The sequence below is a fragment of the Miscanthus floridulus genome, chromosome 6, assembly GCF_019320115.1.
Source record: "Miscanthus floridulus cultivar M001 chromosome 6, ASM1932011v1, whole genome shotgun sequence".
In the NCBI taxonomy this organism is placed as follows: Eukaryota; Viridiplantae; Streptophyta; class Magnoliopsida; order Poales; family Poaceae; genus Miscanthus; species Miscanthus floridulus.
In genome coordinates, this window is record NC_089585.1 from 18,525,472 (window position 1) to 18,596,741 (window position 71,270).

General features: G+C 46.0%; 3 protein-coding genes across 15 annotated transcripts; all 3 read left to right on the forward strand.

The window, feature by feature from the left end:
* Nucleotides 1-14,559: 14,559 nt before the first annotated feature.
* On the forward strand, nucleotides 14,560-24,547 carry LOC136461796 (factor of DNA methylation 1-like). The gene is made up of 7 exons (XM_066461103.1): nucleotides 14,560-14,847; nucleotides 14,965-16,072; nucleotides 22,412-22,593; nucleotides 23,194-23,283; nucleotides 23,365-23,646; nucleotides 23,746-23,958; nucleotides 24,056-24,547. Exons 2-7 carry the CDS (start codon nucleotides 14,998-15,000, stop codon nucleotides 24,287-24,289), a joined length of 2,076 nt encoding a protein of 691 aa, XP_066317200.1. The 5' UTR covers nucleotides 14,560-14,847; nucleotides 14,965-14,997; the 3' UTR covers nucleotides 24,290-24,547.
* Nucleotides 24,548-27,183: 2,636 nt separating this feature from the next.
* Nucleotides 27,184-35,102, forward strand: LOC136457773 (uncharacterized). 5 transcript variants are annotated; one of them, XM_066457773.1, is made up of 12 exons: nucleotides 27,184-27,309; nucleotides 27,849-27,926; nucleotides 28,014-28,393; nucleotides 28,581-28,650; nucleotides 28,732-28,892; nucleotides 30,786-30,839; nucleotides 30,952-31,038; nucleotides 32,128-32,754; nucleotides 33,262-33,390; nucleotides 33,492-33,644; nucleotides 33,734-33,916; nucleotides 34,370-35,102. In XM_066457773.1, the coding sequence occupies exons 1-12, from the start codon at nucleotides 27,222-27,224 to the stop codon at nucleotides 34,799-34,801; spliced, it is 2,442 nt and encodes an 813-aa protein (XP_066313870.1). In that variant the 5' UTR covers nucleotides 27,184-27,221; the 3' UTR covers nucleotides 34,802-35,102. The 5 variants fall into 5 exon arrangements, with proteins under 5 accessions (XP_066313870.1, XP_066313872.1, XP_066313871.1 ...); XM_066457775.1 differs by having other exon boundaries at nucleotides 33,737-33,916; XM_066457774.1 differs by having other exon boundaries at nucleotides 28,584-28,650.
* Nucleotides 35,103-53,805: 18,703 nt separating this feature from the next.
* Nucleotides 53,806-60,533, forward strand: LOC136457775 (uncharacterized). 9 transcript variants are annotated; one of them, XR_010759804.1, is made up of 11 exons: nucleotides 53,806-54,302; nucleotides 55,853-55,974; nucleotides 56,124-56,207; nucleotides 56,308-56,370; nucleotides 56,464-56,589; nucleotides 58,384-58,461; nucleotides 58,550-58,974; nucleotides 59,190-59,304; nucleotides 59,675-59,689; nucleotides 59,788-59,854; nucleotides 59,933-60,070. XR_010759804.1 is itself a non-coding variant. In XM_066457778.1 (10 exons), exons 2-10 carry the CDS (start codon nucleotides 55,896-55,898, stop codon nucleotides 60,085-60,087), a joined length of 1,305 nt encoding a protein of 434 aa, XP_066313875.1. In that variant the 5' UTR covers nucleotides 53,806-54,302; nucleotides 55,853-55,895; the 3' UTR covers nucleotides 60,088-60,533. The 9 variants fall into 9 exon arrangements, 7 of the variants coding, with proteins under 7 accessions (XP_066313875.1, XP_066313878.1, XP_066313879.1 ...); XR_010759805.1 differs by lacking the exon at nucleotides 59,675-59,689; XM_066457778.1 differs by having other exon boundaries at nucleotides 59,675-59,854; nucleotides 59,933-60,533.
* Nucleotides 60,534-71,270: the final 10,737 nt, after the last annotated feature.

Here is a 71,270-nt window from a genome sequence, read left to right on the forward strand (position 1 = left end):
GCCTCCACGGCACATTGGGTATAGGAATTACAAAGCGAATACAAGTTTTCATTAAGCTAAAAACACAAGCCCCTGGCTTTTACAATATCACATGAAATGTGTGTGAATAGCCCCTTCATGGCTTCACAGAAGTCCCAAAGGGGCTCGGGGGCTCCTGTCGGGTTCATAAACCCAAGGTCCACAATGGACTCGCTTCCCTAGTAAAACCTAGCCCGATAGGTGACGCAGTGACAGCACACACCTAGGGTCAGCCTAGATACATAATAATAGGCCAAGACAATGATTTAGTTCCTAATCGGAAGGCCTGGCCGAGGTAGGACCATAGTTTGACTCCAACCCCCTTTCTCCAACTAAGGATACGCCGGACCTCTACTCGCTGCTCTTTCCCGATCGACACGGTTGGGGCCGACTGGGAATGACTGACCAGGGATGCCCACTTGGTGTGGCTCAAGGAGCTGGCGAAGCAGATAAGGTAAGGTGCTCAAGTCAACCGTAATACCAAGGACCGTATCCTACCATACCCAGCGCACCTACAGGATGGTGCCATCGGGGCATGTTAGGCGAACACAGTAGAACCTGCCAGACGCGTTAGAGCATAAACAATATCATGGGTGCCATCATTTGCGGTACCAGGCGAACATGGTAGAGCCTGCCAGACGTGTCTGAACATAAACAATATTATGGGTGTCGATGGCCATCCCGTAGCCGGTGACGTGGGCAACAAGACTAGGCAGCGCCCATATGAACTCTCTCTTTCTCTCTGACTTGTAAGGCCATCCCCTTCAACTATAAAAGAGGGGGTACGCTCTCTCCCTACTAGAAGGATAGAAGCTTCGAACCCCCTGAAAGCCCTAAAGACTTGAGGACTCGAGGACAACATCACAATGGCTCTAGAGCTCGATAGCTACACAGTCTACACGCTCTCAACAGCTGATAAGCTTGGACACACAGAGCATACACTCTGATACTTAGTGCACGTTTGAGCATTTGAGTGGGGGGTATGACCTCGGATACCCATGGTAGACCACATGGGCTGTGCCCCTAGGGGCGGCCCAGCCCACGAGATGAAGCCTTGCAGGGTATGACTCTGCTCAGCACCTCCCGCAAGATACTAGGAAGATATCCTGAAGATGTTATGAGATCTGTTAGGATACGTATAATCCCATGATTCCTGTAATCTGTTATTACTTTTCGATTATCTCTCAGATCTAACTGACTTGTAACCCTACCCCTGGACTATATAAGGTGGGCAGGGACCCCTCCAAACTCACGCAATATCATATGATACCTAATATAATCCAACAGACCACAGGAGTAGGGTATTACATCATACTGATGGCCTAAACCTGTCTAACTTATGTGTCTCTGTTGCCTTCTTGTTCTTGATTACACGCCTCTCTATCGATCAATCTATCTTTATGGGATACTCCTCAAAGGACTACCAATGATATTCTATTGACAGTTGGCGCGCCAGGTAGGGGTGTGCGTGTTGTTTCTATATTGAACAAGATGGTACGTTCCGCAGGCTCTTCGTCCCTCCTGTAGCCTGACCAGATCTTCATAGTCGGATCGATCTCATGGATCATTAATGCTGACAGAGTCAGAGAGCTCATTGAGCCGATGTAGATCGATTCTGTGCCGATCATCCCAACACCTGCGACTGTAGATCCGATCTCAGAACCACCTCCGAGATCACCTTTATCAACAACTCACCACCCGCTTCCTCGCTACTAGAGGAGGTAGATCAACAATGATGATCTGATTGCATCCATCGATCAGGTTGGTCAGAAGCTCGCCAGTTGCCTCTCCATCACCGAATTGGCTCTAGACACTCTGGTTCAGCACCGACCACCCTCCGATCAAGATCTATCGGAGGCTGCTCGGGAAACTCCAAGGGTTATGGCCCTGCCCTTTGGGTTCACCAACGTCACCACCGCTTACAAAGATGCCCTAAGGGGCAGATTTACTGACCAGGTTAGAGATGTCCATCCTCCCACTGACCTGGTCGCCGACCAGCCTTCACCGACTGTCAACATGCTGCACGTCGGCCGATGCCCTGGAGCATCCCTCCAAACCATCCTGGAGGAGAATATGGACTTCGAGTCCTAGGGATCTATGGAGACCGTCGCTGAAACCACCACCGAGCTACTTCCTCTCCCTCCTTTTTGCGGTGGTGCAATCTTTAACATCAGCATCGATAGCCCCCCTTGGAACAGCGAAACCGAGCAGGAATGCACCGCTCGTGAGAACTAGAACATCAACCGAGCATAGCGCTGAGCAAATGAGGTCGCCCTTGCGATGGCCGAGCAGCAGCTTGACTCACAAGGAAGGCCACTCCAATGTAATCTCGATGATGAGTTTGTCCGTGTTGATGGCCACGACGTCTACAAGACTCCAAGCGCCAATCTGGCAGTGGCCGCCAACGAGCTCGCCCAGCTCCCGTAGACACCAGAGGTCACCAAGGTCGTCGCCATGCTTAAAGCGATGCACTATCAGGTCAATGAGATTCGTCAGGATCAGAGACCTTCATACTCTATAACCTCGATTCACTGATTAGCCACGCCAAGATCCAATCGCCACCCAAGTCGCTTCATCGACCAGAACCACGATGACAGGCAACCCCTCCAGGGCGGAGCTAGGGGCAACTGCATTGAAACACCACCGCCAACATGACCGGGAGGTCAACTAGGACATCTAAGTGCACCTCAATAATCTCTGAGATGCACGACGGCGTATCGACGAACGCCACTTCAGCCGCCATGAAGAAGAAGTACGCTGTTGCTAGGAGTACAAGAAAGAGTACGGTAACCCAGACTTAGCTCTCGAGCCGCTCAATGCCAGCAACGCTATAGACGACGGCATCGACAACCCCAAAGGGCCCCCAGCATTCACGAGGGTGCTCCGAACACTTTAGTTGCCCCATGGTTTTAAAATCACTAGGGTCGATCCCTACGAAGGAAGGATGAACCCAACACAGTGGCTATATACTTACGCCACTACTGTTCGTGTAGTCGGAGGAGACACCAGTGTCATGGTGAACTATCTTCCTTTCATGCTCACGCCAACCACTATGAACTGGTTCACAAGCCTTGCCCTAAACTCTATCGGATCCTAGGAAGAGCTAAAAAGTCTTCATCGACAATTATATGGCTACATGTGCTTGGCCGGACACCAAGCATGATCTCAACCGCATCAACCAGAAGTCGTCTGAGCTCCTTCGTAGCTACATCAGATGCTTTTTTAAGATGAGGAATTCTATTCCCAACATCACAGAAGCTGAGGTCATCACCAGCCTTCATCCGAGGACTCCATCACCATGAGCTTCACTCCAAGTTCAACCGCAAGCTACCCATAGGGATCGGCAAGATGATCATGACCACCAACCAATACGCCGACGATGAGGAAGTCGAGGTGCACTTCAATGAGGATACGGGCACTCATCGCCCAACACGCCGCTACGACGATCGCCCTGACAACTGATGCCACAACGACTGCTGCTATGACGACCGTAGTTACCATCATGACAGTGGTCATGATTGGCCAAAAGGACCTAAGTCTGGTCAAAATCGCCGCCGCCGGCCAAACCACATCATCGCCGCCGTTAATGAACCTTGCGCCAAGCGCAACTATGATGAACAATACAAGAAGATCCTTGATAGTCTGTGCCCTCTCCACAAGAATGCCAAGCATAAGATGAAAAACTGCCTTGGCTTGTCTAAGGAGTTCTAGGACAAAAAGCTAGATGACAACACCAACGATGGAGTGGGAGGTCACCGACCACTTAGGGGCAACAACAATGCCTTCCAGGATCATGATAAGGTGGTCACCACCATCTTCAGGGGCCTTGCCTCCTCCGAGAGTAGAAGAGAATGGAAGCTCGCCGCCCGGCGGGTGCTCGCCGTCACTACGGATGATGCCACCGCCAACCCTAGCTATCACCCATGGTCTGAGGTCCCCATCCTCTTCAGTAGGGCCGACCAGTGGGTGGACATCCCCTACATAGGGCGTTTCCCCCTTGTCCTCAACACAACCGTCTAGAAAGTGCTTTTTTAGAAAAGTGCTCAGTCGACGGTGGGAGCACTCTGAATCTCCTCTTTGCAGGAGCCCTAAAGGAGTTGGGCCTCAGGATAACAGATCTCACACCCTTAGACTCCTCCTTTTGGGGTGTGGTACCTAGGTAGGGCATCCAAACCACTTGGAGAGATCACCCTACTAGTATAGTTCGACACGGCAAGCAACTACCGCGTTGAGCATATCAACATCTACATCGCTGACTTCAACATCGCCTATCACGCCATACTTGGTCGGCCAGCTTTGGCTAAGTTCATGGCTGTACCACACTACGCTTACCTAGTGCTGAAGATGCCTTCGCCTGCAGGAGTCCTGGCCTTACGGGCCAACCTCTCCATCACCTACGCCTAGTGAGACTAGAGAGTCTCGCCCTCGCTGAAGCCACCGACCTCTCCATCTAGATGGCCAGTGTGGTCACTGACGCCAAGACAAGTGCCCGCCGATGACCTGGAGATCCCATCGCTGGAGCCTCCTCATGCCTCTACTAAGTCCTAAGGAAACCAAGGAGGTCGACCTCGGCCTCGATGACCCCTCCAAGACCATAAAGATTGGGGCTCACCTTAACCCTAAATAGGAAAGCGCGCTCGTCTCCTTCCTACGTGTCAATGCTGATGTGTTTGCTTGGAAACCTACAGACATGTCCAATGGTACCATGGGAGAAGATCGAGCACTCCTTGAATGTCTCACCGACCGCCAAACCAATCAAGTAGAAGCTCCACCGATTTGCGCCAGACAAGAAGGAGGCTATTAGGGTAGAAATAAAATGGCTCCTAGCTGTCGGATTCATAAAAGAAGTGTATCATCCTGAGTGGTTAGCAAACCCTGTTCTCGTTCAAAAAAAGAATAAAGAATGGAGAATGTGTGTTGATTACAATGATCTTAACAAACACTACCCTAAAGACCCCTTCAGTCTGCCTCGGATAGATGAGGTTGTAGACTCCACCAGCCGGCTGTGAACTGCTCTCCTTCCTTGATTGTTACTCTAGCTATCACCAAATCTCCCTCAAGGAAGAAGACCAAATCAAAACGTTGTTCATCATTCCCATCGGTGTGTACTGCTACACCACCATGTCCTTCGGGCTCAAGAACACCGGGGCGACTTATTAAAGGGCAATCTAGATGTACCTCGATCAACAGATCGGCCGTAACACCGAAGCTTACATCAATAATGTGGTCATCAAGTCCAAGACCGTTGATGATCTTATCGCCGACCTCGAAGAAACGTTCACCGACCTAAAAAGGTACCGATGGAAGCTGAACCCTTCAAATTGCATCTTTGGAGTTCCATCTGATATACTGCTAGGCTACACCGTCAGCGCACGTGGCATCGAACCAAAACCCGACAAGGTCTTCGCCATCACCAACATGAAACGGCCAACATGCATCAAGGATATATAGAAGCTTACAGGCTCCATGGCTACTTTAAGCCTGCTTCATATCACGCCTCGACAAAAAGAGACTACCGTTCTTCAAACTCCTCAAGGCCTTCGAGCGCTTTTCCTGGTCGAAGAAGGCAGACACAGCTTTCAAGCAGCTCAAGTTGTTCCTAACAAAGCCTCCGATCATGATGGCACTACGGCTAGACGAAACTCTCCTGATCTACATCGCTGCTACTTCTCGGCACATCAGCACAGCCATTGTGGTCGAACATGAAGAGGTCGGGCACGCCTATAAGGTGCAATGTCCTGTCTACTTCATCAACTAGGTCCTTAATGAGCCCAAAACTCATTATCCTCATGTCCAAAAGCTGCTATACGCCATCCTGATTACGTCGCGCAAGCTCCGCCACTACTTCGAGTATTACAAGATCGTCGTGGTCACCTGAGTTCCCTCTAGGGGACATTCTTCGCAACAAAGAGGCCAATGACTGCATCATCAAGTGGGATATTGAGCTCGGCACTTACTCCATCAAATTTAGAAGCAGGTCTACCATCAAGTCTCAAGCGCTCGCTAATTTCATTGCTGAGTGGACCGAGATTCAAGAGCCCATCACCGCTACTTGCCCTAAGCACTAGGGTGATGTACTTCGATGGTGCCCTCAACATCAATGGTGCTAGTACAGGTATTCTATTCATCACGTCGACTAAGGATAAACTCTAATATGTTCTTCAGATACATTTTCCAGCCTCCAACAACATCGCCAAATATGAAGCATGTCTCCATGGACTCCATATAGCCATTGAGCTCGACTGTTAAACTGCATCATAGTATACGGGGATTCTGCGCTGGTCATGAACCAGCTCAACAAAGACTGGTCTTACTCTAGTGAGAAGATGGATGCATACTGCGTCGAAATCAGGAAGCTTGAAGGGAAGTTCTATGGTATCGAGTATCACCATGTGGTATGAGATCAAAATCAGCTCACCGACCACCTATCCAAGTTAGGCTCCTCTCGCACCATGATTCTACCGGGGGTCTTCGTTCAAGATCTTTTGGCTGCCATCCTATTAAGGAAGAGAAGGAAGTGCAGGAAAATTCCCTTGCCGAGCAGCCGGTACTTACGGTACCTTCACCGGTCGTTGATTGGAGGGAATAGTTCATCAAGTACCTCACCAACACCGAAGTACCCGCCAACAAGACTAAAACCAAACTCCTAATCTATTGAAGTAAGCATTACATGCTGGTGGATGACAACTTGATGAGGAAAAAGTACCAAGGAAGGGATACTGTAGAAATGCATCACCCATAAAGGAGTGAAGCTACTTCTTGAAATTCACTCTAGGTTCATGCGACAATCACTGTGACCTTCGAGAAACCTAGGTCGGCAAAGCTTTTCGAGCTAGTTTTTACTAGCCCACGGCCATCTCTATGCAAAAGACCTCATCTGATGTTGCAAAGGATGTCAATTTTTTGTCAAGCAAATACATGTGTCGACACAAGAGCTGCAGACCATCCTAGCTTCCTTGGCCCTTCTCATGCTGGGGACTGGACATGATTCGGACCTTTCAAGCCAGCGCCTAGGTGGTTTTCTGGTACATGTATGTCGCCATCGACAAGTTCTCCAAGTGGATCGAGTATAAACCGCTCATCTCGTCTACTGCAAAGAAAGCAGTTGAGCTCTTCGAAGATATCATCCACAGATTTGGTCTCCTTGAACAGCATTATCACTGACCTCGAAACCACATTCACTGGTCATCATTTTTGGGACTTCTGCGAAGATCGGTGCATCTCCATCAAATACGTCTATGTTGCCCATCCCAGAGCCAACGGCTAGGTCGAAAGGGCTAATGGCATGATCCTTGATGCCCTCAAAAAGAGGCTATATTAGAAAGAAGAAAAAGCATCCAGGTAGATGGCTCAAAGAGCTACCAGCTGTGGTCTAGGGACTACGCACTCAAGCTAGTCGCAGCACCAGTGTGTCTCCATATTTCTTAGTCTATGGCTCAGAAGCCAGCAGACATTGCCTTCTGAGCACCTAGGGTGAAAAATTATGATAAAGAGCAAGTTGCAGCTGTTCGGACAGAGGATGTCGATAGGGCTGAGGAAGAACACCTAATCACCTGCATTCGCACAGCCAAATATCTAGAAGGCTTGTGGAGGTACTACAACTGTAATATCAAAGGTCGTTCATTTGCTGTCGGCGACCTCGTTCTCTATAGAAAACAAAAAATCAAAGGGATGCACAAGCTCTCCTTCCCATGGGAACGGCCTTACATCATCAAAGAGGTTACCCGACCAAGGTCTTATCAGTCTATGTGACTTAGACGGAATTGATGTCCCCAACTCATGGCACATCGAGCACCTTATATGTTTCTATCCTTGAAACGCCCTAGATATGTATTCTCCGCTCCATGATGAATAAAGTTTTTGTCGCCATAATTTGTCTCCATTATTTCTCCATTATGGTTTAATCTCCACTTACGGTCATCGAGCTCTAAGCTACTCCATAACAAACTCCAATATGAAATTGCCATAACTGCGCCAACCATGTTTCTCCAAATCTCCAATGTTTTTGTCGAACAGGTTCTCCAAGTCGCCGACCATGTTTCTCCAAATCTCCAACGTATTTCACCAAACAGGTTTTTCCAAATTGCCGACCACGTTTCTCCAAATCTCCAAGATATTTTGCTGACCATCGAGCAACATGCGTTCTGTTCTGTTCTCTATGGAGAAGACCCAGTCTCCGATCTCTCCCTACACATGCTACGGGCTCCTGCGCTCTGCATTATGGGTGGTCGGCTATGTTTCTTTTGTCATGTCTGTTCCTCCTACACTTGCACGGGCTCCGCACTCGACGTTATGGACTATAGGCTAGCCAAGGCCGAGAGCTCAGCGAATAACTAATTGCTCGGATGCCACTTATACTACGTTTATTTTAAAGTTATTTCGCCAACCGCCGAGCAGCACACGTTCCGCTCTATTCTCTATGGAGAAGACCCAGTCTTCGATCTCTCCCTACACATGCTATGGGCTCCACTGCTCTATGTTATGGGTGGTCGGCTGTAGTTCCTTGGTCACGCCTGTTCCTCCTACACGTGCACAGGCTCCGTGCTCAATAATATGGACTATGGGCTAGCTAAGGCCAAAGTGTTCAGTAACGAACTAACTGCTCAAATGCTATTTATACTACATATAATTGCATTAGGGTTAATACTACAATGATTTTTTCACTACAATACCAGCAAACTTCATAAACAAGCATATGTCAACATTTATACATATATGTAAATGTTTATCTGTGCCCCTACGTGTTCTAACTACTCTCTCTAGTTAATACAGCATAATTCTCTAAGCAGATCACCGAGCTTTGCCATCGCCATCCATCTCGCCAAATAAGTCGATGTCGCCGGCCAGCTTCTTCGCCACATCCTCCACCTTATCCTCTAGCTACTGGTGCTATGCCTCGCCCATCCCTTTAGCGAATTCGGCCCCTATCGCTTGAAGGTACAATGGCTGTATAGTGGGACCAGACCACCGCAAGGGTGTGAGTCATGGTGGTCACAATGGCATCATGGTTGAAGCTCTTAAAGTTCTCCCATGTAGCCTTGCACCTTTCAATGATGGTGTCCAGACACGGTGGCCTACCGTTGGACTGAGGAGCCACCTCTAGGTCGACGCAGTCGAGCACTGGTTTGACTCTAGGCAACTACAGTGTCGAACTTGTCCCTCTAGGTCCGGGCATCCTGCTCTAGCACATCGAACTATGCCTTAACCCTCCGATGATAATCTGTGGGCATCATAAGAATCCATTGAGCCAAGATATTACTCCAGCAATAACTCTAATCATGAAGTATTTCACCTTTTAGCTCCTTGGTTAGCTTCTCTATGCGCTCTGACTCCTTCGCCTTCTCCTCTTAGAGTTGCCCAATGGTTTGGCATAGCTGGACGAGCTCCGCATCTTGCTCTACAAGATCACTGGTCGTTAGCACCAATAATAATTTAGCAATGCAAAGCAAGTTTGCCAATACGCCATACCTTTTTTTTGCTCGGAGATACTTTTGAGCTGCTCGGACTTGCATTCCAACTGATCATAAAGACTCATCACCTGCTCGGAGCTCCATTCTAGGTGCTCGAACCTACCATGTAGTTGCTCGAACACGGTCGCCAGCTGCTCAGATAGCACGCCCTTCTAGTACTCTAGGTCCTGAGCGTTGGATTCGGCAAGATCACGCTCATGCTGGGCCCTCTAGATGTTTTTCTCCATTGCCTTCAACGCCTCCTTAAGTTTTTCATTTTTCTCGGCAAGGGGCTCCATCCTCTTTATTAGTTGGCACCGCTGCTCGACAGTCCGAGTTATCCCCTACAAAAATGCTAAGATTATGAAGAAGAACTCCAATCTCCAACATCAAAGAGGAGCATTCTAGATGTAGTACTGACCTTGATCAGCTTCATCACCCTAGCAAGGGCGGACTCTAGTCTCCTGAGCTCCCTAGTGGTGTCCTCCTCCTCGACAACCACCACCTCATTGCCGTGCTTTCGGAGGATTCAGATAGCTTGGGGTCGAGGTTCATCATGCTCGATCTCCTCCACCTCGTCCTCCTCTACCGTAGCTAGAGGCACCACCTGGGGGCTCGGTGGCCAGATAGCGTGTCCGACCACGTCCTCCGACGCCTCAGGGAGTGCTGTCTGCTCCTCTGGCACCGTAGGCTTCTCTGCTCTAGATTCCAGCGCGATGCTAGCAACTCTAGCCTCTACTCCTGAGGACCCGATGATTCCCACCATTGCCTTGGGCGCTGCCGCTAACCCGTCCACCATCGATGCCAACCGTTCATCACCACCAAGTCCAGCAGAAGGGGTGGTTGACTCCTTCGCCGACCACCGAGTACCCGAGGACTCTAGGATGGAAGCCGCTGGCATTGCCTCCACTTTGGGACTAGCCCCCGACTGCTTGTCAATCTAGACGGGTAGGGTCTATTTCCCCGTATGCCTCGCCCTGCATTAGACTGGCTCATCAATTGCCAAAAGAGATAAGCATATGATAGCAAAATAACTTCGAGGCAAGGATACTTACATGCTGGCCTACCAGTACAATTTCCTAAATTGGCGCTGCCAGCCCGAGCCCCCAGGCGTGGCCCTAGGGTCAACTTGTGCGCCCTGGGGTGGAGGTCCCGTAGTCTCCACCATCAGCCTTTCCTCCACCTGCCGCTCCAGGATTTCCTTAGCCTATGGCTCTGGGATTGCCTTCACCCACTGCTCGGGGACTCCCTCCCCTCCTTTCAGTTGCTCCTCCACGCGTGTGCTACACGAATGCGTCACCGTGCTCGGAGAAGGAGCTACCAGAGCCTCATCATCATCTGACCACTCGGACATCACCACACTTCGTGTTCGAGTGGTCTAGTCACCACCAAGCGAGATGTCACCCGGTTTGTGGGGAACAACACCCCTATCTTCCTCTTTTTCTAGGCCAGCTCATCTGCCACTGCCTGCTTCCCCCAAACTTTCTCTGATACTGGGGTACTCTCCTTCCAACTAGCGTCTGTGCCTTCGGACTCCGACAAAGCGCTGGCCGCATCTTCTTTAGGCCGAGCTGGTGGCCAGGCATCTACTGCCTACAGCCAATTACCCCTTGGCACCCCCAAGAAGTACACCATTCTCTCCTGCGAATGGATCTTTGCATAAGTAAATCAGTTCACTACTCGGACAATAATCGTGGATAAAAAGCATCATGAACAAAACAATTGGGATGGTTACCTAAGGAGGTGGATTTGTACAGTTAAAGGTCATCGTCTACCTTGACACGTTGAATGAGGCATTTGGAGTGAACAGCTCTGTAGCCCGCTCTAGCACTTCACTCCTCTTCAGCCTCCCTGGTCTCTCCCGGCCCGGGTGCCATCATCGTCGCCCTTGAAGTCAAAGCCCAAGTGGGCCCTCTCCTTGCAGGGCTGGATGTGGTGCACTATGAAGCTCGTCGCCACCATTCCATTGTTATCTCCACGCCTTTTATTAGGTCGAGGAGCTCCCTCACCTGCTCCATATCAGCACTGCTCAATTTCTCTGACCAGCTCTTTTGGTTCTCTGAGATGTGGTTGATGTCACAGCTGATTGCAGGATGGCTCTGCTTCATGTAGAACCACCTAGCATTCCACCCATTCAGAGAAGTATTCAGCGATACAATGATGTACTCACTCACCATTCCATCCTAGAGTTATAGATACACTCTGCCGACCACCTTGGAACCACCGTCGCCTTTCTTCTTCAACCAGAATAGGTGTCTAAAGAGATTGAAGTGCGGAAGAACCCCCAGATACACTTTGCAGAAGTGGACAAAGATCAAGATGTGCAAGATGGTGTTTGGGTAGAGATTGCATAGACTAATAGCCCAGAACTCCAACAGATCCCTCAGGAAAGGATGAATAAGAAATCCCAACCCACGCTAGAAATAATCCTCAAACACCACTACTTCATCAGTATGAGGCATAGAGAAAGGCTCACCGCTGCCTGGATGCCATCCGGCGGTGATTCGATCAGGAAGAACGCCCACCTCCACCATCCTATTGATCTCCGTCTCCCCCATCCTCGATGGCACCCATTCCTCATCACGACTGGCTACGACGGCCATCCTCTTCGGTTTCACAGCTTCCTTCTTCGGTGCCATGTCTCAGATCTAATTCGGGATTAATAGTGGAAGCGCGTATGAATCTAGAAGTGTGATGGCTAAGGAGGAAGACGAAATGGCAAAATGATAAATGTGGGAGCGCACGGGTGCAGCAGCACAGTTATAAAGCACTCCACCCACCCTTTTGCATTCGAGGGTTTTTGAGGAACCATTCCTGGATTTGCGCCTCTCTGAATTCTCCGCAACATCAAGGTGGCCCGTTACCTAGGCTTTCGCGCAACCGCGGCCCATATCGCCCATTTATCTTCACAATCTGTTACGGCTCACCGAATATTCGCCGACTTCTCCACCAACCGTTACGGCTCAGTAATTACTACTGTACAACCATTACTCTGGTATTTTCTCCACGATTTTGTTTTCTCCAAGATTTTCTCTTGTGGCTCGGGGACTACGTCAGCATTACGTCTCGGTTCCTCACTGCATCGGGGATATTTCTTCAGTTATCTGCTGTTTTCTGACCCTGGCACCACGTGATCACGTCACCTACTATCAGGCTCGGAGACTAAGTGGGCGCACTTCACCTTGCGGTGAATGTGCTTTTTCTCATTTTAGGGCTACGCCCAGAGACTAGCTGCTTGCTCGGCTGGTCTTTTACTATTTTCCTACTTTGGACTCTAGCACCATATGACTACGTCATCTACTATCAGGCTCGAAAACTAAGTAGGACACACTTCACATTGTGGTGAGTGTGTTCGCTTTAATCTGGAAGACTCCGCAGCCTCTTGAAGCTGAAGAAGACTATCTCTTTTTCTCGTGGTCGGACTCTAAGTGGGCACACTTGGTCCACTGCGAAGAAATTTTCGATTCTAAACTTGAGCTCCTTACACCCTTATGGCAAGCCGTGCTTAGGTTACACTACTCAGGCGACGGTTCACGCTGCTCGGCGATGGTTCATGCTGCTCGGACAATGGTTCACGCTGCTCGACGACGGTTCATGATGCTCGGCAATGGTTCATGCTGCTCGGCAATTGCTCACAACTGCTCGGTAACTCATCACGGTGGTCGGACCATGAGTTTCACTGCTCGGCTTTGTTCGCATCTACTTGGGCAAGCTCAAGACGACGTTGCACAACAGGGTACAAGGCGCTCGGGGACTAGCTGTGGGGGGTACGATCCTGGATACCCATAGCAGATCACATGGACTGCACCCCTAGGGACGACCCAGCCCACGAGATGAAGCCTTGCGGGGCATGACTCTGCTTGGTGCCTCCCGTAAGATACTGGGAAGATACCCTGAAGATGCTACGAGATCTGTTAGGATACGTATAATCCCATGATTTCTATAATCTGTTATTACTTTTCGGTTATCTCTCAGATCTAACTGACTTGTAACCCTGTCCTCGGACTATATAAGGCAGGAAGGGACCCCCTCCAAACTCACGTAATATCATACGATAGCCAATACAATCCAACAGACCACATGAGTAGGGTATTACGTCATACTGACGGCCTGAACCTCGTGTGTCTCTGTTGTCTTCTTGTTCTTGATTACACGCCCCTCTGCCGACGATATTCTATCGATAATCCATCACTCTCTGTCACTCGGCTCAGAGTCCGACCGGACCTCTAACATCCCCTTCTCATTCCTTACTCGTTTGTAACCCCACAGCAAACTTCGAGCACTTAGGCTCAGGAATAAAATCACCGATCGACATCAACTAGACGTAGGACCTGTTGCTTGAACCAGTATAAATTCTATGTCATTGAGTGCTAGGCCATATCCGATCACAACACACGACAAAACTATAAATAGTTACTTGTTGGCCTACCATTATAAAAGTTAGTAATTATCTATAATCCATTAAAAAATTAAGTTCTTACAGGTGCCACTGCTATGAACTTTTTTGCCCTCCACGCCACTTTCGTCAAATTTGGCTCTAACCGTGTCAAACCGCGGTTGTGAAAAGTTCAAAACATCCTCGGGTCTGAATATGCAATTATTTTTTTGGCATCTTAACAACCTCAAGTGAAAAAACTCAAAACTAAAAAGTTATAGATCTCGACAATATATACAATTTTCGTATAAAAATTATCTTCATTTAATTCTATAAAAAATGATTTGATATTATTAATGTCTTAGAAAAATCACATTGTTTGTACGGAATTAAATGAAGATAATTTTTATAAAATATTATAGATCTCGACGAGTATAACTTTCTAGTTTTAAGTTTTTTCATTTGAGATCATTAAGATGCTAAAAAATTAATTGCATATTTGGACCTGATGGTATTCTGACTTTTCACACTCACAATTTGACATCGTTAGAGCCAAATCTAACAGAATTGGTGTGGAGAAAAAAAAAATTAGAACAGTGACAGGAATAAAAACTCAACTTTTTAAATAATTTATAGATAATTATTAACTTTTATAATAACACACGTATAAAAGCCTCGAGAATCGCTCGGACGGCTACCAAAGCGGTCGAAGTAGCAGTGGCTTTTTCTTCTCTCCCGTGCGCCCCAGTCCCCCACCCAAAACCCCAGTTCTGTGCTAAACTGATAATAATTGGGATTGAATGCTGGTGTAAGTTTTTGCCTTTCTCGCCGCTCCCGACTCCGCCATGCCACCATAGATCCAGCTAGGGCGGCGTCGTTGCGTTCAATCCTGTGCGAGAGAGCGCGAAATCGCCGCCGGCTTGATATTGGCCAGGGCTTTCTCCGCCCAATTGCGCCAGGTTTCGCTGCCATTTGCAGCGACTGTGCTCTAGTTGGGGGGAAAAGGTGAGCCCTTCGGTCCACCCATTACACTTTTTGGATGCCTGGATCGACGCACATTTGGGAGAGAATCCCCTCTTTCCTTCGAAAGATTCAACAAAGAACGGTTGTTATTGTGTACAGGAATCTGATCTGCTGAATCCCCGAGCTCCGGCGATGGATCTTGACATGGACGACTACATAGACCCCTACGAGGAGGCCGAGGCCGAGGCTGCTGCGGGCGAGGACGACTCCGACGACCCCGACGAGGACGACTCGGATGCGGAGAGCGACTATGAGGAGAAGTCGTTCGGCCTCCTCAAGTCCGGCAAGCACCGGGTGCGCAACCCGGACGGCACCTTCCGCTGCCCCTTCTGCCCCGGCAAGAAGAAGCAGGGGTACAAGATCAAGGACCTCCTCCAGCACGCCGACGGCATCGGCGTCTCCAGCAAGCACCGCCGCCACGGCCGCGAGCGCGCGAACCACCGCGCCTTCGCGCGCTTTGTCCGCACCGATCCGGACTTCGCGGAAGACCTCGTCGGTATCACTGGCATTCAAGGTGCCATTACAACCACCCCTGCTGATAAGAATGGCAGTGCCAATGGCGACGGGAAGGCCAAGGCTAATGGAGATACTGTTGGATCCAGTTCGGTGGCGGCGAAAGTGGGTCCGCCGCAGGAGGTTGAGAGGTTTGCTTGGCCGTGGGCTTGTGTTCTTGCAGCCGGGGTAGGGTTCAATCCTGAGCAGTTTGCTGATAGAGTAGCCATGTTTAGTTTGGTTGAGGTTGTGCCTTTGTTTGTCGATGAGATGGAGGTCACAGAAACCTTTGCAATCGTGAGGTTTACCAATGATTGGAGTGGATTTAATGACGCGCTTACGCTGGAGAACCATTTCGGCGTCAATAAGCTAGGGAAGAAGGAATTTGAGATGAGAGATAGTGGTCTAGGTTCTATGGAGGGAGATGGCGGCGAAGGTGAAGTAAAGGTTTATGGGTGGGTTGCCCGAGCCGAGGACTATGATGCAACGAGTGTGTTAGGAAGATTTTTGAGAAAGCACACCGTCCTGAAAACAATAGATGAGGTTTCCAAGACTGAATTAGAGAAATCAGGGGAGATGGTGGCAATACTGGCATCCCAGATCGAGGAAAAGAACCGATACTTGCAGGATTTGGAGACAAAGAAGAATGCAACAGAACTCTCAATCTCAAGGCTTGAGGAGGACAACAGGAAACTGCATGAGGCATACAATGAAGGTAATCTGTGCAATTTTTCTCCCTTTCCTTTGGTTCTGCTTGATGGTTTAGAGTTTTTCCTGCATGCTTGACATGTCTAGTCATGTCTAGAACATATCCACGTGTTAACTCTGTCTTGTATTTTACGTTTTATATATTTTTCATGGAAGTCCTGAAACCATTTGTTTGGTTTTTGTTCCCTCTTTATATTGTTCATGGATTATTTATTTGGAGAAAAGACATTATGGGTTGGTTAGACGAATGCAGGACTTGTTGAGATAATATTATTATGCATGAAGTTACTCCATGCCTTGTATGCTTTAGCATTATATTATATTTATCAGTAAGACAAGACTAAAGACTTACCTGATAAAGATGAACTTTTTGGTTACATGTGATGGGATAAGTCTCATGTGTGGGCTAGTCTTTGTGGGGCTGTGTTGGTCACATGGTTTTTGTGGCTGCATGGTCTGTTTTTAGGACAACATCTTAGACTAGAGGACAGCATCTTAGAAGACAACATCTTAGCATCTAGGACAACATCTTAGACTAGCATCTTGGCATATGCTTGGCTGGCTAGCAGCCTATAAATATGTACCCCTAACCCCTCGGGTTAGCATGGCATTTGGAAATAAACCAGAAAATTGCCCCAACTCCTAGTGTCATCCTCTCTCGATGAGAGTAAGAATTCTGCTACTACCAAGAGTAAGAATTCAGCGACTAACAACTGGTATCGGAGCCGTATTATCTTGTAGCCTGAGCATCTCCTGCTCATATTCTTTCCTAGCCTCACAACAGCCCCAGCTAAGAGCAGCAGCAGCTCCGGCCGCTCCTGCTCACTCCTCTCCCTCTACGCAGATGAGCAGCCCTCTCCCCACGCAGCAGCCCCCCGGTAGTGCGTCATGTCCGCAGGGCAGTCTCAGCGCTCGGTCGCCTCGAGCACGCGGCGTCGGTAGGAGGCCGAACTTGCCGCGGCAGAGGAACGCGAGCGAGCGGCGGCAGAGACCGCTGCGGCGGCGGCAAGGGTGTCGAGGCTGGCAGCGGCGGAGCTGGCAGTAGCCAGAGCGGAGGCGGAAGCAGTGGCGGCGGCGGATGCAGCGCGTGCGGCGGCAGCAGAGGTCGAGGCCCTGCGCGGCAGCATCAACAGCTCCGTTTCTGCTAACGACAGCGCCGACGCGGACCTCGAGCTGCTGGGGAGGGAGGCAGGACGAGCACGGGCGGCGCAGTGGGCAGCCTCGCACACACACGAGCGCGGCGGCAGCCCAGATAGGCGCGGATGCGCAGGCGGCGCTCCTGGAGGAGGCGCGCACGGCAGCGGCGCCCCTGGAGGAGGCGAGCACGGCGGTGGTGCTCCTGGAGGAGGCGCGCACGGCAACGGTGGCGGACGGGTCGATGGAGAGCGCGGCCTTCACAGGCAGCATGGCTCTCTCTCCCCGGATCGGTACCGTGGTTACCACAGGCTCCAGGCTGTCGTCAGGGACGTCGGCCCCGGCGGTGGGTGGCCTACCCTCACTAAGACCAACTACGTCGAATGGGCTGCGGTGATGAGGGTAAAGCTTCAGGTGCGGCACATGTGGGAGGCAGTCCGGTACGGCGACGTCGACTACGACCTAGATCGACGGGCGCTGGATGCCCTCATCGCTGTAAGTCCCGCCCGAGATGCAGTTCTTGCTTACCAACAAGCGGACTGCCAAGGAGGCTTGGGACGCCATCGCTGCGGCACGCATCGGCAGCGACCGTGCCCGCAAGTCCACACTGCAGGCACTTCGCAAGGAGTGGGAGAACCTGGCCTTCAAGCCAGGTGAGGACGTTGATGACTTCGCTCTCCGTCTCAACACTCTGTTGCAGAAGATGGTGCAGTTCAGCGATGACACCTACGGCGAGGAGAGAGCTGTCGAAAAGCTCTTCCGCTGCGTCCCCGAGAAGTACAAGCAGATGGCTCGCTCGATCGAGTCTCTGTTGGATCTCTCCACGATGTCGATCGAGGAGGCGATAGGTCGCCTCAAGGTCGTCGACAGCGATGAGCCACAGTCCCTCTCAGGGCCCATCACCACTGGCGGGAAGCTCCTTCTCACTCGGGAGCAGTGGCTTGCCAGCCAAGGTGACCGGAAGAAGGGGGAGCCTTCTTCCGCGACAGGCGGCCGCAAGCGTGGCAAGCCGCGCAGAGACGCCCAGGCCGGGGCGCGAGGATGTGCCGAGGGTGATGCCCGCGGAGGCGCCCAGGGCGGCACCGCCGGCAGGCACAAGCTGGCACGAGACGACGCCTACCGCAACTGCGGCCAGCTTGGCCATTGGGCCAAGGACTGTCGACAGCCACGACGTGGCCAGGCCCACGTCGCACAGGCGGAGGAGGAGCCGGCTCTGTTCATGGCACATGCAAGCATCGAGCTACCTCCAGCGGCACCGGCCGCAGCGGCTCTCCTCCACCTTGACGAGCCAAAAGCACACGCCCTTCTCGGCGACGGCTCCGGCAACGACAAGACTAACGGGTGGTGCCTTCGACATCGGCGCCACCCATCACATGACCGGTCGACGGGAGTTCTTCACCGAGCTTGACTCTAGCGTCCGAGGCTCCGTCAAGTTTGGGGATGCCTCCGGCGTGGAGATCAAGGGCGTCGGCTCCGTCATCTTCACCACCGTGTCTGGTGAGCACAGGCTGCTCACCGGAGTCTACTACATCCCCACGTTGAGGAACTCCATCATCAGCTTGGGACAGCTGGATGAGAACGGTTCGCGCGTGGTGGTTGAGGATGGAGTCATGAGGATTTGGGATCGTCGTTGCCGCCTTCTCGCCAAGGTATCCAGAAGCGCAAATCGACTCTACGTCCTTAACGTGCAGGTGGCACAACCCCTCTGTCTCGCTGCTCGTCGGGACGACGAGGCGTGGCAGTGGCAAGAGCGTTTCGGGCACCTTCACTTCGAGGCCCTGAAGCGGCTCAGTGCCACGGAGATGGTGCGAGGCCTGTCGTGCCTCGACCATGTGGAGCAGCTCTGCGACGTCTGCGTGTTGACGAAGCAGAGGCAACTCCCCTTTCCCTAGCGGGCGAGCTTTCGAGCCAAGGAGAGGCTCGAGCTTGTGCACGGGTACTTGTGTGGCCCAGTGACACCGGGAGGACGACGCTACTTCCTGCTGCTCGTCGACGACCTCTCCCGCTACATGTGGGTGATGGTCCTCGGCAGCAAGGGATAGGTTGTGGACGCCATCAGGCGCTCGCAGACTGCTGCGGAGGCGGAGTGCGGCCGCAAGCTGCGCGTGCTGCGCACCGACAACGGCGGCGAATTCACGACGGCTGAATTCGCGTCGTACTGCGCTGATGAGGGCATTCAGCGCCACTACTCCGCGCCGTACAACCCGCAACAGAACGACGTCGTCGAGCGGCGCAACCAGACGGTTGTGGGGATGGCTCGGGCCCTTCTCAAGCAGAGGGGGATGCCGACTGTCTTCTGGGGAGAGGCGGTGGTGTCGGCCGTCTACATCCTTAACCGCTCGCCTACCAAGGCGCTCGACGGCAGGACGCCGTACGAGGCTTGGCATGGGCTCAAGCCGGCGGTCTCCCACTTGCGGGTCTTCGGCTGCCTCGCGTTCGCCAAGGAGCTTGGCCACATCAGCAAGCTCGACGACAGGAGCACTCCGGGAGTGTTCATCGGCTACGCAGAGGGCTTGAAGGCCTACCGCATCCTCGACCCGAAGACGCGCGATGTTGTGTTTGACGAAGGGCGAGGATGGGCGTGGGACAAGGTGGTGGACGACGGCTCGGCTCCAACGTACGACGACTTCACCTGTCGAGTACGTCCACTTCGAGGGAGCTGGGGGAGTAGGCAGCTCTTCTTCGGTGAGCGCGTCTACCCCAGTCCCCGAGCCTCCACCGACCCCGACGCCTGTTACTCCGACAGCACCACGCTCTCTAGCCAGGACTTCGGCTGCGATGAGTCCTTCGTCGGACTCCACCACAGCCGGCACCGCCACGCACTCCAGCACCGACAGGCACCTCTCCGGGCACGTCTACTCCAACACCAGCTCGTGTCGAGCACAGCCCGATTGAGCTCGCTACTTCCGCTCTCTCACGACGAGGAGCGCATCGATGCGTACCACGACGGCAAGCCGTTGCGGTACCGTACGATGGAAAACCTTCTCGGCGACCAGTCGGTGCCGGGACCGGTGCCTCACAACCTGGAGGCGCAGTTGCACCTTGCTTGTGACGACGGCGAGCCTCGGTCGTTTGCAGAGGCCGAGAGACACGCGACATGGCGCGCCGTGATGCAGTTGGAGATGGATGCGGTCGAGAAGAACTGCACCTGGGAGCTTGCTGACCTTCCTCGTGGTCATCGCGCGATCACCCTTAAGTGGGTGTACAAGCTGAAGAGGGATGAAGCCGGCGCCATCGTCAAGTACAAGGCTCGCTTGGTGGCACGAGGTTTCGTGCAGCAGGAGGGGGTCGACTTCGACGACGCCTTTGCTCCCGTGGCACGGATGGAGTCCGTGCGACTCCTTGCGCTAGCTGCCCAGGAGGGCTGGCGTGTTCATCACATGGACGTCAAGTCGGCGTTCCTTAACGGCGACTTGAAGGAGGAGGTCTATGTGCACCAGCCGTCGGGATTTGCGATCCCCGGCAAGGAGGGCAAGGTGCTCCGCCTGCGCAAGGCCCTCTATGGCTTGCGGCAGGCACCGATGGCGTGGAATGCCAAGTTGGATTCCACGCTAAAGGGGATGGGCTTCGAGCAAAGCCTACACGAGGCGGCCATCTACCGACGGGGCAGTGGAGGAAATGCTCTGCTGGTGGGTGTCTACGTCGACGACTTGGTGATCACCGGCACCAAGGATGCCGAGGTGGCGGCATTCAAGGAAGAGATGAAGGCCACCTTCCAGATGAGTGACCTGGGGCCTCTCTCCTTCTACCTGGGAATCGAGGTGCACCAGGATGACTCCGGGATCACGCTTCGACAGACCGCCTACGCCAAGCGCGTCGTTGAGCTAGCTGGGCTCATCCGACTGCAACCCAACTCTCACTCCGATGGAGGAGAGGCTGAAGCTGAGTCGCGACAGCACGACGGAGGAGGTGGACGCTACGCAGTACGGCGTCTTGTGGGGAGCCTTCGCTACCTTGCTCACACACGGCCGGACTTGGCATTCTTCGTCGGCTACGTTAGTCGGTTCATGCAGCGACCGACGACGGAGCACCAGCAGGCTGTGAAGAGGATCATCCGCTACGTTACGGGGACTCTCGATCACGGCCTCTACTACCCTAGGTGCCCTAGGGCGGCACACTTCGTCGGGTACAGCGACAGCGACCACGCCGGCGACATCGACACCAGCAAGAGCACGAGCGGGATCCTCTTCTTCCTCGGCAAGCGCCTCGTTAGCTGGCAGTCGGTCATGCAGCAGGTGGTGGCCCTGTCCAGCTGTGAGGCCGAGTACATAGCGGCCTCCACCGCTTTCGACCCAGGCGCTTTGGTTCGCTCGACTGCTCGGTGATCTCCTCGGTAGAGACACTAGAGCGGTGGAGCTCAGGGTGGACAGCAAGTCCGCTCTGGCCCTAGGCAAAGAACCCCGTGTTCCATGAACGCAGGCAAGCACATCCGGGTGAGGTACCACTTCATCTGAGGCTGTTTGGAGGAAGGGAGCATCAAGGCGAGCTACATCAACACCAAGGACCAGCTTGCGGACCTGCTCACCAAGCCCATTGGGAGGATTAAGTTCCTTGAGCTCTGCTCCTAGGACCGGGATGGTTCAACTTTCCCACAAGGACGACGCACAAGACTTAGGGAGAGAATGATGGGATAAGTCTCATGTGTGGGCTGGTCTTTGTGGGGCTGTGCTGGTCACATGGTCTTTGTGGCTGCATGGTCTGTTTTTAGGACAACATCTTAGACTAGAGGACAACATCTTAGAGGACAACTTCTTGGACTAGAGGATAATATTTTAGCATCTAGGACAGCATCTTAGACTAGCATCTTGGCATATGCTTGACTGGCTAGGCAGCCTATAAATATGTACCCCCAACCCCTCGGGTTGGCATGGCATTTGGAAATAAACCAGAAAATTGCCCCAACTCCTAGTGTCATTCTCTCTCGATGAGAGTAAGAATTCTGCTACTACCAAGAGTAAGAATTCAGCGACTAACAACATGTACGAACAAACCCCTCCCAATCTTCACTTTTGAGTGCTCTAATTTCTTGGCTTTACTCGACCCGCAGGGGGTTAAGACGGCCCCCGGGTTTTCCGTTAAGAAGAAGGATCTTCTCACACAGATCGAGAAAACCCCCGAACCCCCGCCCCCATCTTGGCTTTACAAAATCAACAAAGCAAATTTTCTCTGTTAGAAGTCATTTATCTTATAAGTTTTATATCCTCTTTTTCAGAAATGCGCAATCTTCATCGCAGGGCTCGTGAAAATGCTCTGCGGATTTTCCAAGAGAATGAAAACTTGAGGATTGACTTAGAAAATAAGAGGAGAGAACTGAACCTACGAGCTAAGGATCTTGAAAAAATGTCAGCTGAGAATGCTAATGACAGGAAGACACTCGATGATGAGAAGCAGAAGGTAAGCTAAACAACTATACAAGTGAAGCACTAAGCTATGCACATGTAACCTCTTCTGAAGTACTATATATATGGTGCTTCTAATCGAGATTTATGGGGGTGTCAAACAATCTTTTATTTGTCTGTCTGACTTTAGCATGAAAACAGGGACTTCATAGTTATTTGCTATTTTTTTCCAAAGGTTGTTTTTAAAATGATATATCATCAATACTTTAACTTTGACAAGGGACACATTGCTGTCAAGTATTCTATCGTCTTAATTCTATGGCATTTCCGAAGGGCAGGCCTGGTGCAGTGGTGAGAGTTGTCTCACTGAGTCACCAGGTCACGGGTTCGAAGCAGCCTCTCCGCAGATTTTGCGGGGGAAGGCTTGCCTCGGTTTTTCCCTTCCCCAGACCCCACTCATGTGGGAGCCTCCGGCACTGGGTCTGCCCCCTTTAATTCTATGGCATTTCCCCAAGGACACCAGGTTTCTTTCTACAACCTAGTTGTGTGCATATAAACTGAAAATAATAACAGCCTGAGCATATCATTATGATAGCATAAGTTCATGCTGCAGTATCTTATACATTTTTTTGTGTTTCTCTTCTGAAATGTACAGGCAAAATATGATAATAGTGAACTTGAGCTAGCTAGCATAGAGCAGCAGAGGGCTGATGCAGATGTTCTGAAGCTATTGGCCGACCAGGAGGTTTGCACTTTTCTTAATGTTGTTTTGTACATGTTTCTGTATAATCTGGAGATGAGAATTGATACACCTTAATACCATCAGAGGGAAAAGGAAGATGTACTTGCTAGAATGCTTCAGCTAGAAAAGGAGCTGCATGAGAAGCAGCAGCTTGAGCTCGAAGTGGAACGGTTGAATGGTACACTCCAAGTAATGAAACATTTAGAGGGAGATGATGACGGGGGAGATATCCATGAGAAGATGGAGAAGCTGAGTGTAAGATTTGAGCGTGAAAAGAAGCGCCTGGAGGATTTGAGTGGGGATCTCGTGAGAAAAGAGCGTGAAAGTAATGATGAGCTACAAGAAGCCCGAAAAGAACTGATAAAGGTACTGCCTATTTTCTCTACCATGCACCTAACAATTCCTCGACCAAGTTGATGTTCATAAAATGATTTTAAATGATGAAATGATTTTCACAATGATCAGGGTTTGGAGGAAGAGCTAAATGGGCGGACAGCTATTGGGATCAAAAGAATGGGGGAACTCGATGAAAAGCCTTTCCTAAATGCATGTAAGAGAAAATATGGAAACAATGAATACCAGGTCAAAGCAGCAGAGCTAGTCTCAAATTGGCAGGATGAACTAAAGAAGCCATCCTGGCATCCTTTTAAGATGGTTGAGGTTAATGGAGAAAATAAGGTACTTGCTCAGTTCTGTCCAGCTATGTGTTATCTTTAATGTTTATAGAACCTATTAGTATTTGTTCGGAAATCATATTCATCCTCATTCGGTGCAGGAAGTTCTGGATGACGATGATACAAAACTGAAGTTCCTGTGGATTGAGTTCGGTGATGATGTGTGCAATGCGGTGAAGACCGCGCTGATGGAGATAAACGAGTATAACCCAAGCGGGAGGTATGTTGTGCCCGAGCTCTGGAACTTCAGGAAAGGCCGGAAGGCGACGATGAAGGAGGTGCTCAAGTACCTGTTCAGTCAGATTGACACGACGACCAAGCGCAGGAGGGGCTGAGGAGGCGACCTGAGGCCGGGAAGCTAATAAGTAGCGCCTTTACGCTGTTCTGTCAGTTGTGTGCTGCTCAATCCCCTAGTTAGTGGTAGTCTGGCATAATAAGTGATCGTAATCAAGGCTTATCTATGCATCATGTTCATATGCTTGTGCATGTGGTGCTGTTGCCGCAGGCGTCCCAAAACCTATGTGATCGTTGAACTGACTACTGAGTAATCTTTCATGCTGATATTATTGGCCATGTTCGCTTGGCTTATAATCTGTACTTTTTAGTCGGAACAGTGTTTTTCTCTCGTAACAAATCAGCCAGAACCGTTTTTAGTGAAGCGAACGGGGCACCTTGCATGGCTTTCTCGTGTGTAATCATTTGACCGTTCATGTGCAATCATTGAATCATGCCGCCTTATAATCAGGGGCAAGACTAGTGCCTGTTCGTTCGCACGGTTATGTGCATCCGAAAGGCCATGCCTGCTCTGCCCTGGTCGCTTGGCTTCGTGCGCAATTCGTGCCAGTTCCGCCCTGGTCGCTTGGCTTCGCGTGCCGTCCATGCCAGCTCCGCTTCACGCGTCTGTGTTCAGACTACTTCCTTTCGCTTCGCTGCTCACGCTTCGGTCCCGTCTCTTCCACACTGCTCGGATGACTCCTTCGCCTCTTCCACATCGGCGCCGCGCGGCCTGCGCCTTCTTCCCACATTGACGCCGACATGGCTCCGGCTAGCTCTCTCTCCCTCGCTCAACAACCCTACATCTAGATCTACTTTTACAACACTGAGATGAAACAATTACAATATACGTCTGAAATATCTGAAACATACATTTGCAACATATGCAACATTCAGATAAAAATACTTGCAACATGCGTCTGAAACAAATGAAACATTTTGAACAAACTCTTGCGACATACATATATAAACATTGCAACATGTGCAACATCCGGAAACTACTATTGCAACATCCATCTAAAAACATCTGAAACATGCGTTTTGCAACGTAGGGAAGACTGGGACCGGCCGATTCTAGGCTTCGGGTGGGAGCCGGCGGTACACACCAACACCAGCGGCGACGCACGAGCACCCCCCATCATCAGCACCACTAGCACCGCCCTTGGCTTGGACGAGTAGGTGGCCCGCGTGACAGGTGGGAGCAGGCTGCGCGCATGACGGGAGGAGGGAGTGAAGCGGAGTGGGGCGTGGGCGCGCGGCGTGCGGCGTTGGTGGGCACAAGTGAATGGCGCGGGTGGGTTGGTCCATCTGGACGAGCAAACGCCCATGGCATATCATTATCGTATAATCAGCGAATCATGCCACCTTATAACCTGTAGAGGTTTTCTATCTTCAGAGCTGATGAGAATGAGCTAAAAAGAAAAGTGTTATGTCTAGCGGTCACTTCGATAATTCGTACATGAAATTGAGCCCGAAAAGAAAGTTTTAGGATTAGATTAGTCACTTTGATAGTTATTGGAGCCCAAAAGTGATTGTTATCAGAGCTCCAGAGCTGAAAAATAAACTTTGATGACTAAATCGGTAATTCAAAAGAATTAGGAACGAAATTAAACCTTAGACAAGGGTAAAATAAATTTTCTACTAAACACCCTTTTCAAATTCTAATTCGTGGAATAACAAGTAAATAACTTTTGATGAGGGCTGTACAGTGAATCAGTGATGTGTGGGCTGTGGGCAGGAGGACCGTGGAGCGGGGGGGTCAACTTACAAAACCCTCTGCTCCCCACTCAGAAAATTACAATTATAGGACGCTGAAATAATTCTCTTCGTTATTGTAGGACTCCAAACATCGACTTCGCTAAAACGACACTTGAAACGTTGGCACTTTGTTATACATGACATTTGATATTTTTAATCACATTTCTCAACTAAAATACATGTATTTTGCCATGATGTGACCGTATTGCCCTCAGGGCTTCAATTGACCGTGGGATGGGGCTGCTAGCCGCTCGCCTATAATTGCAATTTTCTCTGCCACGTCTGGTTGCAGGAAGAGAAGACGAAAGCCATGACCTTGTGTTTGCCTTTGTCCTGCACAGTGCGGATAACTCTGAACGATTCCTCCTCGTCATTCTCACCGGCTGGAGCCAGAACGGGTAACAGATGCCGCGGCGTACCATTGTCTGGGGTGGAGGCCGCTAGTAGGTCGTCGGGTATGCGTGGAATCTTGACGTACCGGAGATGCAGGGGTCGCAGACTACGAAATCCTCGAAGGCGATTGCGGCGGAGATGCGTCGGGAGAGGAGGACGTGGCCATCGCGGGCGTCACGAGAGCTCCACGCGCTGGGGTCGGGGAGGAAGGAGAAGGAAGTCGGCGTCTTGCGTGAGCGCGCGGGCTTCCGGGGCGGAGCGGTGGGGCGACCGACGGGGAGGAATTCTCGGTATCCGTATCTGATGAACCCGAGGACTGGAGGGGAGTGGAGGGACCAGAAGCAGCGGACGAACTGGCGGTCGAAGACGATACGGCGGAAGGAGGAGCAGGCGACGGAGGCGCGGGCGAGGTTGGGCGCGGCGTCGAGGCGCAGGAATATCTCCTCCTAGATCTTGTCAGGGAGGACGGTATGCGTCGCCGGGGCTCTAGCAGTACGGCGCGGCGCCGCCGTCGATGCCATCCGCGCCTGGCGCCTGCGCGTCACTGCCTCTCGCTCGCGTCAATTGAAGCCTGAGGGCAATACGGTCACATCATGGTAAAATGCATGTATTTTAGTTGAGAAAAGTGATTAAAAAGACCAAATGTCATGTATAACGAATTGTCAACATTTCAAGGATTGTTTTAGCGAAATCGATGTTTGAAATCCTATAATAACGAAGCGCATTGTTTCGGCTCCTATAATTGCAATTTTCTCCGCCCCACTGGACAGTGGCAACTGGCAAGCAAGGCAATAAAGGCAGCAAAACCCCTCTTCATCTACGCCTTCTTCCTCCGGAGTAGCCATGGCCCCCGCCGGCGGAGGCGACGAGGTGGGAGAGTCCGGCGGACCATCCAAGCGCCGCCGAGTCGAGCGAAGTGCTGCTGGTGGCGGTAAAGGCACCCCGTAATCTATCACATTTTCTTTTTTCTTATTTATTATTATTTTTGTTTGTTTGCGAGGGCACCTTCAGCCCTTGATCTGGTAGTACTACTCCTGTGCAGTTTAGTTTATCTACTTCGTCTCTAGTAATGTTCTTTGTGGTTAAGCGGCGTAGTTGGATACCTAGTCTGATGGCATTTCGACTACCAGGTTACTAATTCCTTCCCTTTCATTTTCCTCAATCTGCGACCTTGATTGAAGTAGCATACTTTTTTGGCCTTCAGGAGTAACAATCTGAATATCTGAGTGGTGGAGCTTGTAGGAATAGAGTAGCATACACATCTTATTGTTTAATTTTACTGACAGAAAAATTGCAGATTGTGTTGGGTTATCTCATTCTCTCATTCCTTTTACTATGTTTGTTTTTGTTCAACGGTGATGTTTTATATTCTGAGGAACAGACTTGTGATATATCACTCACCTTGCTGTACCCTTGGTGGGCTATCTACCCTAAATTTACTGAATGGAAATGCGATATTTGCTTATGCAGCGAAAGAAGGTCAGAGTCTTGGGGTGGAATCTGGAAGCGGAAAGAGCAAAGATCCAGTTATGTCCAAAGGTTGGATAGGTCTGGTTGGAATAAGTCTGAAAACCCACTTCAGTATATCACACTCTTCTTCATTCCATGACTTTAATAGTTGTTGCTTATGGGCAGAATATTTGGAGGTGAGGTGCGAGGATTCTCAGAGGATTATAAGGGAGATTGAAGACTTGAAGTCTGAAGTAGATGAGGATTTGCGACAGCTTGGATACTGCAAGGAGAATGAGAAGCTGAGAGCTGATCTGGCTGTGAAGGTGAAAGAGAGGCATTGCCTGATGAAGCGGATTGAGGAGCTGGAAGCTAAGATTGACTTCCTGAGGAAGCGGACTGAGGAGCTGGAAGCCATTAATGATGGCCTGCCAAAGCGGAACGAGGAGCTGCAGGCCAAGAATGACGACCTAACGAAGCAGAACAAGGAGCTGCAGGCCAGGAATGACAGCCTGACAAAGGGGAATGAGGAGTTGCAAGCCAAGAACGACGACCTCCATAAGAATGTAAGCTTTAAGATGAAGATAATCACAACAATAGACCTCTTACATTCATTACAGTTGTACTACAGATGCGGCTGCTTCAAATGTGGCTGCTGGTCTATCTGCTTCATCGAGCATATTAGAGGCACAAACTTCAGATGCAAAAATCCAGATCAAAGCCTTAGTTTCTCAATTGTTAAGCTTGACACAGCAGGTTGTGAGCGCTGACTCCATTCAAGCCAATGATGCTGAACTTGCCACTCAAAAAGAAGAGATTAAATGTAAGTTTTTCTTATTCAGTCACTAGTTCTGTGATTCTTACCATAATAGTCCTTATCTGTTGGGTACTGTTTTTTTTTCAGCATTGAAGGCTTATCTGGGAGAGGAGAGCTATTCAAAGAAAAAGGACTTTTGTCAGCAGAAAATCGAAGATGGGGAAAAACTTGAGAAGCCTCTGAGGGCCACAAAAGCTATATTGAAAATCATATCTTCTGAGAAAGAGACTACTGAAGAGAGTCTAAAGGTACGTCGAATCAAGGTACTCTATACTCGTTAAAGGTATTTCTAACACGTTATCAGCCGGTGCTCTACTCGTTGAATCAAGGTACGTCGCTCGTGATATCCTCTGGATCCCACCATTCGGTATTTGGATTCAGATGAATCAGTAGAACTCATGAATATATGTTTTTACCGTTGACTAGCAAGATCAAACTGTATGTATTTTTTTTCCTTAGTAGTAGATTACTCTTGCATGTTCTAGCAACCGATTTGTTCACATGTGTTCTTTTATGCAACACTAGTATAGTATCACGTTTTGAACTAGAAGTTTAGATCGTTTGCTAGTATCTAGAACGTAGATGGATGTCTCTAAATGATCTAGACATGGTGTTTTTTTACCTGCATATATCAGCGATTTCTTTGTGTTGCTGAATATGAGATTACGCCGCTTCATGCGACAGCCGTCGGCCAACCCATCGCGCATGCGCGTTCGCCGGCAGCCATTCTGCCACGTGCAATGCCGGCCACCCCAGCGCGCACGCCTTCAGGCTAGTGCGCGTACGTCAGCGCTTTATATGTGCATGTAGCACTTGAGTTTCTTTTAACGCTGTCGCCGCGTGCCGTTTTGGTGAACTCGCACCGGCCACACCAGCAGTTACCCCAACACGCGGTACATGTACGCTGCTGGTCATTTGCACATCCTGTCATGGCACATTTTTTTTTCATATCTCGCTGCAACCGATCTTGCCTTTTTTTTTTACTTGATTGATCAGCTTTGCACTCTGCTATGCCATGCCATGCTGCCAACTGCAGTTGGCCGCGCTACGCCCAGAAGCCGCGCAGCTCCCCGCTCCTCACATGGGAGCATTTTGGCACCTTTGCTGGTTCCGTATCCAAGGATTAGAAAACGTTTTTTAATTGCGAATCTGGCCCCAATTCCATTTCGGCGGGCGTGCACTCGATTGGAATCGGGTGGATGAAACAGCTCGTCCATCTGAGACCCTTTTTTTCCTTTTCCGTCTCTCTCGATTGAAATATCCCCCCCACCCTCCCCAACGCGATGACCCCGAAGCGGGCTATTTGAACAGCGCGCTTCAGCTTCTTTCCCCATCTTCCCCGTCGCTCTCCTCTTCGGGGCGACCTCGCCGGGATTCTATTCGAGGGGTCGCCGGTGGGTGTTCTCCGGGATTCGTTGCAAGGCATTGCTGAGATCTCTTTCTCTCTCGTTTCGCCGTGACTTGCATTGTTGGGGTTTCGATTCGAGGTCTTGTCGAGTAGTTTTCTAGGTCTTCTCTTTTCTGAATCCCGATGGTGTCGTTCGTCCTTCCCTGCCCTGCGCGGCCGCCGCGGGTTCACTGGCCTCGGCTCCGACCCCGGCTCCCGCGTCGGCGCCGCGCGACGTCTGGGCGCTGGTGACCACCACCGCCCTCCTCTCGCTGCTCCTCCTTTGTCCCCGTGCTGGCCGTACTGTTCGAGGCACCGTGGTCGGCCTCGGCGGCTGGCCGCATCTGTTACTGCATTTTAGATCCCTTCCTCGCTGGCGACTAGGGAAGACTAATCTGCATTGGCATCAGCTTGTTGCTATGAATTGGGGATTATTACTCTACATTGGCAATCCCCTGTGAGGAGAAAGAGCGTGATTTGGGGCAATCCTGACACCAGATTAGATAGATGGTGCCTGAGTGCATTGACAGACAGCAGCAGAGTTCCAGGGATTGGCCACTGACAGGCTACCACCAGTGATCTTCTGAACAATCTGTGCATTTGTTGATTCTTTTGGATTGTATATTATGTTAGGTTGGATTAATTAGTTATGAAATTACAAGAAGGAATTATACTGTCAGCTGATTCATCCTATTAGTTATGATCTCTTTTATTAAGTGATTCTGATTTTTTTACGAAATACATTTGGTTACAGACGGCTGATGAGGGAGAAAGTTCTTCTGATGAGTTGCAGTCTTCTAATAATGATGTAAGAAGTGTGTTTGTTAATTTCTTTCTCAATTTTGTTTAGTTGTAGTAGCAGTTAGATAACCAAATGTTTCGTGTTTTATTAGTTGTGCTAACTATGTTCTTTTATTTAGGAATCTCGTTCTTCTGGTACTAGTGATGATAATACCACTGATGAGGATGGGAGTGACAGTGGCGAGAGCACCAGAACTGAATCCTTAGTGAGTGATGTTTTGGTCTATTTATATATTCAACTTGTATGGTTAAGTTTCGTTTGCAAGTTAGTATGTTCGACTTGCATGTTTAAGTTTCTGCTCATAACTTGTATATTCAACTTGTATGTTCAATTTGCACACATAACTTGTATGGTTTAGTTTTGTTCTGCTCATAATTCCTTGTACGTATTAGTTTTGTTTGCAAGTTTCTAAATTATATGTTTAAATTTTCTTTGTAACTTTTTATTTCTGACTATCTGTACTCAAATGGTTGTGTTGATTTCTTGAGTACTTATTATACCTAACCTGTTTTATATGAAATAGTAGTTGTTATTTTTTACTCTCAGATTTTTTTTTTTGTTTTTTCTAAGTGATCTTGAGGTTGTTACCTGATTTGCACCTGATGTCTTCCATGAACTAGTCGTTTGGAACTATTATTGTGGTCCTAACCTAGCTGGTTGTTCTAATTTGTTCTTTTAGTTATTTTCCTAGGTGATAATATTGATGTATGATGCTTGTGCGAGTTACCTTTCTTTGTTTTTTCTAAGTGATCTTGAGGTTGTTACCTGATTTGCACCTGATGTCATCCATGAACTAGTCTTTTGGAATTATTATTGTGGTCCTGACCTAGCTTATTGTTTTAATTTGTTCTTTTAGTTATTTTCCTAGGTGATAATATTGATGTATGATGCTTGTGCGAGTTACCTTTCTTCTGATTAGGAACTTTGTTATGGACAAATGTTAAGAAGAAATGTTTTCTACCATCTTTTCCTAGAATATATTTTACAAGGTAGATATTAAACTTATTCAATAAGGTGTTTGCAAACCCTTTTTTTGAAGCATAAGGTATTCTTTTTTGATAAACTTTTGTTGAACTTGTTGAATAAGCTTTTGTTTGCAAGTTAGTATGTATGTTCAACTTGCATGTTTAAGTTTCTGCTCATAACTTGCATGCTCAACTTGTACAATTTGCACACATAACTTGTATGGTTTGATTTTGTTCTACAAGTTATTAAGATAGTATTGTATGTTCTATTTTTGCATACATAACTTGTGTGGTTTACATACTAACTAGTCTTTCTTTATTTTTTTCAGACATTCAACACTCAATTTTCAATGCATAAGTTGATGAAACTGATATGTGCTCTTACCGAACCTCAGAAACGGCTGATTGATCAATGTGGGTTTGGCTCCATACTTAAGCTGAAATGTAGAAACATGCCTTATAAGCAGCTCATTGTCTGGTTGGCAAGGTACTATGATGAGAAGACACAGTGTATCAAAATTCCAGGGACTGGTGCATTCAAGATTGATGCTCTGACAGTCCATTGGATTCTTGGAATTCCTCGTGGTCGAGCTAAGATAAAAGCAAGAGCTTCTCGGGAGGTCAAGTCTGTTATTGCTAATGATACAACTCCAGGACCGTTAGCACCAAAGATTCAAGATCTTATTGCCATGATTACTCCTGAGCTTATGGGGGACAGATTTGTTAGGATCTTCATGTTAGTAGTCCTCTCTATATTTCTGTGCCCGACCAGTTCAACCAGAGCCAGCTGTCATTACTATGAGGGAATCCATTTAGTAAAAAAGATCAAGTCTTATGATTGGTGTGATGCAGTGATGAGTTCTTTGAAATCTGGGCTTTCTAAATTCCAAAAGTATGTGGGTAAAGGGAATACTTGTGAGAAAGCGACTTTGTCTGGTTGCATTTTTGTCCTATTTGTAAGTATTTCTTTTTAGTGATCACACGTTCCTTTTATTTTCTAGTTAAATTGTGCACTGTTTGCTAGTAAATTGTTTTTAGAGAATTTTACATGTATGCAATTTCAAATGATTCTTTATGAAAATAGAATAATCAAATTTGCATACCAGGTGCTTTGTGCTGTAAAGGCAGAGTTGAATGTTTTTTCTCTTTACCAAGGGCATGCATGGGCATGGACATTGAGCAGGGCAGAGAAGGCCTGGCATAGGATGTAGTTCATCTCAATTATGCATAGTGGCTACACTGAGTGTGCAGTTTAGGCATGTGCATTGTTTTAATTGTTATGGTGTACTGTGTAATGTAAAAGGATATTTCTATCAAAAATACAATTCTTCCCAATTGAATTGTAGTTTAGATAGACATGATATGACTGGTATAAACCAGAATCTACATAGATACGTTTCTTTGTTATGGGTTTTTGTCATTTATATGTCTTAGTGTTTGACTTTGTTATTATTTGAATGCAGACTGCCTACTTTGATTATCTGGGTTCAGAGATCAATATTGTTCCGCAGACTATACCTCGTATTGATGCTTGGACTGATGATTTTGTTGATCAGTATATGGTACTTTACCCAAAATTTAAAAAGATGGAGGTAATGTTATAATGCAAATTTTGACTTTCAAGTTTCCTTTTCTTTTTTTTTTGTGAGATATTTCTGGAGTTTAGTTTAATTATGTACTGTTGATCTTGTAGATTAAAAAAGTTGAATGTACTGTTTTTGGGAAGACTCATTTCAATCAAAGAAGTACAAGAGATTCCTGTTTTGATGCTTCAAATGAGTCACCTTCTGCAGCAAATGTTGCTGGGCCTTCTTCACAGCATAAGACATCTAAGAAAGTGAAAAAGGTAGATTGGCCATCTTTAACTATTTCATGAATTGGTCAGCACTACATATACTGAATTGCTGACATTTTTTTTTTGCTTCTGTTATGCAGCAGAGCACAAAGGGTCCTTCACATACACTTCTACATGAAAATGTGCAAATTGATAGGTATTCTGCGCAGAGAGTAATTCCTGACTGTACTGATTCTGGTTTTCGTGTTTTCTCTGGAGAGGAACTGCATCTTGATGTTGACAAGTATATTCGTTCTATTACTGGCACTGATTGTAGCAATGAGGTAGTTTTATTTTTCTATTCATTTGGATATTTATTTGTGTTTATATGGTTATACATGGCTTCATTTATGTCTAGCTTGGGTCAGTTTTTTTGTTACTATATTATGAAGTTTCTATTTATGCCATTACAATATGCAATTGTTTGATTTGTAGTTATGTACATATAAGTTGTATCGTGTAAACTTATGCACATAAGCATAACTAAAAATACAGTAGTGTATATATATTATTAGTTTTTTAACTTATGTATGGGATGTGTTGCATAACTTATGTACATTAGTGTATTGAGTAACTTCTGTGCACAAGTTGTGTTGCGTAACTTTGTTCTTTCGAAGTTATGCCATGAGTTGTTCCTAAATGTATTTTTTGTGTGCAGAAAATTTGCATGTTGAATGTATTATATTTTTTTAATCGCTGATGCTGATGTTCATAATTTTTCCCATTTTGTTAATCAGGTGTTTGTGAATTTGAGGAACTTATGCCAATCTTTCTTCAAAGATTCATTTAGGAAGTATATTTCGTCTGTTGAGCCGGTTATTGTGAGTCAGTCTTGTGCATTGGTCAAATCTTATTTGTCTGGTCTGCAACAATCTCACACTGAGAAAGTATCCGGTGATCCTTCTAAAGAGAATGTAGATGATGATACTTCAAGTGCAAATACTGATGGTTTTCTAAAATTGTCAATTCACACTGACAAAATAGTTGGTGGTAGTTCAAATTGGAAAGACCATGATGGTAGTTCAAATCTGGATATTGCTGCCTCTGAAAAATCACCAATTGACACTCAGATGGGAGATGCTAGTCCTTCAAAAGACAAAGAAGATGATGCTCCTTCAAATCCAGTTGCTCATGGTAATAAGAAATTGTCAATTAAACAAATGAGGTGAGCCTTGGCTAGGAAATTGGCCGCGGTGATTTGAATAAGAGCTCGACGTCAAGACCTGTGGCGTCGAGGTACCTGTCACATCATCGCCACTTCACCCGCTGTTGTTCATGTGCTTGTACCTATGTGATCGTTGTCACGAATAGGCCTTAGGCTGCTCTTCGAAGTTGGGCTGCACTAGCTGTACTGACCTGTAAGTCGGCCTGCGAGCCGCATGGGTGTATCTTTTGGGCTTGGCCCATTTCTATCGTTGCACTGATGTTAAACTCGCTGTGTGGGAGGATAGTGAAGAACACAAAACCTAATTTCTGAATTCTCTTCCTCCTTCTGTTGTTTGCTCGAGACGACGCCATCGTTGTGCTCGTCGCCGCGCGTGCACATCGACAACCTATCCCTATTTGGTTAGAGTCGTCACATTTGGTATCAGAGCCATCTGATCCATCGCTATTACGGGTTCGTAAAATCCCGTCGTCGACGGTTGAATCCAGAGCAGTCATGCGGTCATAAGCCGAATCCCCCATCTCCACCGCCAAATCCGTCCTTGCTGATTCCACTGCGCCAACAAGTTTTTCATCCTACCGATCCATTTTCCTTCCACCCCACTCGCTTCGCCACCACCGCCCTCGATCGATTTCTAGCTTCCAGTCGATCTGCCACCACCTCCATCTAAGCTACCCCACTCGCTGGCGCGCAAACCCAAACCACCAACCCTCACCTCCCGAATGGCGACCGCTGAAGAAAAGCTCGATGCGCTCAGCGCGCAGATGAAGTCCATGCTCCTGCTCATGGAGTCCTTCAATCGTTGGCGTCCTGAGGTCGATCACTCATCCACCGAGCTGACCATGGAGATCAAGACTCTCACGTCACGCGTGGAGGTGTTGGAAGCGAACAATGCTCCGCCATCGGCCCCGAAGCGCGAGGAAGAGGGGCGGGCCATGGGCCATGGCGCTGCAACATCACCATAGGGGCATGATGGGGGGGACTCTGGTCCTCACTCATCCCCTGGCCAATGGTCAGTCATCCACCCCTAATTTTCCAGTTCATTATCATGCTGCGCCTACCACCAATGAATGTCGCTTGCCTAAGGCCCAGTTTCTCAAATTTGATGGGTCTCATCCAAAAGTCTGGAAAGAAAAGGCGGAAAAATACTTTGACATGTTCAATGTCCCCGTGCATCGTTGGGCTCAGTATGGCACCCTTCATTTCAAAGGGCATGCTGCTTTATGGTTACAAACTTATGAAGCACAGCATGGGGTGGATAACTGAGTTGAACTTTGTATTGCTATTGAGTCTAAATTTGGCAAAGATCTCTATCACAACTCTATGCTAGAATTACTGAGCATTAAGCAAACTTCTGATGTTCAGGACTATTATGATAGATTCCAAACTGTCATGCATAAAGTGTTGGTACATAACAATCAATTAGATGATGTTTTCTTTGTTAGCAAATTTCTTCAAGGGCTGCATCCTGACATAAGAGCTACTATTATTTTGCATAAGCCAAGAACAGTTGATGTGGCTTTGTCACTGGCTCTTATGCAGGCTGAGGTGTTGGAGTCTCAACCTAAGTATTTTGGCAAGCGCCATTATCGCGATTACAACAAGTATCAAGGCAAGCCACCTCAAGCAGCAGCACCTGGTACTCTGAGTGGCCCTCTAGCTGAAGAAGCTAAACCCAAGTGGGAGGACAAATGGACCACACTCCGAGCTCAGCGCCGTGCCCAAGGTTTATGCATGAAGTGTGGCGAGAAATGGGGCAGGAATCATAAATGCCTCGAGAAAGTATCCCTACATATCCTAGAGGAAGTCATGGAACTTTTTCTAGAAGCCAGCAAATCTGAGCCAACCTCTGATGAATCCAGTGACGACGAGGTATTTTCTTTGTCTCAGGCTACAACAGTGGGGGTGCAAGGTAGGAAAACCATCAAAATCACTGGGTTGGTCAATAGTCAAGAAATTCTTATCCTGATTGACTCGGGCAGTTCTAGCTCTTTCCTCAGTGAGAAGATTGCTGACACCTTAAAGTGTGCTCTTACATCAGCTCCTCCTGTATCAGTCACAGTGGCCAATGGTGAAAAGCTTCTAAGCCAGCAGCAGGTCCTCAATTTCACTTGGTGGACTCAGGGTCATACTTTCTCCACCGATGTCCGCATTCTTCCATTACCTTACTATGACATGTGTTAGGTATGGATTGGCTGGAGAGATTTAGTCCCATGTGGATCCACTGGAAGAGAAAGTTGTTGCGGTTCACTTATGCTGGGCAGAGAATTAGTCTAAAAGGAGTAAAGGACAAACTGTCTACCTGTCACAAGCTAAAGGCAAGGAAACTTAAGGGTCTGTTTAGGAAAGGGGGAGTGGCTCAAACGATACATCTATGTCAAACCCACCCACCCCACCCATTGAATCCATTCTAGCATCCATCTAGAACCTTGTTGACAGCCATGCCCACCTTTCAAAGAACCTGATTCCCTTCCACCAACTAGAGAGTTTGATCACCACATCCCATTGATACCTGGTGTCAAACCTATCAACATTAAGCCTTATAGATACTCACCTTCCTAGAAAGACAAAATTGAGCGCCAAATCTAGGAAATGCTAACCAATGGCATTATCAAGCCTAGCCATGGCCCCTTTGCCTCCCTAGTTCTTTTGGTAGAGAAGAAAGATGGTAGTTGGCATTTCTATGTGGATTACAGACAGTTGAACAACATCACTTCAAGGACAAGTACCCCCTTCCCATTGTTGATGAACTCTTGGATGAACTCAATGGAGCAGCCTGGTTCACAAAATTGGATATGCGCTCTGGCTACCATCAAATCAGACTGCAACCAGCTGATGAAGGGAAAACAACATTTAAAACCCATAGTGGGCATTGGGAATTTTGGGTGATGTCTTTCAGGCTCACCAACGCCCCTACAACATTTCAAGCTCTAATGAACACCATTTTCAAGCCCCTACTCTACAAGTGTGTGCTGGTATTTATGGATGACATCTTGATCTACAGTCCAACGATAGACGCCCACTTGGAACATTTGCAAGAGGTTTTTCATATCCTTCAGCAGCATCAGTTATTCCTTAAGCGAAGTGCTCATTTGCCCAATAGACTTTGGAGTACCTGGGACACATCATCAGTGCCCAAAGAGTGGCCACAGACCCCAAGAAAATTGAAGCTGTGGCCAATTGGCCCACTCCAACAGATCTCAAGCAGCTACGGGGTTTCCTTAGGTCATCCAGTTACTACCGCAAATTCATCAAGAATTATGGCCTGGTCAGTAGACCATTAACTGACCTCCTCAAGAAGGATGTTCTGTTTCACTAGACCCCCAACTACAAATGAGTTTTGAGGCTCTCAAGCGGGCTTTGACCTCAACCCCTGTTCTGGTCCTACCAGATTTCAATAAGCCATTCACAATTGAGACAGATGCTTCCTCCACAGGAGTGGGTGCTGTGCTTACCCAGGACAACCACCCTATGGCTTACATTAGCAAGGCTCTTGGATCCAAAGCTCAAGCACTATCTACATATGAAAAAAATGCATGGCAATCATCTTGGCAGTTACCAAATGGAAATCCTATCTGCAACACCAAGAGTTTAATATAGCCACTGATCATAAAAGTCTGATCCATTTGGGAGAACAAAAGTTATAGGAAGGGATGCAGCACAAAGCCTTTCTCAAGCTTCTTGGTCTATAGTACAAGATATTGTACAAGAAAGGGTTAGAAAACAAGGCTGCTGATGCCATATCTCGGCAAGCTGAACCTAGCACAGTGGCAGCCATCTCTACCAGTACACCCAGGTGGCTAGAGATCATAGTGGAAGGTTATACAAAGGATGATCAAACCAAGCAACTGTTCACAAAACTCAGCATCACTAGGTCAAATGATAAAGGTTTATCATTATCTGATGGTCTCATCAAGTATAAAAACAGAATTTGGCTGGTGAAGGGTCGAGATAGTAGACTAGAGCGGGGGTGAATAGTCCTTTCTAAAATTAATCGCGTCGGCTAACCAAAATAAGTGCGGAATTATAACTATCAGTCTAGCCAAGACTACACCCCTCTATCTATGTTCTCTAACACCTTCTAAAGATACTAATTAAGCAACAAAGGTGTCGGGCAAGCTAGAGCTAGCCTAACCAATTCTAGAAGCAAGGTCACACAAACCTATGCCACTAGTACTTTAAGCAACAAGGGAGCTCCTATACAAACTAGTAAGCAAAAGCACAAAGCTATCTAAGCTTACTAGCAATACTCAATAACAAGGCAACCAATATCAAATTAGGGAGCGCAATTACTTAGCTACATAAACTAAGCAATATGACTAACAAGGTTACACAAATCAAATTAGCCACGCAAGTGAAAGCTCTAGTTTAATTTTGGTGAATTGATGAAATCCTAAGTGCTAACCTAATTTATCAAGTGATCATGAGATAGGTAGCACACTCCAAGTGGTGAAGCAAATGAAGATTATAACATAATGATGATACCATGATGATGATCAAGTGCTTGGACTTGGAAAGAAGAAAGAGAAAAACAAAAAGCTCAAGGCAAAGATATAAACCATAGGAGCTATTTTGTTTTTAGTGATCAAAACACTTTGAGAGTATGATCACATTTAGGTTTGATAGCCATACTATTAAGAGGGGTGAAACTCGTATCGAAATGCGGTTATCAAAGTGCCACTAGATGCTCTAACTTATTGCATATATACTTAGGATCTAGTGGAATGCTAACACCCTTGAAAATATTTGTGAAAATATGCTAACACATATGCACAAGGTGATACACTTGGTGGTTGCCACATTTGAGCAAGGGTGAAGAAGTTATAGGTGAAATGGAGTTGGTCGCAATGATGCTGGCGTCGATCAACTGACCGGACGTTGGGTCGCTAAGCGACCGGACACTGAGGAATAGTGTCCGATCAAGTTGTTGGATGGCACAATATTTAGGGTTAAGCACCGGACGCTGGGCTATGTCCGGTCCTGCATAACCGGATGCGTTCGGTCAGCAAAAACTCATTTTGGACCCTTACTATAAACGACCGAACGTTGAGGGTCCAGCGTCCGGCAGCTCTGTTGGAGCGTTCGGTCAACATGTCGACCGTTGAGATCAAACGTTCACTGTTGAACGTAGAAGACACGTGGCCACCATCGGGCGACCGGACACTGAGGAGCAGCGTCCGGTCAGTTGGACCGGAGCGTCCAGTCAGCCCGTGTTATGCCCAGTGAAGGGGTATAACAGCTCTATTTTATGGGAGCCTCTATTTAATCCCCATGGCTAGCTGTAGCTCATAACCTTTGGCCATTTTTATTGACATAGCAACCTTGTGAGCTTAGCCAAAGCCCTCCAACTCATCTCCATCATTGATTCATCATCTTTGTGAGATTGGGAGAGAATCCAAGTGCATTGCTTGAGTGTTTGCATCTAGAGGCACTTGGTGTTCGTGTTTCGCTGCGGATTTCGCTTGTTACTTTTGGTGGTTGCCGCCACCTAGATGGCTTGGAGCAGCAAGAATCGTTGAGCGGAGGGTGGTGATTGTCTTCGGCTCTGATCTTGGTGATTGTGAGGGGTTCTTGACCTTTTCCCAGCAGAGCGCCAAAAGGTACTCTAGTGGATTGCTCGTGGCTTGTGTGATCCTCATCTTGTGTTGGTTGTGCGGCACCCTATTGAGGGTTTGGCGTATGAAGCCAATTAGCGCGTGAACCTCTAAGTGAGTGAATCGCCACAACGAGGAGTAGCTTGCCGGCAAGCAAGTGAACCTCGGTAAAAAATCTTTGTGTTCATCCTTTGATTTCGAGATGACTGGTCTTCATTGATATTGATTCTTATGATTGATTGGTTCACTTCTCGACACGGTGGTATAACTATCTTGATCACTCTTCTTATATTACCGTAAACTAGTTGTCAAGCTCTTTAGTGTAGCTAGTTGTGAGAGCTTGCTTGCTTGGTTGGTGTGGCTTTTTAGTTAGCCTTTTAGAGCACACTAACATAGGATAATGTCATAGCTTTTGTGTGGATCCACACTCTAGCACAACATTTGCTTTGCCTTATAATTGTCTAACCATTTTATTAAGTGTTGTTGTAGAAATTTTTATTAGGCTATTCACCCCCCTCTAGCCATTAGGACCTTTCAAGTGGTAGCGGAGCCCAGGTCACCGTTATTTGAGGCTTAACAACCTTCGGTGTTAAAATGTCTCAAATCAACAACACCAAGAAGCCACCCTAATTTGATGGCTCCAACTATCCCTATTGGATGGCCAAGATGATAACTTATATCAAGTTAATCAATAGGAAGATTTGGAAGGTGGTAGAAATAAAAATTGAGATTGAGGATCTAGAGAATCCCACCGTAGCCGAAGAAATACTTCTTCAAAATAATGGCATTGCTCTAAGTGCTATTCATGATGCAATTAATGAAAGAACATTTGAGCAAGTCAAAAATATTGAGATGGCTCATGAGGCATGGAAGAAGTTGGAAGAGTCATTTGAGGGCACTCAAGCCGTGAAGGCATTCTAAAAGAAAAGTTTGCAAGCTTCAAGATAAAGGATGATGAGAGTGTGTCAGAGATGTTCCATAGGCTTCAAGTGCTTATCAATGATCTCAAAGCACTTAGAGAAGAAGTGAAGGATAATGACTTCTCCCATAAGTTCTTTAGATGCTTACCTTCAAGATTTGGTATATTGGTCACCATTCTAGTAAGAAGCGGTTTGAACACCATGACACCAAACCAAGTATTGGGAGATATAATGACCAATGATACTTATAGAGATGATGATGAGAATGAAGAAAAGAAGGAGAAGAAAGATGAGAAGAAGGATGAGAAGAAGAGCGTGGCATTTAAAGCCACATCATCCAAGGGCAAAGCAAAGCAAGAAATATCAAGTGAAGAAGATGATTTATAGGATGATGATGATGAGAAGATGGCTCTCTTTGTCAAGAGATTTGGCAAATTCATGGTGAAGAAGGGCTACCGTGCTAGAAGGAAGAAGTCTTCATCCAAAAACAAAGAAGAGTCAAGAAGATGCTTCAAGTGTGGAAGCAAAGATCATCTTGCTGCTCAATGCCCATATAATAATGACAATGATGATGATAACAAGAAGAACAAGAAGAAGGACAAGAAGGAAAAAGAAAGAGAAGAAGGACAAGATGGCCTTCAAGAAGAAGAAGGGTGGTTCATATGTAGTCACTTGGGATAGTAATGCTTCCTCAAGTGATGATGATGATGATAGTGATGATCACAAGACCACCAAGAAGAAGGTTCTTGCAAGCATTGCCATCAATGAGAAGCCTTCTCTCTTCGAATCTTCATCATGTTTCATGGCTAAGGCCACTAAGGTATAATCTTGTGATGATGAAAGTGATGAGGAACATATTGACAATAATGAACATGAAAATAAAAATGATAGTGATAGTGATGATGATGAACCTACTAAGGATGAATTATTTGACATGCTAGAAGATGCTAAAGAACACTTTGACATTAAGAGAAGGGAATGCAAGAGCTTGAATAAGGAGGTAAAAGCCCTTAAGCAAGCCCTTGATGAGCTCAAAGCAACTCATGAGAAGCTAGAGGAAGCCCATGAGAAGCTTGGCAAAGCTCACAAAAAGCTTAAAAAAGCTCATTCTTCTTCGCTTAAAGAGCAAAATAAAAAGTAGCATGTTGAAACTTGCAATGTAGGTTTAACTTGTGATATAATAGATGAATCACTATCTATGCCTATCATTGTTGCTCCTACTAACCCTTCTTGTAGCACTTCCACTTTTGCATCATCTAGTAGTGATGGTCTCACTTGTGATACCTCACTAGTGGTTGAGAATGAGAACCTCAAGATGGAGGTCACTAAGCTCACTCACACCTTAGCTAAGGCTTATGGTGGTGAGGATCGCTTGCTTATGTGCTTGGATAGCTAAAGAGCTTCCCTCTACAAAGAGGGATTGGGATATACCCCTAAGAAAGGTAAGGCGGCATTTGCTCCTCACAAGACTAGTTTTGTGAAGAACAATGGTCGGTTTTGCACTACTTGCAAGCAAGTTGGTCACAAAGAGCAAGAATGCAAAAACAAGAGCAAAAATACTAATGTATCCTCCATTAAGCTTGATTCATGCTATATGCTTACTAAGGGTATAAATGGTGTGAAGGCTAAGTTCATTGATAAACCATGGATGGGCTCAAAGAAGAAAGCCATTTGGGTACCAAAGAGCCTAGTGACTAACCTTCAAGGACCCAAGTAAGTTTGGGTATCTAAAAAGAATTGATCTTCTTTTATAGGTCAATTATAAAGCCGAAGGAAGGCATTGGTTTCTTAATAGTGGGTGCACTCAACATATGACCGGTGATGCAAAGAATGTTCAACTCAATCAACACCAATGGCAATGATGGTTATAATAGTATCACATTTGGTGACAATGGTAAAGGCAAGGTCAAAGGGCTTGGTAAGATTGTAATATCCAATGACATGAGCATATCCAATGTGTTGCTAGTAGAGAGCTTGAACTTCAATTTGTTATCCGTGGCTCAGTTGTGTGATCTTGGATTCAAATGCATATTTAGGGTAGATGATATAGAGATCATAGGTGTAGATGGCTCTAACTTAATCTTCAAAGGCTTTAGATATGAGAATCTATACTTGGTTGATTTTAATGCTAGTGAAGCTAAATTATCTACATGCTTGTTCATCAAGTCTAGCATGGGTTGGTTATGGCATAGAAGGCTTGGTCATGTTGGAATGAAACAATTGAATAGATTGGTTAAGCATGACTTAGTTAAAGGCTTGAAAGATGTTGTGTTTGAAAAGGATAAGCTTTGTAGCTCTTATCAAGCCGGACAAACAAGTTGGAAGCACCCATCCTAAGAAAAGCATGATGAGCACTAGTAAAGCATTTGAGTTATTGCACATATACTTGTTTGGGCCAACACAATACACTAGCATCGGTAGGTAATAAATATGGCTTTGTGATAGTGGATGACTACACTAGATACACATGTGTATTCTTTCTAGTGGACAAAAGTGATGTATTTGCAACATTCAAATCATTTGTCAAGGGCATTCACAATGAGTTTGAAACAACCATCAAGAGAGTTAGAAGTGACAATAGGTAGTGAGTTTAAGAACACTAGAATTGATGAGTTGTGTGATGAATTTGGAATTATACATCAATTCTCGACCAAGTACACTCCTCAATCAAATGGCCTTGTTGAGAGGAAGAATAGAACACTCATTGATATGGCAAGGTCTATGCTTAGTGAGTATAATGTGAGTCAATCTTTTTGGACCGAAGCTATCAACACTGGCTTGCTATTGTAGCAACCACCTCTATTGTCACCGATTGAAAGAGAAGACACCATATGAGCTCTTGAATGGTAGAAAGCCCAACATTGCATATTTTCGGGTTTTTGGTTGTAAATGCTATATCTTGAAGAAAGACACTAGATTAGGCAAGTTTGACAAGAAATGTGATGAAGGATTTCTACTTGGTTACTCCACTACAAGCAAAGCATATAGAGTTTGGAATTTAGATAGTGGTACTTTTGAGGAAGTTCATGATGTTGAATTTGATAAAACCTAAGGGTTCACAAGTAGAAGATGAGAACTTGGAAGATGTTAGAGGCATTCAACTTTCAGATGTCATGAAGAACATGGATATTGGTGAATTGAGGCCTAGGCAAGTGAATGATGATGAAGATGATCAAGTGCAAGTGGTCTCTAACTCAAATGTGCAATATGATACAAATCAAGTTAGTGCAAGTGGCTCTCATGACTAATGAACAAGATCAAGTGGCTAGTACATCATCTCAACCCAATGATCAAGCAAGTGCAAGCAATCAAGTTTCAATCCTTCAACCAACCAATGTTGCAAGAGATCATCCATTGGACACTATCATTGGTGATATTTCTAGAGGTATACAAACAAGATCAAGATTGGCATCATTTTGTGAACACTTCTTATTTGTGTCATCCATTGAACCAAAGAAGATAGATAAAGCATTGAAGGATGTTGATTGGGTGAATGCTATGCATGAAGAATTGAATAACTTCACTAAGAAATCAAGTATGAGAGTTGGTAGAAAGACCAAAGGGACACAATATGATTGGAACCAAATGGGTCTTTAGAAACAAGCAAGATCAAGATGGGATAGTAGTAAGGAACAAAGCAAGATTAGTCGCACAAGGCTATACACAAGTTGAAGGTCTTGACTTTGGAAAAACATATGCCCCGGTTGCTAGATTGGAAGCAATTAGAATCTTCCTAGCCTATGCTTGTTCACACAACATAAAGCTCTATCAAATGGATGTCAAGAGTGCATTTCTCAATAGCTACATCAATGAAGAAGTATATGTTGAGCAACCTCTCGGTTTTGAAGATGACAAGAAGCCCAACCATGTGTACAAGTTGAAGAAGGCATTGTATGGCTTGAAGCAAGCACCTAGAGCATGGTATGAGAGATTGAGGAATTTCCTACTCTCTAAAGGGTTCATAATGGGCAAGGTTGACACCACTCTTTTCATCAAGAAGATTGAAAAAGATCTATTTATTTTGTAAATCTATGTTGATGATATCATATTTGGATCAACCAATCAAGAATTTTGTGATGAGTTTGGAAAGATGATGGCTAATGAGTTTGAGATATCCATAATTAGAGAGTTGAGTTACTTCCTTGGTCTTCAAATCAAGCAATTGAAGAATGGTACATTTGTGAGTCAAGGCAAGTACATCAAGGACATGATCAAGAAGTTTGGCATGATTGATAGCAAAGTCATTAGCACACCAATAGGAACAAATGGCAACTTGGATAGTGATGTAAGTGGCAATATGGTGGATCAAAAATTATATCGGTCTATGATTGGAAGCCTACTCTATGTGACCGCATCAAGGCTGGATGTCATGTTTAGTGTATGCATGTGTGCAAGATTTTAAGCCTCACTAAGAGAAAGTCATTTGAAGGCTACAAAGAGAATATTAAGGTACTTGAAGCATACACAAATGTTGGTTTGTGGTATCCCAAAGGAGCAAAGTTTGAGCTAGTTGGTTACTCCAACTCGGATTATGCGGGATGTAAGGTTGAAAGGAAGAGCACCTCAGGCACATGTCAATTGTTGGGAAGATCACTTGTTTCATAGTCATCAAAGAAGCAAAATAGTGTTGCATTATCAACCACCGAAGCCGAAATACATATCCATCGGTAGTTGTTGTGCACAAGTACTTTGGATGAAGGCCACTTTGAGTGACTTTGGAATCAAGTTCAAGAAAGTGCCATTGCTATGTGACAATAAGAGTGCAATCAAGTTGACAAACAATCTGGTTCAATATGCAAGAACAAAGCACATTGATGTCCGCCACCATTTCATAAGAGATCACCAACAAAAAGGGGACTATTTGCATTGAGAGTGTAGGCACCGAAGATCAACTTGCCGACATATTCACCAAGCCATTGGATGAGAAAAGGTTTTGCAAGCTAAGGAATGAGTTGAACATATTGGATTTCTCAAATATGTGTTGATGCACTCCCCACTCATATGACATGCCTCTCCTTCAAGCAATCCAAGGTAAAAGTTGATTGGTATGACATACATCTTTGCTAAGGACATGATTAGTGCATCTAGTCACATTTTTAATTTTATTAGGATCTCTCAAGTGGTTCTATTTTATTAGGCTCATTCATGAAAATCAAATGATTTTGATGTCTATATGGTATCACTATTGCTTCTATGCTTGACTTGATCTAGTGATGGCATATGACATATTTATCAGCTTGTAAACCTAGTGTTTGATCTAGAAAATGAGCTCTAAATGTTTAACTCAACATGGTACAAGATAACCCTTATTTGGAGGTGTGAAGAAGCTTGTCCTTGGATCAAATCAAGTTAAATATCTTTGGCAAATGATCTAGAGTGGACCAAATTTGGGAAATGATCCTCACCCCATTGATTGACATTGATAATCTCAACCCTACAAGTAATACTATCTATATTTAGAACCTTTATGGTCATTGATGACAAAGGGGGAGAGAAACAAAGATAATAGTAAAGATAGTGAAAAAGGGGGAGAAATGTATCATAAAGGGAGAGAAACATAAAGATATTTTGATATATGACATAGGGGGAGAAATATATGACAAAGAAAAGGGATCAATTAAAATTTTGAGCATACAAGTAGGAGGAGCAAGCTCATGAACTTGTATGATGCATTTGAATGTGCATTTTATATGTTTGCTTGCATGGCACAAGTATTAAATTTAAACATCCATGCTTGTATGATGTATGTTAGTTGTAAGATTGAATGATGAAATGAAATCACTAGATAACTTTCATTTCAAGTATTATTTCCAAGTGGTATTGAGCTAACCATGGTGCTAAGGATAATATATTGGTGCACTCTGATTGGTATCACGCTTCAAAGGTCCATCTTTTATACCTTAGCATCATGTGGTAGACATTGACTCCTATATTTCCTATCTAAACATATGTGTAAGCTATAATCCAAACTCTTAGCACATATGTAGAGGGAGCAATTGCTACCATTTAGGGTTCATGAAACTTGTCCATATCATTTTACACATGGTAAATATGCTTAGGGCAAGCAACATGGATTAAATTGAATTTTAATTCATATCTTTGTGAAAGGGTTGTCATCAATTACCAAAAAGGGGGAGATTGAAAGCTCTAGTTTGGTTTTGGTGAATTGATAAAACCCTAAGTGCTAACCTAGTTTATCAAGTGATCATGAGATAGGTAGCACACTCCAAGTGGTGAAGCAAATGAAGATCATAACATGATGATGATACTATAATGATGATCAAGTGCTTGGACTTGGAAAGAAGAAAGAGAAAAACAAAAAGCTCAAGGCAAAGGTATAAACCATAGGAGCTATTTTGTTTTTAGTGATCAAGACACTTTGAGAGTGTGATCACATTTAGGTTTGATAGCCATACTATTAAGATGGGTGAAACTCGTATCGGAATGCGGTTATCAAAGTGCCACTAGGTGCTCTAACTTATTGCATATGCACTTAGGATCTAGTGGAATGCTAACACCCTTGAAAATGTTTGTGAAAATATGCTAACACATGTGCATAAGGTGATACACTTGGTGGTTGCCACATTTGAGCAAGGGTGAAGAAGTTAGAGGTGAAATGGAGTTGGTCGCAATGATGCTGGCGTTGATCAACTGACCTAGACGATGGGTCACTAAGCGACCGGACGCTGAGGAACAGTGTCCGATCAAGTTGTCAGGATGGCACAATATTTAGGGTTAAGCACCGGACGCTGGGCTATGTCCGGTCCTGCATAACCAGGACACGTCCGGTCGGCAAAAACTCATTTTGGACCCTTACTATAAACGATAGGACGTTGAGGGTCCAGCAGTTCGGTAGCTCTGTTGGAGCGTCTGGTCAACATGTCGACCATTGAGATCAAACGTTCACTGTTGAACGCAGGAGACATGTGGCCGCCATCGGGCGACTGGACACTGAGGAGCAGCGTTCGGTCAGTTGGACCGGAGCATCCGGTCAGCCCGTGTTATGCCCAGTGAAGGGGTATAACAGCTCTATTTTATGTGGGCCTCTATTTAAGCCCCATGGCCAGCTGTAGCTCATAACCTTTGGCCATTTTATTGACATAGCAACCTTGTGAGCTTAGCCAAAGCCCTCCAACTCATCTCCATCATTGATTCATCATCTTTGTGAGATTGGGAGAGAATCCAAGTGCATTGCTTGAGTGTTTGCATCTAGAGGCACTTGGTGTTCGTGTTTCACTGCAGATTTTGCTTGTTACTCTTAGTGGTTGCCGCCACCTAGACGGCTTAGAGCAGCAAGAATCATTGAGCGGAGGGTGATGATTGTCTCTGGCTCTGATCGTGGTGATTGTGAGGGGTTCTTAACCTTTCCTCGGTGGAGCACCAAAAGGTACTCTAGTGGATTGCTCGTGACTTGTGTGATCCTCATCTTGTGTTGGTTGTGCGGCACCCTATTGAGGGTTTGGCGTGTGAAACCAATTAGCATGTGAACCTCTAAGTGAGTGAATCGCCACAACGAGAAGTAGCTTGCCAGCAAGCAAGTGAACATTGGTAAAAAAATCTTTGTGTTCATCCTTTGATTTCGAGATGATTGGTCTTCATTGATATTGATTCTTATGATTGATTGGTTCACTCCTCGACACGGCGGTATAACTATCTTGATCACTCTTCTTACATTACCGCAAACTAGTTGTCAAGCTCTTTAGTGTAGCTAGTTGTGAGAGCTTGCTTACTTGGTTTGTGTGGCTTTTTAGTTAGCCTTTGAGAGCACACTAACATAGGATAGTGTCATAGCTTTTGTGTGGATCGACACAATCTAAACTAGAATCGTGGTAGGTGGCTTGCATTTTGAGTAGGCTAGCACAACACTTGCTTCGCCTCATAATTGTCTAACCATTTTGTTAAGTGTTGTTGTAGAAATTTTTATTAGGCTATTCACCCCCCCTCTAGCCATTAGGACCTTTCAGCAAGAGAGCTACTTCTATGCTACACAAGCAAGAAGGTAACTAGTAAGCTACACAAGCTAACTAATTACAAGAGCAACTACACAAGCACAATATATATAAAAGTAATTACAAGCTTGTGTAATGAGGATGCAAACCAACGAGAAGAACAAGGTTGACACGGTGATTTTTCTCCCTAGGTTCACGTGTTTGCCAACACGCTAGTCCCCGTTGTGTCAACCGCTCACTTGGTGGTTCGGCGGCTAATTGGCATCACCCGCCAAGCCCACACGCTGGGCACCACAAGAACCTACCCCGAAAGTGAGGGTAGCTCAATGACACGCTTTACTAGAGTTGCTCTTCGTGGCTCCTGCGGGGCGAGCACAATGCCCCTCACAAAGCTCTTCTCCGGAGCACCGCACAAGCTTCTTGTAGGCTTCAACAGGAGACCACCACCAAGCTATCTAGGAGGTGACAACCTCCAAGAGTAACAAGCACCATCGGCTTGCAACTCGATCACCTAGTGCCACTTGATGTAACCTCATGATGTAATCACACTAGAATCGCTCTCTCACACAATCGGATGATCACTATCAAGCATATGTGAGATGGAGGGCTTCCCAAGCACTATTACACAAGCCACCAAGGCTCTAGTGTGCTCAGCTTACAGCCCAAGGCCAGCCACACACTCCTTTTATAGCCCTAAGGGCTAAAATAGCCGTTACCCTCTTCACTGGGCAAAACTCAGGACGACCGGACGCTCCAGTTGTATCGACCGGACGTAGGGCCTCAGCGTTCGGTTAACTGGATGCTTGCCACATGTCGCCTCCATTCAACCTCAGTCACTTGATCTCAATGGTCAAGTGATGATCGGACGCAGCTGCTCAAATTGACCGGACGCAGCAACCCCAGCTGTCCGGTCATTTCCAGTAAGCACCCAAACACGATCGGATGCGTCCGGTCAGTCATGATCGGACGCAGCATCAGCGTCCGATCCTTCTCCAACTTCCCTGCGTCACCTATGTCACCATACATTAGCCTGACCGAACATACCCTGCCAGCGTCCAGTCACTTCCAGCACCAGCGTCCAGTCAAAGACCGACGCCTGCACGCTCTTGCCCGCCATTGACCAGGACGTAGGACCCCAGCATTCGATCACCACGTGACCAGCGTCCAGTCCACTTTGTGAGACCCTATCTTCTCTAAATAGAATGCTAGTGGCACCGTCGGACTATCCATACTCTATGGACGGACACTCCGCCGGTGGAGTTTCGAACCCTTGCCTTCGTCCTATCGCCGAGTTGATCCACATCAACTCCAACTTCATCTCCTTTGTAAATGTGCCAACACCACCAAGTTACACCACCATGTGTATGTGTGTTAGCATTTTCATAATCATTTTCCAAAAGATTAGTCACTTAGGTTGCCATGCCACTCAATCCTAGCAACGATGCAAGGTTAGATCACTCGAGTGGCATTAGATGACCGATATGCAAACAAGTTTGCCCCTCTTAATAGTACGGCCATCTATCCTAAACCCAGTCAGTAAACTTCTCTACACACCTATGACCGGTGAAATGAAAATGCCCTAGGTTATACCTTTGCCTTGCGCATTCCATTCCATCTCCTCCAATGTCGATGCAACACATGCACCAACATGATCAACAATGATATGATCCACTTCATATCATCACATGGTCATATTGGTTCATCGATCTTGACTTTACTTGCTTTTCACTGTTGCCTTCGTCCATCGGCACCAAGTCTTGCTTAAGCTTTACCGTCATAGTGGTCCATCGCTCCAAAGCCTCTAACTTGCCCTTCACGCTTGCAACCGGTCCATCAAGCCAAGTCTTGTCTTGATCTTCTCTACCTTGATCACATGACTCAATGTCATAGTCTCATGTGCAATAAGCTCCTTCATCATCACATGTGTGAGCTTTGCAACATCTCCAAGCCATTTTCACCTTCATGGCATATGTTGCTCATATACATGTACCTAGTGGACTAATCACATGTGTATCTCACATAAACACAATTAGTCCACCTAGGTTCTCACTCAATTACCAAAACCATACAAGGACCTTTCAGCTGGTCAATCACACAGAAGCACACCAGGGCAGTGTTACTAGCACTCCATTCTAGTGGTCTGGGAAGACACAGTAGTATTACTGCAACTTTTTACAAGGTGCGCGCCCTGTTTGCTTGGCCCAATTTGAAGCAGTCTGTCATTGACTACATCAACGCTTGCGAGGTATGTGCCTAGGCTAAACCTAAACATTGTCGTTTGTCGGATTATTGCAACCATTGCCTGTTCCCCAACATGCTTGGCACACTATCAGCCTAGATTTCATTGAAGGTCTACCCAAGTCCAAGCACTTTGACACTATTTTGGTCGTTGTCGACAAACTGACCAAATATGCCCACTTTATATGCCTCAGCAATCCTTACACTGCCCTTTCTGTGGCTCAAACCTTCATTTCTAATGTCTACAAATTACACGGAATGCCCTCTGTGATCATCTTAGATAGAGATCACCTCTTCACTAGTGCCCTATGGCAAGAGCTCTTCAAACTTACTGACACTACACTCAACATGAGCTCGGCCTATCATCCACAGACCGATGGTCAAATGGAACGCTTAAACCAGTGCCTAGAAACCTATCTTCGTTGCATGGTTCACTCCGGTCCTCACAAATAGGCTCAGTGGGTTCCTTTAGCCAAGTTTTGGTATAATACCACCTACCACTCGGCCCATGGTCATACTCCCTTTGAGGTCCTATACGGCTACCCGCCCAAGCACTTCGGCATTACACTTACTAATGCCTGCTTAGCTCCTGATTTGGAGGATTGGCTCTAGTCCTGTAATATCATGTTGCAGCATATCCAGCACAACCTGGCTCGCACTTAGCAGCGCATGAAACATCAAGCTGACAAGAATCGTCAGGAAAGAACCTTCGCTGTGGGTGATTGGGTCTATGTCAAGCTGCAACCCTACATACAACAACCCGTTGCCCGTCGTACCAACCAGAAGCTAAGTTACAAGTACTTCGGACCATATCTGGTGCTCCAAACCGTGGGTAAAGTAGCATATAAGCTTCAGTTACCTACCACTAGTCAAATTCATCCTATTTTACATGTGTCACAGTTAAAGAAGGCTCTACCTCTGAACACCACCCTGTCGACCGATGACGAGCTTCAACTTCTCTACATGCTGGAAGGGCTTCCATCGTCCCAGGTATTGGATAAGCGTCTTCATCTGGTGGGTCACTAGGGTGGTACCGGTTGCTCTGTTGCAGCGTGAATCATGCCCAGTGCATTGGGCTACCTAGGAGCGTGCCACAGATGTACCAACATCGCTGCTTCAGTCAACTGATTCTGCATCGCGAGGGCGCATTGCAGCTTAAGGAGGGAGAGATGTCACGAACAGGCCTTCAGCTGCTCTTCGAAGTTGGGCTGCACTAGCTGTACTGGCCTGTAAGTCGGCCTGCGAGCCGCATGGGTGTATCTTTTGGGCTTGGCCCATTTCTATCGTTGCACTGATGTTAAACTCGCTGTGTGGGAGGATGGGTGGACAGCGAAGAACACAAAACCTAATTTCCGAATCCTCTTCCTCCTTCTGTTGTTTGCTCGAGATGGCGGCATCGCCGTGCTCGCCGCCGTGCGTGCATGCCGGCAACCTATCCCTATCCGGTTAGAGTCGTCACAATCGTTGAACTGAGTACTGAGTGATCTTTTGTGCTGCTATTAGTATTAGGGGCATGCTTGGTTCCCAGAAGACGGACGTTACCTCGCCTCGCTTTGCTTGGTCCCGCTGGCTGCTGGCTCCAACTCAATCATTCTCGGAGAAAGCAAACCTCACTTTGCTTTGTCGGCTGGGGCAAGACTGTGGTTGGTGAGGCGAGCAACGATGACAAGGCTCCAACATGCCCTTATTGTTTAGGTGTACAAGTAAATGGTTAGTGCTTGTCCGCTTGGCTTTCTCGTGTGTGTAATGATTGAATCATGCCGCCATATAATCAGTACATGTTTTCTATCTTCAGATCCGATGAGAATGAGTTGAACGAAAAAGTGTGATGACTAGCAGTCACTTCGATAATTCATGCTACATGAAATTGAGCCTAAAAAGAATGTTTTAGAATTGAGTCAGTCACTTTGATAGCTATGGGAGCCCAAAAGTGATACTCCCTCTGTCCCAAAAAAAATTGTAATTATATGTTTCGTGCTGGTCAAATTTATAAAAGTATTAGTATTTATATATCTAAATAAATTTATTATGCAAATATATTTTGTAATAATCTAATAATATTTATTTTGTATCATAAATTTTGATATTTTTTATATAACTTTAGTCAAAGTTCAAACCGACGAGAATTGTATTTTTCAGTGACAAGTAGTAGTTATATAAATATATTTTATACTAAATCAGGTAATTCAAAAAATTAGAAACGAAATTAAACCGTAGACAAGGGTAAAAAAAAATTCTACTAAAACACATTTTCAAATTCTAATTCTTGGAATCATACGTCATCGTATCATCATCATCATACAGATCTTCAGTTTTTGAGACACGCTCCCAACAGTATCCTCTGCTACAGTCTACAGTGCCGCTTTCCCGAGCGCCGCTCGACCCGCCGCCGCCGGAGCCTCGTCTCCATCGTCGCGTCCCTCTTCCCCGCACGCGCTCCTCGCCCTCTCTGCCCATCGCGGCCGCGGCTCCATCGCCGCCTCCCTCTTTCCCGCACACTCTCCTCGCCCTCTCTGCCCGCCGGCGCCGCCGCAGGGTCTCGCCTCCATCGCCGCCTCCCTCTTCCCTGCACGCACTCCTCGCCATCTCTGCCAGTGCCGCTCCTCCGTACTGGCCTGCCCCTGCTCCCGTGCGGCTCCTGCTCTTCCAGCCAGCAATATTTCGTCGTCCTGCCCTCGCCCTCAGGCCGTGCGGTTCCTGCTCCTCCGGCCAGCAGTACACGTCTCCCTTCAGCTAAATCGTGTTTCGTATACAACGTTCTTCATCTTGCGTGGGATTGCTGCCTTGATTTCAGCCTACCCTATGTAAGTCGTCCTCTCTTTATGATTTCAATTTTATACAGCTATATACACATTACAGTATACGAACCTGTAACAATTTCGAATTAGCTTTTGCACGATTTTTTTTGTTCTCTCCACGCTCCAGTTTCCTATTCACATGCCCCTTTCTATGATGTGCGAAACTGTGGCAGTTCCGTATTAGCTTTTAGACGATTTCTTTGTTCTGTCCATGCTCCATATTTTGTTGCAGCGAAAATTGTTTAGTCTTCAGCTCTATTTTTTTTTTTGAACGGAAGTCTTCAGCTCTATTTTCCTACCTTTATGCGCGCAATCAGATTTTCCATAGTCCACAAGATATCTTTATGGGAGTATGGAAAATCTGATTGCGCGCATAAAGGTAGGAAAATATCTTTATGGGAGTATGGAAACTGTTAACGATAATATCTTGTGGACTATGGAAAATCTGTTCTGTTATGGGAGTATGGAAAATCTTTATGGTAATTTTTGGATGATGGAAAATTACCGTTACTAAATGCATCTGTTCTGTTATCTTCAGCTCCTCCTTTGGTTTGGTCTCATGGAACTATAGTCATATACTCCTTTGCCTTTGCAATTTCTCGCATTTGTGGGAGTTACTCCAAAGAAGAGAATACAGTTGAGGTGCTATGCTGCTTTCTCCACTGACTGTGATATGCAGAATCCTATATCACTAATGCATTCTGAATAAAAAAATATCACTTCTATCAATTTTTCTGTTAATCCTAGACTCCTCTTTGCCGAAAGGGCTTAATTATATCTAACACCTTTTATAAATCCTGGAGTTCCATTACCTATTAATTTCAGACCTTAGCAGGAAAGCAGGTTACCCATTCTCTATACTAGCAAGTGCTACTTTGTGATCTTCACAGACCTGCTATCCCAATCAGCAGCAGGTTACCCTTGCTGATTTCTGACTGCATAGTTATATCCCCCTTTCCTTTTTTGAACATACACATAGGTACGAATTTGGTAACCCATTGGGTGTTCGAGGTTTGTTAGACTGCTTGTGCATATATTGTTTGTGTTGTTTATAGGTAAAAAAAGAAGCACTAAGTACATCCCAGTTACCCATTTAGTAGGACTCATTATAACTCATACAAATCATCTGTTTTTTTTGTTAGGAGGTAGTTTCAAGAATGTCGACAGTTTCTGCTCTGAATTTGTATTGATGTACTTATAGTGTTTTTCTTCTAAAAACATATGAGACAAGTATAATGTTACCTCTAATATAGTTCTATGGCTACGATATATGTGGTCGATGTCGACCTGAAATAGTACTTGTGGTCGATATATTCTGGTGTTGATTACTGCTCCCATCAACCAAACTTATCTGTACATTGCCATGCACATCCCCTATGGGCGTGGTGAAGTGCGCCTATTTACACCATTTTTTTCGTTGTTCTCGCTTCCCACCGCTCTCTGCTTCGTATTCAGTTACCCCTTTGTTATTATGCCTCCATTCTATAGTTTCTATGGCTGCAATCAACTTTTACCTAATCTAAGAGTTAGCATTGGATGCCTGATGTTTCATACAGCCTCTAATGCTTCCTACGGTATCGAACCTGCAGCGATAGGCCAATGTCAACCCCTATCGACGCACCAACACCTAATACACATTGCAGACACAGACATGTTTCCGCCGCTTCTTTACTTCCTGGTTAGTAGTTTCCTGTATATCTTCTTTACTTCCTGGTTAGTGGTTTCCTGTATATCTATGTGTACTTTCCATCTCGTCTGTGTCATTTTTCTTACTATTGAGGATTTGCACTGATATTGTTTCCTTGCCGCTTCATACAACATTGGCAGGTGATACAGCTGATGACTTTCCTACAACCTTCCATGTCCCATCAAAACGTTCTGCATGTCGTCGCTTACCTGCTCAGCCTACTGGTATAACACCTCATCTTTTCATCTTTTAGTTTACATATATTGTCCCATCAAAACATACATGATCCGATGTTCAACGATGCTATGGTGCTGCCTCGTGCAGAGACATTACCATGTAATGCGCAACGTAAACGAAACCGGTCTTTCACACCTTCGTCAGCTCCAGGTTAGTACATGCTATATGTCTGAATGTGTGCTCCTAGCAGTGTAGTTCTTCTGCTTCACTTATATAAAATTACTTTCCTTCACTTCTTTACAGAGCCTATTGTTTCTCATACAGTTCATGGCGCATTTAGTGGGACCAATTTGGACATTCCTGATGACTTCCCAACAACTTTTCATATAAGACGCTCTACGCGCCGGCGCCTAGCTGCTCAGCCTACTGGTATTATCGCTTACCTATTTCTTTCCTTTCATCTCTCCACTTGTATTTTGCTTGCTCTGTTTCATAATTCCTGATTGTAAAGCGCTAGCCCTAATGGATATGTTATGAAACCCATCATGTTCATGTTTCTTATTCAAACCATGATACCTTATTTTATTTTCCTTTCCTTCATTTTCCTATCACATTCACAGTTTGTGCCTTACTATTTATGCCCCTACTCAGAAATACCACGCCCGGATGTTGCTCATGCCGATCCATACCAGAAACATATGGCTACTACATCCGCCACCTTACGGCAATGTTAGTTGTATCCATACACTTTGACAGCCCCTACGGACCGTCCCCTACATAAGCTCCTAATTTTTCCTTACTAACTTTGTAGTCTGAATTCTGAAATGAGCCCTTCAAACCATACTGCCTCCCCCTGTTGCACCCATCAACATAATCCTTCCATTCTCTTAAATGAGCCGTCAGGCAATGTTGAATGGTGTGCTGTGACATCCTCTCAGTCAATTCTTCTTACTGGTATGCAAAAAGATTTGCCATTGTTACTTCCAGACCCTTGCTTTGGGCAATTCATATCCATGTCAACACTAGATAAAGTAGGCACAAAAAAATCCCCCCCCCCCCCCCCCCCCCCCCCCCCCCCCCGCCCCACCGTTCAAAGTGTCGCCTTTACTTCAGGTGTTCAAACTCCAAATGTAATATGCTTATTACATAATAATTATATTCAATGCAAGAATTGTTATAGTCAGCATACCCACGGCGAAGCGTGGGGTACCACCTAGTAACAAGTAAATAACTTTTGATGAGGGCTGTACAGTGAATCAGTGATGGGTGGGCTGTGGGCAGGAGGAGCCGTGGAGTGGGAGGTCACAACTCACAAAACCCCCGTTCCCCATCAGGCAGTGGCAAGCAAGGCAAGAAAGCAAAACCCCTCTTCATCTACGCCTTCTTCCTCTGGAGTAGCCATGGGCCCCCGCCGGCGGAGGCGACAAGGTGGGAGAGTCCGGCGGACCATCCAAGCACCACCGAGTCGAGCGAAGAGATGGTGGTGGTAAAGGCACCCCGTAACTTATCACATTTTCTTTTTTCTTACTTATTTTTGTTTGCGAGGGCACCTTCAGCCCTTGATCTGGTAGTACTACTCCCGTGCGACCGTGCAGTTTAGTTTATCTACTTCGTCTCTAATGTTCTTTGTGGTTAAGCGGCAGTAGTTGGATACCTAATCTGATGGCATTTCGACTACCAGGTTTCCATCACCCCCCACCAAAAAAAAGGGCAGTACCCAGTGTAGAGAGCTCCCGCTCTGTGCGGGGTCTAGGGAAGGGTGTCAGTGGCAAGCCTTACCCTCGCCTGTGCAATGCGAGGAGACCGCGACTCGAACCTGGGACCTTCCGGTCACAGGCGGTAAGACTATACCGCTTGCACCAGGCCCGCCCTTCACCCCCCACCAAAAAAAAAAGAAAAAAAAAACGCTGCAACCTTGGTTGAAGGAACATACTTTTTTGGCCTTCAGTAGTAATAATCTGAATGAATATCTGAGTGATGGAACTTGTAGGAATAGAGTAGCATGCACATCTTATTGTTTAGCTTTACTGAAAGAAAACTTGCAGATTGTGTTCGGTTATCTCATTCTCCCATTCCTTTTACTATGTTTCTTTTTGTTCAACAGTGCTGTGTTATATTCTGAGGAACAGACTTTGTGATATATCACTCACCTTGCTGTACCTGTGGTGGGCTATCTAGCCTAAATTTACGTACTGAAGGGAAATGTGATCTTTGTTGATACAGCGAAAGAAGGTCAGAGTCTTGGGGTGGGATCTGGAAGTGGGAAGAGCAAAGATCCAGTTATGTCCAAAGGTTGGATAGGTCTGGTTGGGATAAGTCTGAAAACCCACTTCAGTATATCACACTCTTCTTCATTCCATGGCTTTAATAGTTGTTGCTTATGGGGCAGAATGTTTGGAGGTGAGGTGTGAAGATTCTCAGAGGATTATAAAGGAGATCGAAGACTTGAAGTCTGAACTAGATGAGGATTTACGACAGCTTGGATACTGCGAGGAGAATGAGAAGCTGAGAGCTGAGCTGGCTGTGAAGGTGAAAGAGGTGCATTGCCTGATGAAGCGGATTGAGGAGCTGGAAGCTAAGAATGACTTACTGAAGAAGCGGACTGAGGAGCTGGAAGCCATTAATGATGGCCTGCCAAAGCGGAACGAGAAGCTGCAGGCCAAGAATGATGACCTAACGAAGCAGAACAAGGAGCTGCAGGCTGAGAATGAAGACCTAACTAAACAGAACAAGGAGCTGCAGGCAAGGAACGCCGGCCTGACCAAGGGGATTGAGGAGATGCAAGCCAAGAATGATGATGACCTCCATAAGAATGTAAGCTTTAAGAAGAAGATAATCACAACAATACACCTCTTATATTTATTACACTTGTACTAGATGTAGCCTGCCCTTACAGCTTCCTATCTTCATATGGAAATCCAGTTCAATCAAAATGAGATCATGGATCATTAGAAGTTTGTGAATGTTAAATAAATTGAGGTAAAGTAGAAATGTTTAATTTGCAGTAACTTCTCTTGCTATCATTCTAGATTATGGAGATTCTGGAAATTCAGACTGATGCTAAGAGAAAGGACTTGCTGCAATTCTTAGGGCTGTATAGCATAATGGACTTTCCATATCCACAGCTTAAGTCGTCTGATGAAGGTATACAATCTTTTACATGCCCCTTTTTTGTACACCTGGTCATATGAAGCTGCTCAAAATTCACTAAAATAGAGTAAAGCATCGGTTCTATTTATGCCATGTATTACATATTTGCAATTGATCCAGTTCCATCAAACCTAAAAAAAATGATGCTGAAATTTATATAGATATTGCAGGTTCTTTTCTTCTCAGCTATGATTAGTAATGTTTAATCTTGTGTGAGTTTATATGAGTCTCATATGTCTTCTAAGTTCTAACCAATCTGATAGTGTAGTTGGCCTATTTTTACCCTCTTAATGAAATACGTGTCATGTTGCACGTTCGCAAAAAAATAGCGTAGTTGGTCGTGACCAGTCTTATTATGTCACAGCCCTGTTGTCAGAAGGTAACAAGATCGAGGCTTCTTCCGTTGTGGCTGCTGGTTCAGATCCAAAAATCCAGATCAAAGCCTTAATTTCTCAATTGTTAAGCTTGACACAGCAGGTTGTGAGTGCTGACTCCATTCAAGCCAAGGATGCTGAACTTGCCAATCAAAAAGAAGAGATTAAGTGTGAGTTTTCCTAATTCAATCACTAGTTCTGTGATTCTTACCATAATAGCCCTTATCTGCTGGGTACTTCTTTTTCAGCACCGAAGGCTTATCCGGGAGAGGAGAGCTGTTCAAATAAAAAGGACTTTAGTCAGCAGAAAATCGAAGATGGCGAAAAACTTGAGAAGGTTCTGAGAGCCACAAAAGCTATATTGGAAGCCATATCTGCTGAGAGACTGCTGAAGAGAGTCTGAAGTAGTCCAAGCTGAACTTGAGGCAAACAAAAGCAAGTCTTGCACAAGATTTGTCTGATCGGGATTCCGCTTGCCAAGTCACTGGAAAATGAAAGAAAACATTACCGAGTTGATGAATGAAATCAGTGATGATGAGGAGAATCTCTCCTCTTAAAAGAGTTGGGCTCAGTGACACTGGAAATCTATTCAGATGAACATTGTTGGACTTATAACCTGATCCAGGCCTGGGTATGCATCATGTATATATATGGCATGTGGACTGTGGCATAGTTATTTGGACCGGACCGGACCAGCGGTCGGACCACTAGAAGACCAAACCAAAGCCTAAAACGGTCTGGTTCACTTAAAAGACCGTCCGTTCAATCGAACCAGTGAAAACCGTTTGAACTGGCTGGTTTTTATGAAACCGGTGAACCAGCGGGTTCCAAATGAACCGTCCCGGTCTGCACCCTGTTTACTTGGGCTTGTTTGGCTTATAATCTGTAATTTTTTTTGGCCACGGCTTATCGGCCAAAAAGCCCTGGCAGCAGCGAACAGGGCGCTGGTTGCTGCCGTCCGTGTGGCGTGATTGAACTGCAGGTGTCCGTCTGTGCACTGTCGTAGGTGGGCCTGCCTGGCTGCTGCTGCGGGCCTGGTGGGCGCTTGAGGATTTTGACGTGTGCGTGGTGGCTTGACGAGTTAGCGTGTGCCTGGTCACGACTCACGACGTGGTGTCTTCGTGTAGCGCTAAGGGGTGTTTGTTCTTTAGTCGCTTCTAAAATTTATATCACATTGAATATTTAGATATTAATAAAGAATATTAAATATAAGATTAATTATAAAATCAATTACATATATGCAGGTTAATTTGCGAGACGTTTTTTAAGTCTAATTAATCTGTCATTAGCACATGTTTACTGTAGCGTCAAGTTGTCAAATCATAGACTAATTAGGTTTAAAAGATTCGTCTGGCAAATTAGTCGTAAGTTGTATAATTAATTTCGTAATTAGTCTATATTTAATACTCTATGTGTCTAAATATTCGATGTGACAAGAATTTTAGGAACGCATGTAGAAACCAAAACCAAACACGGCCTAACATTGTTCACTTTGGTGACGTCAGCACTCTCTTTAATTATTTTTAAATTTTCAATAACTTTTTTGTATGAACTCTAAATTAGTCAAATAATATATTTATTTTGACTAACTTGATGAGTTCGTTGCGATGGTACATTCTATTTTAAATTTTAAAATTATCTTTGCAACAATAAATATATATGAATTATTATTCAATTTCCTTTTGCACCAATTCATATGTAAGCTAATTATTTGTTGCATATTATTACATTGTACCGGTTTGAAGTATTTGTGGGTGGTTCAATTCATTCGGTCCAAAATAATCGATCGGTGGTTCATCCGGTTCTTAACGGTTGGACCAGTGAACATGTGAACCGACGACCTGCCGGTTCAATGTCCGGTCCGGTCCAAATAACTGTGGTGCTATTGCTGCTCCTGGCCTAAAAACTGACGTGGCCTGTGAACTAACCCGTGGCTTTCGTGCTGCTGTTCTGAGGTGTCTGTATATTTGTTTAGGTATAAATAGTTAGTGCTTGCCTGCTTGGATTTCTCGTGTGTGTAATCATCTGCCGTTCATGTGTAATCAGCTAATCATGCTATCTTATAACTCGAAAATGTCAGTGTAGCGCTAATCATCTGCCCGTTCTTAGGTGTCTGTGTATTTGTATCCGGTAAGTCAGAGCGGCTACTCAAGCGGAAATTTGTTGTGTCCGCGCACACACAAGATTTCTGGATTCCCTGGAAAACTACTATCGAAATAATGTTCTGGCTCTGAAGATGATTAGATGAATGAAAGGAGAAAAATGGCTCGAGACCTTCCGAGGACGATGAGCACGAGGGATTGAAAGGATGTATTCTTGTGAACTGTGACTGGGCCACAATGTTACGTCCAATCATTTTCTTCCAGGCAATGCAAGTAAACTCGTTTTGGACTTAGATGACACAAGAGGATCTAGAGAGTAGATCTTGCATCAAATGGTTAAGAATCCGATAGTTTTTTTTAAAAAAAATCTATTAACAGATAAATAGCCATTCCTAAAAAATAAAATATAAAGGAAATACCACCACATTAGACTCGGGCACCGTGGTGTGCGATTGAAGCTACTCCCTCTGTTTCGTCTTGGGATTTACTAGCGCCCGGATGTTCGGACCAGATGAGCGTGTTCCGGACACCTTGTGTATGCTGCTATCCTAGCTCATGCCTGTCGTTGTGCCGTATCGCTGCTGCATGCGCACGTCCATCCCTTGTCCGCCCTGCCCTGCACGTGCACCCCGGCTATGCCCGCCACTCTTTCCCCTTGATCCCCTCCTCTCTTGCGCGGGTGGGACCCAGGAGCCTGGATGAGGACGAGCACACCCCGTCTACAGGACCCTAGACGTGTCGTGTGCCCCATCTATCGGTCCTTGGCTCGCCGCGCCCCTTCCCTCTACGCCCGGGCCGTGCCCCATGACTCTCTGAACGTACCTCTGAAACACGAAACACTTGCAATATAAAAACACTTTAATGCAACATAAGTATGAAGCAGATGAAACATTCGGAACATACTATCGGTGCAGAATGTGACCAACTAGTGAATATTTAGTAGTTTTGCTGTACGTTGTGATCGGAGGTGGCCTAGCACTCAATGACACATGATTTATACTGGTTCGGGCAACGTGCCCTACGTCCAGTCGGGGCCGGTCGGTGACTTTATTCCTGAGCCCAGGTGCTCGAAGTTGTACAGTGAGGTTACAAACGAGAACGAGAAAGATGGGGTGTACAAGAGGTCCGGTCGGCTCCGACCGAAAGGGCCGAGAGTGACAGGAACTTCGCTGTGAGCTAGGTGTTCAAGCGTGTGCTTGCGGTCGGAACTTGGTGGTTCTCTGGTTATGAGCTATCGATCTAAGGAACTCTAGCCTACTGGAATCGGTCTTCGATCATTCGGTCCCCTCTGTTGGAGGGAGTCCATCCCCTTTTATAGATGAAGGGGATGGTTTTATAGGTAAGAGAGAGAGGGTACGGATGTTTTTAAGCCTTGTTGCCCACGCTGACGAGGATCGGATAGTGGTAGGCCCTCACAACGCTGTTGATGTCATTGTAGAATGTTAGGTGCACGTGGGAGATGGCAATGTCTTCTTCAGGAAGGGTTGACGTCAGTACCTGCAAAAAACTGTTTGATACCTAGAGGTATGTGAGGAGCCTCGCTATGTTCGCTCGATACGGTAAATCCTAGGTGCCCATACCACTATCGATGTCCAGGGACACGCGGGGGGTTTTACCATATGAGAGTTTTAGCTGGCCCCTATAATACTGTAGTGGGAGACGTCGGCGCCTACAATACTATTTGTGTCAGGGTGGCTGCCTTGCCTTACCTTTCTCCGCACGCCTTCTGGTTCCTTCTGAGCGAGCGTCCCCGGTCGGATGGCTCCAGTCGGCTCTGAGTGCGCTGATCGGAGAAGAGCGGTGAGTAGGGTTCCTACGAGCCCCGGTCGGAGGGACGCGGGGTCAGAGTCGGAAGTAGGGCTCAGGGCAGGCCCTCCGATCGGAGAGACCGTTCGGAGGCGGCTGAAGCCCGAATTGAGTGCTTCGGTCAGAGAGGTGGGCCAAAGTAGCTGATGAGCGAGCGTTGCTTCTCTTGGGCCTGGCCTTTCGATCGGTTGCTGGACCGTTCCTTTGCCTTGTTGTTTTTAGATTCTTGGGTCGAGCCTTGATGCAGAAGCCGGTCCCCGAGGGACCCTAGGTTTATGAACCCGACAGGAGCCCCCGAGCCCCTGGGTGATTCAGGTAGAATTGTCTGGGGGGATTTTTGTCTTGTTGGTGGGTGCGCGCGAGCGCACCCTCGGGTGTAGCCCCCGAGCCCCCGGGCGGTTTAGATAGAACCATCTGGGGGGGTGTTTGTTTCAGCGTGCATGTGTGCATGTTTTTTGTTTGAGACAGAATTTAACCAAGGCGTCGTTGTGCAGCCAAGGCAGTTTTTCAACTTCCTAATCCCGACGTTGAAGCGCGCCGTGGATTGGTTGAGGGAGTTAGTTCGGTAGTCAGAGAGCTTACTGATCCTGGCATTGGTGTGCGCCGTGGTTTTGAAATGGTTAGTTCAGGGGACGGATGTGACCGTGCCCGTGGGTCCTAGTGTCGTGGATCCCTGGCCTCGGCGCAGCCTGGACAGCCGAGGTAGTTAGTTCAGTTAGTTTTCACGCGAGTTCGGAGTCATGGTCCCAAGCCATAGCCGGAATGTCGTAGATCCTATCGACACAAGTTCGGGGTCGCGGTCCCTTGATTTCTTTGGAGTGCAGTTGGAAATGAAGCCATTACACGAGTTTGGAGTCGTGGTCCCAAGCCATAGCCGGATGTTGTAGATCCTATCGACGCGAGTTCGGGGTCGCGGTCCCTAGATTTCTTTGGAGTGTAGTCGGAAATGAAGCCAGTTACGCGAGTTCGGAGTCACGGTCCCAAGCCATAGTCAGATGTCGTAGATCCTGTCGACGTGAGTTCAGGGTCGTGGTCCCTGGATTTCTTTGGAGTGCAGTCGGAAATGAAGCCATTAGCGTGAGTTCAGAGTCGTGGTCCCAAGGTTTTTGGCATTTGAGCCCTCGAGCCTTGTCAGGCCTTCGTGGGGGTCGATGTGAGTTGTTTTTGCAGTTACCCCATCTGGTTCCTCACAACCGGAGGGGCTGAGTTTCATCGCTTGTCCCGATCGCTCGAGCTCAAAGACTAGCTCGGTGAGCTCGCTAACGGGTGTGATCGAATGGAATCTGGGTCCGTCGTTCGTGACGGGGTTGGCATAGCCCTCTTGTGACATTCCACTACTCCTTTACCTATAGCTCGGCAGATGCCTAGGTTGTTCCAGAGACTGACCCGAGTGGCCTAATGGCCTCTCCTTGATGAAGATTCTGTGGGCTTGTGTAGGGTCGAGATGGCGGGCTAGAGGGGGGTGAATAGTCCTTTCTAAAATTAATCACGTTGGCTAACCGAAACAAGTGCGGAATTAATACTATCGGTCTAGCCAAGACTACACCTCTCTATTTATGTTCGCTAGCACCTTCCAAAGATACTAATTAAGCAACAAAGGTGCTGGGTTAGCTAGAGCTCACCTAACCAATTCTAGGAGCAAGGTCACACAAACCTATGCCACTAGTACTTTAAGCAACAAGGGAGCTCCTACACATGCTAGTAAGCAAAAGCACAAAGCCAACTAAGCTCACTAGCAATGCACAATAACAAGGCAACCAATGCCAAATTAGAGAGCGTAAATACTTAGCTACACAAACTAAGCAAAGTGACTAACAAGGTTACACAAACCTAATTAGCCACGCAAGGGAGCTACTTCTATGCTACACAAGCAAGAAGGTAACTAGTAAGCTACACAAGCTAACTAATTACAAGAGCAACTACACAAGCAATGTATATGAAAGTAATTACAAGCTTGTGTAATGAGGATGCAAACCAACGGGAAGAACAAGGTTGACACGATGATTTTTTCTCGAGGTTCACGTGCTTGCCAACACGCTATGTCCCCGTTGTGTCGACCGCTCACTTGGTGGTTTGGCAGCTAATTGGCATCACCCACCAAGCTCGCACATCGGGCACCACAAGAACCTACCCCAAAAGTAAGGGTAGCTCAATGACACGCTCAACTAGAGTTGCTCTTCGTGGCTCCCGCGGGGCGAGCACAATGCCCCTCACAAAGCTCTTCTCTGGAGTGCCGCACAAGCTTCTTGCGGGCTTCAATGGAGACCACCACCAAGCCGTCTAGGAGGTGGCAACCTCCAAGAGTAACAAGCACCACCGGCTTGCAACTCGATCACCTAGTGCCACTCGATGCAACCTCATGATGCAATCGCACTAGAATCGCTCTCTCACACAATCGAATGATCACTATCAAGTATATGTGAGATAGAGAGCTCCCAAGCACTACTACACAAGCCACCAAGGCTCTAGTGTGCTCAGCTGCCGGCCCAAGGCCGACCATGGCTTCTATTTATAACCCCACGAACAAATAGAGCCGTTACCCCTTCACTGGGCAAAAACTCAGGATGATCGGACGCTCCGGTCAGATCGACCAGACGCTGGACCTCAGCGTCCGATCGTGCAAAGCACAGCCACAGTGTCCCCTTCTTCAAACGCTATTCACCAATCTCAACGGTCATATGTTGACCGAACGCAGCAGCTTGAACTGACCGGACTCAGCAACCCCATTGTCCGGTCGTTTCTAGTAAGGTACCAAACATGATCGGACGCGTCCGGCCGGTCGCGATCAGGACACAGCACCAGCGTTCTGGTCACCTCCAGCAACACTGCTCTGCCTACATCACCACACGTCACCTTGACCGGACGCACATAGCCAGCGTTCGGTCACTTCCAGTGCCAACGTCCGGTCGATGACCGACGCCTGCACGCTGTCTGCCACCACTGATCGGATGCAGGACCCTAGCGTCCGATCACCCCATGACCAGTGTCCGGTGCACTCTGTGAGACCCTATCTTTTCTATATAGGGCGCCGGTAGAGTTCCTAAACCTTCTCGCCTTCGTTCCATCGCCGAGTTGATCCACATCAACTCTAACTTCTTCTCCTTTGCAAATATGCCAACACCATCAAGTGTACACCACCATGTGTATGTGTGTTAGCATTTTCACAATCATTTCCCAAAGGATTAGCCACTCAACTTACCATGCCACTCAATCCTAGCGACGATGCAAAGTTAGATGACTCGAGTGGCACTAGATGACCGATATGCAAACAAGTTTGCCCCTTTTTATAGTACGGCCATCTATCCTAAACCCGGTCACAAACTTCTCTACACAGCTATGACCGATAAAATGAAATGCCCTAGGTTATACCTTTGTCTTGCGCATTCCATTCCATCTCCTCCAATGTCGATGCAACACATGCATCAACACGATCAACAATGATATGATCCACTTCATATCATCATGTGATCATATTGGTTCATCAATCTTGACTTCACTTGCTTTTCACCATTGCCTTCGTCCATCAGCGCCAAGTCTTGCTCAAGCTTCACCGCCACGTGGACCATTGCTCCAAAGCCTTCGACTTGCCCTTCACGCTTGCAACCGGTCCATCAAGCCAAGTCATGTCTTGATCTTCTCCACCTTGATCACATGACTCAATGTCATGTCTCATTTGCAATGAGCTCCTACATCATCACATGTGTGAGCTTTGCAACATCTCCAAGCCATTTTTACCTTCATGGCATATGTTGCTCACATACATGTACATGTGGACTAATCACCTGTGTATCTCACATAAACACAATTAGTCCACCTAGGTTGTCACTCAATTACCAAAACCACACAAGGGCCTTTCAATCTCCCCCCCCTTTTGGTAATTGATAACAACTCTACAAAGATATGGAAATTAAGCTCTTTTGGATTTATGTTGCTTGCCCAAGCAATTTTACTATGTGAAAATGATTTTGGACAAGTACCACAAACCTGAGATGGTAGTATTAGCTCCCCCTACATATGTGCTAGAGTGTTTGATTTGAAGCTCGCACATATGCATAGATTGAAATTGTGGGAGAGTAATTACTACTAAATGATGCTAAGGTGTATAGGAATAAACCTTTGAAGCATGTACCAATCAGAGTTGCACCTTTAAGTTCATCCTTAGCACCATGGTTAGCTAGATATCACTTGGAAATAAAAGCACTAGATACCTTGTGAGATCAACATTAAAAGCAAGGTGCTAGCATTACATGAAAAGCATACCAAGTGTCTAGCTATCATCCTATGCATGCTAGTTATCAAATCATCATTCAAGTTCTACGACTAGCATACACCACACAAGCATGCATATTGAATTTTGAAAGCTTATGCAATGCAAGCAAGCACATGAATATGCACATATCAAATGCAATCAATCAAAGTTCATGAGCTTGCTCCCCCTACTTGTGTGCTTCTCTTGTCCAAGAGTTGTGATCCATCTCTTTTCTTCAATGTTGCTCCCTCTTTGTCCATGTCCATGTCCAACCTCTACTTCTTTGAGCTTTTATATCTTATCTCTCTCCCTTGTACAATCTCAATCTCAAAGCTTTCATATCTTTGTACAATCTCTCCCCCTTTGTCATCAATTTCCATAAAAGGTGTGCTTCTCATTGAATGCAAAGGTATGCATTTGGGGTAGATGGTTGAGGCTTGAATCTTGTATTTTTTTATGGACATCACTTGATTTGTTGGAATGACACCATTTATAAATACCACTTGTAACTTGTATCACTTGTAGGGCTTCTTGAGATACCACACATAAGATTTTTTATCTTGAGATCAATTTGTGGGACACCTCCCCCTATGTGATATCATGGGTCATCCATTTGATACACTTGAGCTCTTGTAGGTGAGGGATGCATTCTTCATTTGATGATCACTTAAAGTTGAGGATCACTTGTGGAACCATCATCTTGCATGATTGATACCATGTGTAGATAAGATATCACTTGAAAGAATCTTTTAGTATGGAACCACTTGTTGGATTTATCAATAAAAACCATTTCTTGAACATTTGCTATCTTCATGAGTACCACTTATAGGATATCACTTGTGAGTTAATCTAGACATCACTTGTAGATTCTTGATAAAATACTTGAGTCTAGATACCACTTGTAACAAACAAACTAGATATCCATTTACATTGTTATCTTGTGCTTGTACTCTTATCATTATCATGAGCTTCTATGATTGACTTGAACTAAATTGATTTGCCTAAGCTTCCAAGTCCTGGTTTGAACCAATGACAAGCTTCTTCACACCTCTTGCAAGGGTTATCTTACCAATGTTGTACTTGTCACTTGTGAGCAATCCAAATTAAGTCAAGTAATTGGGTTCACTAGCTCATGAACAAATTCATATACTAACCACTAGATCAAGTAATAATTCAAGCAATAGTGGTAGGTTATGAATTTAAATATTTCATTTGTTATGCATGATCCTATGGAGCATGTACTATATGCACTAGCCTGCATACTAGTAAGGGATGAAATGATCATACACATTACAATGATACCTTTGCTATGTTGGAGTAGAGGATAGTCACATAGATTCCAATTCATTACTCCAATAGCAATGTGAAGTCCAATTATAAGCTTGGTGAAGATCAATAGATACCATGTTGAATTTCATTCTTCACCCATATGAAATGAATACCACTTATGATCAAGTGCACTTTCTTGTTGTGGTTGGCTTGCTTTATCTTTTGATCTTTGCTTGCATGAGAGCATCAATTTGAGAATACCACTTGAAGTATCATGACTAGCTCTCTTTTGGGTGTTGCTTGCTTTTTTTGATCAACCCTTTTGATAGCTTCAACTAAGCATCTCAAATGTTCCTCAGATCACCACTTCCATGTTAGCCTTCCAAGTACCATACTTGGTTCACCTACACATAGGCGGCAAGCCCCTACACTAGGGAGAAGTGACATCTCTCCAAGAACCATTCTTGATACTCACTTGAAATAACTTGATTGATTAATTCAAGTGATGGACTTAACTTGGTGAGTAACCTTGATTCCTTCTTTAAGTCCTTTTCTTTCTTCTTGTTTAAGTCCTTTTCTTTCTACCAAATGATTTTCAATAGTCACTAGAACTTAAACTTCAACTTCATCTTGAGTTTGATCTTGATCTTTCAATTTGAGTACTGAATGTGTGTAAAGTACACTCCACAATCAAATAGCCTTGTACTCTTTCCTTGTTATGCTTCTAGAGCATCTCAAAAACCAAACTTAGGTACCTCAAACACTTGTAAACATGTTTCCAACTTGAGGATCTTTCAATCAAAGTGACTCTAGATCAATCCAACATTTGTCATTTTTCTGATAGATTTTGTACCCTTCAAAGAAATAAGCATATCTCCCTAAAGTACAAATCCAAATACCACTAAATTTGGTGGAGGTGTGCAATACTAAGTTACCTAGAAGCTGTAAAATTTTTAGCTTCATTTGACTTCTAGATTGCTACCAGATTTCAATTCTTCCACCACTGCTATATGCTGAAAACTTCTGCACTATAGCTGACAAGAACCACTCCAAAACCGAAGCATTTCTTATCCAATTTTCATGAAATTTCTACAGCATCTCATACCATAAGTCTAGAGCATGTACACAAATTTTCATGCCAATCCAATAAGTTTTGATTACTCAAACATGGCTAAGATCACAGCTCACTCAGATTTTCAATGTAGGACAGATTTCAATCACTTGAGTTATACTTCATCAAATATGAATCAAACTTGAGACTAACTCGTTTGAATACTTTCACAAGACATAAATCCATTCAATCCACTTACTAAATGTCATCTTATGAACTTATCCAACACAGATTAATTCAAACTTGACTACTAGTCAATTATCCATTCAATCATCTCATAGCAAGCAACATTGCATATTTATCCAATTCAATCAACTCATATGCACCCAAATTAAATGATCAACAAGAGATATACCTTGGTTAGCTCATGATCATCCAACTAGCAAGCTTCAACTCAATTATTTGCAAGTCATCAAATATATCCAATGAATTACCAACAATCTTGAATTATAGCACTTGTATGTTGATAGCACTTTGGACTTCACTCAATTTTCACTTGGCATTGGGTTTGGATGTGCACTAGGCTTCATATCTTGACTCAACATATGATGATCAATATGAAATCAATTAAATTAAGTCTCCAATACCGATGGTACCTACAATCAATCATCCACTTCTTGATGGTACCCAAATAAGTTTGGGTCCTCTCAAGTTAGGAGCAACATACTTAGGCAACGCCTTAGTATGAGTAGCGGGATGTTTGGCAATAGCAACCATAGAGGTACCATTACCATCCTTTCTAAGCACATTATCATCAACAATTGAAATAGGCTTAGAAATGTCACCTAGGGGACATGAATGTGCCATGTGTCCCCTTTCCCGGCATGAGTAGCACTTTCTCTTTGCTTGAGCCTTCTCTTCTTTGCTCATGTGGTGCTTCTCATTGCCTTGCCTCTCATGGATTGCTTGAGCTTTCTTCTCAAGCTTGGTAGGACACTTAGAGGCAAAGTGTCCCATGTTTCCACACTTGAAGCACTTGATGTGAGCATAATCTTTCTTATCATCTTCATTCTTGCTCATCATCTTGGCATCTTGAGTTTGCATTGGAT

Bases quoted from the DNA above. Each gene is read 5' to 3' on its own strand.
- LOC136457775 (XM_066457778.1), top strand. From the start codon at position 55,896: ATGTCAACCCCTATCGACGCACCAACACCTAATACACATTGCAGACAC. The intron at 56,371-56,463 runs GTTAGTACATGC...ACTTCTTTACAG, and splicing joins CACACCTTCGTCAGCTCCAG to AGCCTATTGTTTCTCATACA. The intron at 58,975-59,189 runs GTAAGCTTTAAG...CTATCATTCTAG, and splicing joins ATGATGACCTCCATAAGAAT to ATTATGGAGATTCTGGAAAT.
- LOC136457773 (XM_066457773.1), top strand. From the start codon at position 27,222: ATGGCCCCCGCCGGCGGAGGCGACGAGGTGGGAGAGTCCGGCGGACCA. The intron at 30,840-30,951 runs GTAAGAAGTGTG...TCTTTTATTTAG, and splicing joins TGCAGTCTTCTAATAATGAT to GAATCTCGTTCTTCTGGTAC. The intron at 31,039-32,127 runs GTGAGTGATGTT...TATTTTTTTCAG, and splicing joins GCACCAGAACTGAATCCTTA to ACATTCAACACTCAATTTTC.
- LOC136461796 (XM_066461103.1), top strand. From the start codon at position 14,998: ATGGATCTTGACATGGACGACTACATAGACCCCTACGAGGAGGCCGAG. The intron at 23,647-23,745 runs GTACTGCCTATT...CACAATGATCAG, and splicing joins CCCGAAAAGAACTGATAAAG to GGTTTGGAGGAAGAGCTAAA. The intron at 23,959-24,055 runs GTACTTGCTCAG...CATTCGGTGCAG, and splicing joins AGGTTAATGGAGAAAATAAG to GAAGTTCTGGATGACGATGA.